The 72089-nt window shown below is 36.8% G+C and overlaps 1 pseudogene; it reads right to left on the reverse strand.

Moving 5' to 3' along the window:
• Positions 1-12232: 12232 nt before the first annotated feature.
• On the reverse strand, positions 12233-15741 carry LOC100987032 (large ribosomal subunit protein uL30-like; annotated as a pseudogene).
• Between the last annotated feature and the right edge of the window lie 56348 nt (positions 15742-72089).

The following is a 72089-nucleotide window of genomic DNA, read 5'->3' on the forward strand; positions in this document are numbered from 1 at the left end:
GGGTAATTCACTGAATGTTGACATAACTATGTCTCACTGGAAGAGAAGTAAAGTTTGTGTTTAGGGTAGAATATTGATTACGGCTTATTCACTGAGACCTACCTGTAAAAACAAATTAATTTTAACTTATTATGGTTTGAATCCTGAAATAAAATAAAGAAATTGAGTCAGTTATAATCCTTATGTCTCTAACTAGGTCTTAGCAAGAAATAAGCCAAGGAGAGATTCCACCTTTTTTTCTGATAAAACAACCTGAATGTAGGGCTCTTCCCACAATGAATAGAAGAGGAGGGGCATTATAAAAGGGAGGCATTATAAAAAGAGGGGTGTTATAAAAGGGATAATGATAGTCATAATATAGACTTTTGTGGTAAACAGTTTATTTATTTAACTGGGGTCTTAAGACTGATTTCTCATGGAAGAATGAGTCAAACAATAATGGCACCCAGTGGAGCCACTTCATGGTCCCAAGAAGGTGAGTTGTTATTATTGTTATCACATTTATCATCAGCTCCAATTATACTAGCAGAAAATACCTAGGAAATGAAAGCATCCTGTTTGCAATGAAGTAATAGGAAATCAAGGAAATATATGTCCACTGCCATTTATTTTCTTTTGTAGTCCAATTCTAGATAAACCACACTGATGAGATAGGAAATATTTACATAAACTATTTCCTGATTACTCAAGCTTGTTAAGGAGCCATTCTGTAAGTTATTTTTTTCTAGGCTTTTATGTTCAGTCTTCCTATAAGAACCACTAAGTACCACTGAATACAGACAAGTCTTGATGAACTTCTCTAAATCTTAATTTGCTCTCCTATATAAGCTGAGTAAATGGACAGTTGAATTACAGTGGTTGTATTTTCAAGTGAAGTGAAATTCAAATTTGTAAAAAACTTAAAAATTGATGGAAATAACAAAAAAATTAAAATGAAGCAAAGATATTTATATTAATGCAGTTTTATATAATAAATACAACAACAATAAATCAATATTTAGTTTGAAGAGCTACAGTAATTACATTGTAAGCAATTATAGCTATTTAACGGGATGGAGATACAATGTAAACAAAGTACATAAAGGAAAAAGCAGACAAAAAACCAACATCAACACACCACAAAACATCCACTAAACAAATAGATGTAATGTAGTTTTGGGGTTACTTTAGATTTTTTTTTTTAATTGGTAGATACTTGTAAAGTTCTTTTTGTGATAGTTTTTCCTTGGGGTTGGGATGAAATAGAGAAACCAGGTTTCAGCTTATGTTTGAGAACTTTTCTTTACAGATAATTTCCCAATTGTTCAAAAGCAAAAACAAGGTCATGCTAATGTTAGGAGTTTAGAGTTTAAGTAAGCTCAAGTATCAAACTTTGTTCTGTTCCGTAAGGCCCAAGAGGAAAATGTTCTAAATTATTAAAGTTGTTTTCCTTTATAGTTAGAGCAACAGTACACAGAACTCCCATTTTTCTCTGCCTTATTTTTACAAAGCACATCAATGAGAATGACTCCTCTCTTCTCTTATCAGCATTCTCCATCATTTTGTTTAGGATCTTTTGAGTTTGAGGGCATGGTGAAAACCAGTTCAGTTTTGATGAACAAAAGTTAGGAGGTTTACTCTAAAAGTTAGGAGTCTTGACACAGATGGGGGCTGCTGTTGTGGTCATTATATACAACCTAATGGAACTATGTTCTCATACCCAGCCACACTTTTTAAATTCTTTCCAGGATGCGAAAAATGGAGAATTGTGCCATTTATCCTTGGCCCAGGAAGAAATATTAATATCATGTTCCAAGTGGAAACAAACCCACACCTGTGACATTTTTCCACTAGAGGTGGAGAGAGTAGGATGGGGTGAGAACCATCTTTTTTTCCCCTTTGGCTCTGTACCCAATTAATGTGTTTTTCATATTTTTTAATGCCTGGGATTAAGAAGTGATTAGTTCAGTCAAGTTAAGTGAAAATGCTTATAGAACTGGAAAAAAACCCCATCAATTATTGGCATTACCCTATAGAAGTCATTTTACAAGAGTCATTGTCAGTATATTACTGTATATATACTCTTTGCAAAGGAAACCAAGTGGTAAAGTAAAAAATCTACTGGACTTAGAGTCATGGAAAGTGACTAGTTTCCATAAATTTCCTGTGTGGTAGTGGTCAAATCACTTAGCCTTTTTAGTTATTTGACCAAAAGTGAGGAAGTAAAAATTAATCCAGGGTGCTGTATTTGTTAAGCCTCTAAATAGCTTTGGCAAAAGCTGGTAGTTGCAAACATACCTCCTGTTCCATATAAAATTTAGATGAACTACTGAAAATTAGGGTTGAACACAGCTTAATCTCTGAGGTTAATCAGAGTCCAAAGGGAGTAAGTTCAATTTCCATGACAAAACTGAACAAGATCTGAGCAGTTCCCTACTACCATTGCTCCTCAAGGAAGAGCCCTGTACAATCTGGCAGACATACCTATACTGCTATTATGATGCTGGGCTCATCAGTTTTCTACCTAGGCAGCAGTTCATCTTCATGGGAGATTGAACTGACCTCAAAATACAAGCTCAACTAGGGCAGAACAACGTAGAATTCCACCACTGTCCCATCTTAGTGGTCAGTTTTTACTTCAAATACAAGTGACCATAAGAATACTGGATTAAAAGTAATGCCATCATTTCCTGCTTCACAAATCCAACATATTAACAAGGCTGAGTACAGCAGTTGGTACTTTGCCATGGGGAAAGGTATTTTCTTTATAAAAAAGCCCCTTTACAAGACCTCTGAAATTTACTATTTCTTAATCATAATAGCAATCTCAGACAATGAATTTAAAAACCTAGGTAAAATGGACGAATTCCTAGAAAATAAAAATTATTTAAAATGGTTCAACAAGAAATAAAACATCTTAATGGTTCTATAACTAGTAACCTACAATCAGTAGTTTAAAATCTTTCCCCAAATAAAACACCATGTCTGGGTTATTTCACAGGCAATTGCTGTAAAAACTGAAGGAACAGTTAATTTTAACCTTATAAATTTCAGAGAATACTAAAAAATGAAGAAGCACTTTATATATTGGTTAAAATATAAGTTTATCTGTATTTAACAGGAACCAAGACAACAATGACTTAAAATATGTAGAGTTTTATTTTCTGTCTCGTATGATAGCCTGGAGACAGCTGGCCAGTGCAGGTATAGCAGACTGCGTTTTAAGGTCATCTGTGGGAAATGTAGTGCTCCACAGGTTCAGCATCTCAGGTTCCTTTTGCTGTTTTTTCCCATCATACCTAAAGTGGTACCTTTGAACACATAATCCAAGAAGGCTCACAACCGCATTCTCATTTCAGTGAATAAGTGAGAGGATGGGTTGAAGAAGGTGACCTCTTTTTTTGATAGGTTATTGGGGAACTGGTGGTGTTTGGTTACATGAGTAAATTCTTTATTGGTGATTTGTGAGATTTTGGTGCACTCATCACCGAAGCAGTGTATACTGTACCCAATTTGTATTCTTTTATCCCTCACCCTCTTCCCACCCTTTCCCCCTGAGTCCCCAAAGTCCATTGTGTCATTATTATGCCTTTGTGTCCTCATAGCTTAGCTCCCAAATATCAGTGAGAACATACAATGTTTAGTTTTCCATTCCTTAGTTACTTCACTTAGGATAATAGTTTCCAATCTCATCCAGGTCACTGCAAATGCCTTTAATTCATTCCTTTTTATGGCTGAGTAGTATTCCATCTATATGATGAGTTTGAGTTTGTTGTGTGTGTGTGTGTATACATATATATGTATACATATATATGTATACACACACACACCCCACAGTTTCTTTATTCAGTCATTGATGGGTGTTTTGGTTGGTTTCACATTTTTACAATTGTGAATTGTGCTGCTATAAACATGTGTGCAAGTATGTTTTTCATATAATGAGTTCTTTTTCTCTGGGTAGATACCCAGTAGTGGGATTGCTGGATCAAATGGTAGTTCTACTTTTAGTTGTTTAAGGAATCTCCACTGTTTTCCATGGTGGTTGTACTAGTTTACACTGCCACCAGCAGTGTAGAAGTGCTCCCTGTTAACCACATCCATGCCAAATCTGTTATTCTTTGATTTTTTGATCATGGCCATTATTGAGGGACTAAGGTGGTGTCGCATTGTGGTTTTGATTTGCATTTCCCTGCTCATTAGTGATGTTGAGCATTTTTTCATGTTTGTTGGTCATTGGATATCTTCTTTTGGGAATTGTCTATTGAAGTTTGTTTTTCTTGCTAATTTGTTTGAGTTTGTTGTAGATTCTGGATATTAGTCCTTTGATAGATGTATAGCTTGTGAAGATATTCTCCCAATCTGTGGGTTGTTTGTTTACTCTGCTGACTGTTCCTTTTGTCATGTAAAATCTCTTTAGTTTAATTAAGTTCCATCTATTTATCTTTATTTTTATTACATTTACTTTTGGGTTCTCGGTCATGAATCCTTGCCGAAGCCAACGTCAGGAAGGGATTTTCCAATGTTATTTTCTGGAATTTTTATAGTTTCAGGTCTTAGATTTAAGTTCTTGATCCATCTTGAGTTGATTTTGGTATAAGGTGAAAGATGACAATCCAGTTTCATTCTCCGCCATGTGGCTTGCCCATTATGCCAGCATCATTTGTTGAATAGGGTGTCCTTTCCCCACTTTATGCTTTTGTTTGCTTTGTCAAATATCAGTTGGTGTAAGTATTTGGGCTTATTTCTGCATTTTCTATTCTATTCCGTTTGTCTTTGTGCCTATTTTTATACCAATATCATGTTGTTTTGGTGAATATGGACTTATAGTGTAGTTTGAAATCAGATGATGTGATGACTCTAGGTTTGTTCTTTTTGCTTAGTCTTGCTTTGGTTATGTGGGCTATTTTGGTTCCATATGAATTTTAGGATTGTTTCTTCTAGTTCTGTAAAGAATGGTGGTGGTATTTTGAATGGGAATTGCATGAATTTGTAGATTGCTTTTGGCAGTATGATCATTTTCACAATATTGATTCTACCCATTCATGAGTGTGGGATGTGTTTCCATTTGTTTGTGTTGTCTATGATTTCTTTCAGCAGTGTTTTGTAGTTTTCTTTGGTAGAGGTATTTCACCTCCTTGGCAGGTATATTCCCAGGTTTCTTTTTTTTTTCCAGCTATTGTAAAAAGGGTTGAGTTCTTGAATTTATTCTCTGCTTGGTCTCTGTTAGTTTATAGAAGAGGTACTAATTTGTGTACATTAATTTTGTATCCAGAAACTTTGCTGAATTCTTTTATCAGTTTTAGGAGCTTTCTGGAGGATTCTTTAGGGTTTTCTAGGTAAACAATCATATCATCAGCAAACATTGACAGTTTAACTTCCTCTTTACCAACTTGGATGCCCTTTATTTATTTATCTTGCCTGATTGCTGTGGCTAAGACTTGCAGTACTATGTTGAAGAGGAGGGGTGAGATTGGGCATCCTTGTCTTGTTCCAGTTCTCAGAGGAAATGCTTTCAACTTTTTCCCATTCAGTATTATATTGGCTGTGGGTTGTTCATAGATTGACTTTATTACATTGAGGTATGTCTCTTGTATGCTGATTTTGCTGAGAGTTTTAATCATAAAGGGATGCTGGATTTTGTTGAATGCTTTTTCTGCATCTACTGAGATGATAATGTGATTTTCATTTTTGATTATATTCATGTGGTGTGTCAAATTTATTGACTTGTGTGTGTTAAACAATCCCTGCATCTCTGGTATAAAAGCCACTTGGTCATGGTGGATTATCTTTTTGATATGTTTTTGGATTCAGTTAACTAGTATTTTGTTGAGGTTTTTTTCCATCTATGTTCATCAGGGATATTGGTCTGCAGTTTTTTGTTATTGTTGCTATATCCTTTCCTAGTTTTGGTATTAGGGTGATACTGGCTTCATAGAATAATTTAGCAAAGATTTCCTCTTTCTCTGTCTTGGGGGAATAGTGTCAATATAATTGGTACCAATTCTTCTTTCAATGTCTTGTAGAATTCTGCTGTGAATCCATCTGGTCCTGGACTTCTTTTGTTGGTAAAAATTTTTTTTATTGGCCATTTCAATCTCACTGCTATTTAATGGTCTGTTCAAGGTATCTAATTCTTCCTGATTTAAGCTAGGAGGGGTGTATCTTCCCAGGAATTTATCCATCTCCTCTAGGTTTTCTAGCTTATGAGCATAAAGGTGTTCATGGTAGCCTTGAAAGATCTTTTGTATTTCTGTGGTGTTTCATTTCTAATTGAGTTTATTTAAATTTTTCTCTCTTTGTTTCTTCATTGATCTTGCTAATGGTCTATCAATTTTATTTATCTTTTCAAAAAACCAGCTTTTCGTTTAATTTATCTTTTGTATTTTTTTTTTCAATTTTATTTAGTTCTACTCTGATCTTTATTATTTCCTTTCTTCTGCTGGGTTTGGGTTTGCTTTGTTCTTGCTTCTCTAGTTCCTTGAGGTGTGACTTTAGATTGTCTGTCTGTGCTCTTTCAGACTTTTTGATGTAAGCGTTTAGGGCTATGAACTTTCCTCTTATCAGTGCCTTTGCTGTATCCGAGAGGTTTTGGTAGGTTGTGTCACCATTGTCGTTCAGTTTGAAGAATTTTTTAATTTCCACCTTAATTTCATTTTTGTCCTGATGATCATTCAGGGGAAAGTTATTTAATTTTCATGTATTTGCAGGGTTTTGAAGGTTTCTTTTGGAGTTGATTTCCAGTTTTATTCCACTGTGGTTTGAGAGAGTGCTTGATATAATTTCAATTTTCTTAAATTTATTGAGGCTTGTTTTGTGGCCTATCATGTGGTCTATCTGGGAGAAAGTTCCATGGACTGATGAATAGAATGTATATTCTGTGGTTGTTGGGTAGAATGTTCTTTAAATATCTGTTAAGTCCATTTTTTTTCCCAGGGTATAGTTTCAATTCATTGTTTCTTTGTTGACTTTCTGTCTTGATGACCTGTGTAGTGGTGTCAGTGGAGTATTGAAGCCCCCCATTATTGTGTTGCTCTCTGTCTCATTTCTTAGGTCTGTTAGTAATTGTTTTATACATTTGGAACCTCCAGTGTTAGGTGCATACATATTTAGGATTGTGATTTTTTTTGTTGGACAAGGCCTTTTATTATTATATAATGACCCTCTTTGTCTTTTTAAACTGCAATTGTTTTAAAGTTTTTTTTTTTGTCTGATATAAGAATAGCTACTCCTGCTTGCTTTTGGTGTCCATTTGCATGAGATGCCTTTTTTCACCCCTTTACCTGAAGTTTGTATGAGTCCATATGTGTTAGGTGAGTCCCTTGAAGACAGCAGATAGTTGGTTGATGAATTCTTATTTATTCTGCAATTCTATATCTTTAAGTAGAGCATTCAGACCATTTACATTCAATGTTAGTATTGAGATATGAAGTATGATTCTATTTATTGTGTTATTTGTTGCCTGTATTCCTTTGGGTTTTTAAAATTGTATTTTTATTATATATGTCCTGTGAGAGTTATGCTTTAAAGAGGTTCTGTTTTGATGCATTTCCAGTATTTGTTTTAAAATTTAGAGTTCCTTTTAGCAGTTCTTGTAGTGCTGGCTTGGTAGTCACAAATTCTCTCAGCATTTGTTTGTCTGAGAAAGACTATATCTTTCCTTCACTTCTGAAGCTTAGTTTCACTGGATACAAAATTCTTGGCTGATAATTGCTTTGTTGGAGGAGGTTGAAGATAGGGCCTGAATCCCTTCTAGCTTGTAGGGTTTCTGCTGAGAAATCTGCTGTTTATCTGATAGGGTTTTTTTTTTTTTCTTAATATATATGTTACCTGGTGCTTTTGCCTCACAGCAATTAAGATTCTTTCCTTTGTCTTAACTTTAGATAACCTGATGACAATGTGCCCAGGTGATCTTTTTGTGATGAATTTCCCGGGTGTTCTTTGTGCTTCTTGTATTTGGGTATTTGGATGTCTAGGTCTCTAGCAAACCCACGAAAGTTTTCCTTAATTATTCCCCCAAATGTATTTTCCAAACTTTTAGATTTCTCTTCTTCCTCAGGAACACCAATTATTCTTAGGTTTGGTCATTTAACATAATCTCAGACTTCTTGGAGTCTTTGTTTATATTTTTTTTCTTTGTCCTTGTTAGATTGGGTTAATTCAAAAACCTTGTCTTTGAGCTCTGTAGTTCTTTCTTCTGCTTGTTTGATTCTATTGCTGAGACTTTCCAGAGAATTTTGCATTTCTATAAGTCCGCCTATTGTTCCAAGTTTTGATTGTTTTTTATTTATGCTATCTATTTCATTGAAAATTTATCCTCCCATTTCTTGTATCTTTTTTGTACTTTCTTAAATTAAGCTTCACCTTTATCTGGTGCCTCCCTGATTAGCATAATAACTAACCTTCTGAATTCTTTTTTAGATAAATCAGGGATTTCTTCTTGGTTTGGATCCATTGGTGGTGAGCTAGTGTGATTCTGGTGGGAGGGGGGTGGTGTTAAAAAACCTTGTTTTGTCATATTACCAGAGTTGGTTTTCTGGTTCCTTCTCATCTGGGTAGGCTATGTCAGAGGGAAGGTATAGGGCTCAAGGTTGCTTTTCATATTCTTTTGTCCCAGGGGTGTTTCTTTGATATAGTACTCTCCCCCTTTTCCTAGGGATGTAGCTTCCTGAGAGCTGAGCTGTAGTGATTGTTATCTCTCTTCTGGATCTAGCCACCCCGCAAGCCTCCCAGGCTCTGGGCTTGTACTGGGGGTTGTCTGCACAACATTTTGTGATGTGAAACATATGTGGATCTCTCAGCTGTGGATATCAGCTCCTGCTCCAGTGGAAGTGGCAGGGGGGTGAAATGGACTCTGTAAGGTTCCTTAGCTTTGGTTGTTTAATGCAATATTTTTGTGCTGGTTGTCCTCCTGTTGGGAGGTGGTTCTTTCAAGAGAACATCAGTTGTGGTAGCATGGGGAGGAACAGGTGGTGGACAGAGTCCTAGAACTTCCAAGATTATATACCCTTTGTCCTCAGCTACCAAGGTGGGTAGGGAATGACCATTAGATGGGGTCAGGGCTAGGCATGTCTGAGCTTAGACTCATCCTTGGGGGATGGGGGTGTGGTTCCCAGGTCAATGGAGTTATTTTTCCCAAGAGGATTATGGCCATCTCTACTGTGTCATGCAGGTTGTCAGGAAAGTGGGGGAAAGCCAGCCACCATAGACCTCACACAGCTCCCATGCAACCCAAAGGTCTGGTGTCACTCTCACCATGCCCCATCCAACAGTACTGAGTCTGTTTCCAGGCAGTGGGTGAGTAGGGCTGAGAATTTGCCCCAGCTACCCGTCTCCCAGCTGTGAAAGCAAGTAAGGCTTTCTTGCTCCCCCAGCCACCCACCCTGTGAAGTCTGCACACCAGATTCATACCCTTCCCCAAGTTCTGGCCAGTAGACATCTCGATCACTTCCAATTGTTACAAAGTTCAGCTAGAGGATTTTTCTTCCTGTGGCCTTTTTCTAGTGCCTCTGGCAGACCTCCCCAAGGATCCCGTGAGGCAAGGGAGAAATGGCTTGCTAGGATACCCAACAAGCCCACAGGGCTTTTTCCATTGCTTTCTCTACCCATGTATTTTGTTCAGCTCTCTAAATTGACTCAACCCCAGGTAAGGTCAGACTCTTCTCCTGTGATCTAAACCTTTAGCTTCCCCAGTGAGGGTGTGTATATGTGGGTGGACAATCCCCCTTTATCACTTCTATAGTTTGCACACTCACAGTATTGGGTTGTCTACTGAATCCTGTAAGAGCAATCTGCTTCCTTCAGAGGGTCTCAGGGGACCTCTTTCTCAAAAACCACAACCCTAAAGTTGCCTTATATCCCATAAATCAAAGCTTAGTTACATGGTCACACAAATTTGCAAGGGAGGCTGAAAAATATAGTCTTATTTTGGGCATCCAGGTGTCTGGAGGCTTTATTATTCAGATGTTCAGGGATTTCTATTACCTTAGAAGAAAGAGAGAACAAAAACTATGCCACATGCTCCAAATCATTTTATATAGCTAATATTACCTTGATACCAAATCAAGGTAAAGACACTGAGACATAAATATGTGTCAAAAATTCTTAAAAATTTTACTAAATTGAATCAAGCCATGTATAAAGGTAATCTATCCTCCTTTTCTCATCTCATATATATTATATATATAGGCAATGCCTCTTCTTTCATATATATATACATATATATAGGCAATGTCTCTTCTTTCATATATATACACATATATATGAAATAAAAATACTTCTCTCATATATATGAAATAAAAAAGGAGGATCATTTCTTTACCCTGATAAAGTATATCTACAAATGCCAAAATCAAACATGACACTTAACAGTTCAATATTAGAAGTATAATAGAATATTATGATTGAAGTTTTGATCAAGGCATTGTAACACAATAAGTGCTGCATAACAACTGAAGGTAATGGGCAAAAATGAAGAAGATAGTTATGTGACTACGGTTAAATTCCTGAAGTACATCATACAACTTATTTGATTTGGTTAAATGCTTGGAGAGAAGGAATACCTTCTATTTCATCTAACTGCTCTGTGCAAAAGCGTGAGCTTAGTAACACTTCTGTGAACCTGAGATAATCTGAAAAGAATTCCTTTCACAGTAGACCATAGCACTTAGTTTGAGCAATTATTTTATGTCTTTTCCAGGAATGATTTGTTTATGCTCTTCTTTTACCTTCCAACTTTTATTTGGGGTTCAGGGGACATGCAGGTTCGTTACATGGGTAAATGTGTGTTGCGGAGGTACACAGTACAAATGATTTTGTCACATAGGTAGTGAGCATAATATACTATAGGTAGATTTTCAGTCCTCATCCTCCTCCCATTCTCCACCCTCAAGTAAGCTCTGGTGTTTATTATTTCTCTTTGTGTCCATGTGTACTCAATGTTTAGCCTCCACTTATAGATGAGAGCATGAAATATTTGGTTTTTTATTCCTACATTAATTTGCTTAGGATAATGGCTTCCAGCTCTATGCATGTTGCTGCAAAGAACATGATTTCATTCTTTTTTATGGTTGTGTGGTATTCCATGGTTTATATGTACCACATTTTCAATATCCAGTTCATAGTTGATGGGCACTGAGGTTGATTTTATGTCTTTGCTATTGTGAATAGTGCTGTGATGAACATATACATGCAAATGTATTTGTGGTAGAGCAATTAATATTCCTTTGGGTATATACTCAGCACTGGGATTGCTGGGTTGAATGGTACTGGTTTTAAATTCTTTGAGAAATCACCAAAGTGCTTTTCACATGCATGAACTAATTTACATTCCTAGAAGCAGTGTATAAACTTTCACTTGTGTCCATAGCCTCAGCAGCATCTGTAGTTTTTTTGACTTTTTAATAATAACCATTCTGACTGGTGTCACATGGTATCTCATTGTGATTTTGATTTGCATTTCTTTAATGATCAGTGATGTTGATAATTTTCCCATATGATCATTGACTGCTGGTATGTCTTCTTTTGAGAAGTGTCTGTTTGTGGTCTTTACATATTTAACATTTTTAAAAAACATCTTTTTTTTCTCACCATCCACAGTAGATAGGTTGTTTTTTGCTTGTTGATATAAGTTTCTTGTAGATTCTTAATAGCAGACCTTTGTCAGATGCATAGTTTGTGCATTTTCTCCTATTCTTTAGATCATCTGTTTTCTCTACTGATAGTTTATTTTGCTGTGCAGAAGCTCTTTATTCAGGTCTTACTTGTTAATTTTTGTTTTTGTCACAATTGCTTTTGGAGTCTTTGTCATGAAATATTTGGCAAGGCTTATGTCCAGAATGGTATTTCCTAGGTTTTCTTCTAGGGGTTTTATAGTTTTAGGTTTCATGTTTAACTCTTTAATCTGTCTTAAGTTGATTTTTATATATGATGAAAGGAAGTGGTCCAGTTTTAGTCTTCTGCATATGGCTAGCTAGTTATCCCAGCACCATTTACTGAATAGAAATTTCTTTCCCATTGCTTGTTATTGTTGATATTGTCAAAGATCAGATGGTTGTAGGTGTGTTGCTTTATTTTTGGGTTCTCTAACCTGTCGCATTGGTCTACGAGTCTGTTTTTGTATAAGCACCATGCTTTTTTGTTACTTCCAGATTTTGCACATTCAGTATGATGTTGCCTGTGGGTTTGTCATAGAAGGCTCTTTTTAATTTAAATTATGTACCTTCAATGCCTAGTTTGTTGAAGGTTTTTAGCCTGAAGAGATGTTGAATTTTATCAAAAGGCTTTTCTGCATTTATTGAGATGATCATGTGCTTTTTGGGTTTATTTCTGCTTATGTGATTCCTGGTTAACTGTATTTCTAGATATTTTATTCTTTTTGTGGCTATTGTGAATAGGATTGTGCTATTGATTTAGCTCTTAGCTTGGACATCTTGTTGTATATAAATGCCACTGATTTTTGTACATGTATTTTCTATACTGAAACTTTGCTAAAGCTATCATATGTAGAGTCACATTTATTGATTTGTGTATATTGAACCAACCTTGCATCATCGACATAAATCCTACTTGATCATATTGGATTAGCTTTTTTATTTGCTGCTGGATTTGATTTGATAGTATTCTGTTCAAGACTTATGTATCTAAGTTCATCAGGGATATGGGCGTGAAGTTTTCTTTTTCTGTATCTTCACCAGGTTTTGTATCAGAATGATGCTGCCTCATAGAATGAGTTAGGGAGGAGTCCTTTCTCCTTAATTCTTTGGAATAGTTTCAGTAGGATTCGAACCAACTCTTCCTAGCATATGTGGCAGAATTTAGCTGTGAATCTTTGTGTTCCAAGGTTTTTTCTGGTTGGTAGACTTTTTGTTACTGATTCAATTTTGGAACTCATTATTGGTCTGTTCAAGTATTCATTTTCTTCCTATTCCAGTCCTGGGAGGTTGTCTGATTCTAGAAATTTATCAATTTCATCTAGGTTTTCTAGTTTGTGTGCACAGAGGTGTTTATAATAGTCTTTGAAGGATTTTTGTAGCTCTGTGGGACCAGTGGTAATGTCTCCTTTGTCATTTTAAATTATTTTTATTCGAATCTTTTTTTATTTTTTCTTTATTAGTCTAGCTAGCAGTCGATCAATCCTATTGGTTCTTTCAAATAACCAACTTTTGGTTAGTTTGTCTTTTGTATGGATTTTTGTGTCTCAATTTCACTCATTTCAACTTTGATTTTGGTTATTTCTTTTTTTCTGTTAGCTCTGCAATTTGTTTCCTTTTGTTTTTCTAGTTCTTCTGGGCGTAATGTTAGGTTTTTAACTTGAGATTCTCTTTTATTTCTTTTCTTTTTTTTTTTGAGACGGAGTCTCACTCTGTCACCCAGGATGGAGTGCAGTGGTGCGATCTCAGCTCACTGCAAGCTCTGCCTCCCGGGTTCACGCCATTCTCCTGCCTCAGCCTCCCGAGTAGCTGGGACTACAGGTGCCTGCCACCGCGCCCGGCTAATTTTTTGTATTTTTAGTAGAAACGGGGTTTCACCGTGGTCTCAGTCTCCTGACCTCATGATCCACCTGCCTCGGCCTCCCAAAGTGCTAGGATTACAGGCGTGAACCACTGTGCTCGGCCTTCTTTTCTTAAAACCTACATCCTGCCAACTTTCTAATTTTTGATGTAGATATTTACTATTATAAACTTTCCTCTTAATACTGCTTTAGCTGTGTCTCAGAGATTTTGGTATATTGTATCTTTGTTTTCATTAATTTCAAGAAATTTCTTGATTTCTTCCTTAATTTCATTCTTATCTAAAGTCATTCAGGAGCAGATTATTTGATTTCCATGTATTTGTATTGTTTAAGATATTGCTTGGTATTAATTTCTTTTCTTTTTTTTCCACTGTGGTCCAAGAGTATGGTTGGTATGATTCTGGTTTTTAAAATTTGTTGAAAATTCCTTTATGGCCAAACATATGATCAATCTTAGAGTATGTGCCATGTTCAGGTGAGAAGAACGTATGTTCTGTTGTTGTTTGTGAAGTGTTCTGCAGATGTCTGTTGTGTCCATTTAGTGAAGTATCAAGTCTAGGTTTCAAATGTATTTGTTAGTTTTCTGTCTTGATGATCTGTCTGACCCTGCTAGTGAGGTGTTGAAGTCTCTCACCATTATTGTGTAGTTATCTAGGTCTCTTTATAGGCCTCTGAGAGCTTGTTTTATGAATCTGTGTGCTCCAGTGTTAGGTACATATATATTTAGGATAAACTCTCTAGTTGAATTGAACCCTTTATTATTGTGTAATGCTTTCTTTGTCCTTTTTGATTGTTGTTGGTTTAAAGTGTATTTTTTTTCTCTAAAGTCAGAATAGTACCCCCTGCTCTTTTTTTGTTTTCTGTGTGCTTGATAAATCTTTCTCCATCCCTTTCTTTGAGTCTATGGGTGTCATTATGTGTGAATTTGGTCTCTTGTAGACAACATACATTGAGTCTTCCTTCTTTATCTATCAATAACTTGCCACTCTGTGCCTTTTATGTGGAGCATTTAGCCCATTTATGTTCAAGGTTAATGTTGATATGTGAGGATTTGGTCCCGTCATTGTGTTGTTACCTGGTTGTTATATACACTTGATTGTATAATATCAATGGGCTCTGTACTTCAGTGTGTTTTCATGGTGGCAGGTAATGATCTTTTGTTTCTATGTTTAGCACTCCTTTAAGGACCTGTTGTAGGTTTTGTGATAGTGATTTCTCTTAGCACTTCATGTATGAAAAGAATTTTAATTCTCCTTTACTTATGAAACTTACTTTTGCTGGATATGAAATTCTTGAATGGAATTTCTTTTTTTTTTAAGGATGCCGAATATAGGCCCCTAATCTCTTCTCACGTATAAGCTTTCTGCTAAAACTTCCACTGTTAGCCTAATGGGGTTCCCTTTGAATGTGTTCTAAACTTTTTTCTCTAGTTGCTTTTAATTTTTTTTAAATCTGAGAGCAGGTACTGTTTATTAGCTGACCAGCTCAGAAAAATAATCATGATAGACACCTTAGTTCATTCTTCTAATAAGCCTGTTGATCTGGACCTCCCTTTTGCCAGCATCTCCACATTCTACAAAATGGGTGGTCTTTTTCTTCATCCCACCTCGTGGAGAAGATACTGAAGGGCCAAAGAAAGTTATTTGCTTCTTTGAAGCATTTTCCAACAGTGTAGATCTCATGAATCAGATCCTCCCTGCAGATGATCCCATATTTACCAAGAGATCGAGCTGTCAAAGCATTATCTGTCAAAGCAATTCACTTCTTATTGATTTCGCCATAACCACACTTGTAGATTAGTTCATTTACTGACTTCAGATTTGGGTACCTCATGCAATATATGGCTCTACAATCCTCAGCATATTAATTGAAACCTTGTTCAGCTTCACAAAAGCTCCATTGAAGATTTGATAAAGGAGAAAAAGCTGCAACACCTTTCGGACCTTTGGGCTCACACCATTGATACCTCTGATCCTGATGACAAATGCCAATTTGGGTTCTGCAGGTACATAGAAGTTGCCAGCTTTTCTTGCCATCCTTGCCATTTGAATTTCAGTTCTGTACATTTTCCTATATTCCTTATGACAGTGCTTCACTTTTTCATAGATAAGCTTCCTCCTTGCTGTTTGAAGCATCTTCTGGGCAAACTTCTTACTCAGGCACTGGATCTTTAGCTCTGTGAAATTCCTTTGCTTTTTCTTAAGGGTTTCTGGCACAAAAGGATCCTTCTTCTACTCTTCTACACCCTCCATGGTTACAGCCAGAAAAAGAGCTCTTTTTAATATTTTTTGTTTTGCGTTGACTTTGGAGAATCTGATAATTATGTGAGTTGGAGATGGTCATTCTATATAGTGTCTCACTGGGATTCTCTGAGTTTCCTAAATTTGCATGTCAACCTCTCTAGCAAGGTTGGAAAATTTTTGTAAACAATATCCTCAAATATGTTTTCCAAGTCACTGATCTCTCGTCCTCTCTTTCTGGAATGCCTATATGTCATAGGCTTGATCTCTTTACATAATTCCGTACTTCTTAGAGGTTTTGTTTATTTAAAACATTCTTTTTGCTTTATTTTTTTTTCTGCATGCATTGATTCAAAAAAGTGGTCTTTAAGCTCTGAGATTCTTTCCTCTGTTTGGTCTATTCTGCTGTTAATATTTCTGATTGTATTATAAAGTTCTTGTAGTGATTTTTTTCAGCTCCAGAAGATCAGTCTGGTTCTGTCTTAAAATGTCTTTATCTTTCAGCTCTTGTATCATTTTATTGGATTCATTAGATTGCTTGGATTGGGTTTTAAATTTCTCCTGAATCTCAATGATCTTCATTGTCATCCAGATTCTGAATTCCGTATCTGTCATTTTAGCCATTTCAGCTTGGTTAAGAATCATTGCTTGGGAGCTGGTGGAAATAAGAAGACACTCTGGCTTTTAAAGTTGCCAGAATTCTTGCACTGGTTCTTTTTCTATTTGTGTGTGTTGCTGTTCCTTTAATCTTGAAGTTGCTGTCCTTTAGATGGGGCCTTTTGCTTTTATGTTCTTTGGTGCCCTTGAGGGTTTGAGTGTGATATAAGTTGTGTGTAGTCAACTGGCTTCATTTCTGGATAATTTCAGGGATCCAAGGCTCAGCTAAGCACTCCTGGGCTCATGATCTAACCCTAGAGGACTGGGACAAAGCCCATAGCTATTTTTGTGGCCCCTGAAGGTTAAACACTTGCTGTGCTGCAGGGACCAAGGTGTTGCAAGTCCACTGGCAACAACACTCTGTTGGAGGGTGCTGACAAAAGCACTTTTGCAGAGTGGCAGGGGTTTCTGATTTCTGTGCACACTAATGATAGGGCAGTGGTGGGTTCTGTGTACATGTGTGCCAACAGCAAGGTGGCAGCTAATTTAAGTCCAGGCACAGTGGCTCATGACTATAATCCCTGTGCCTAACAGCCAGTGTGAAAGGATTACTTGAGGCCAGGAGTTTGAGACAAGCTTGGGAAATATACTAAGATCCCATTTCTACAAAGAAAAAAATAGTTGGGTGTAGTGGTGTGCACCTGTAGTAGTAGCTACTCAGGACGCCGAGGCAGGAAGTTCACTTGAGCCCAAGAGTTTGAATCCGCAGTGAACTGTGATTACACCACTGGGCGATGGAGTGAGACCCTGTCTATGAAAAACATACAAATAAAAATAATTTAACCTAATCCCTAAATTTAAAAAGCCTTTTCCCCTCTCCAATTTTTCGGTGACTGAAAGAATCACTACTATTTTTTTATTTTGCCATTGAATTCCAGTTTTATACTTCTTTGATTATTGAGATATTCTCTCTATATATAGAATAAATTTTCCTCTTAAGAATTCAGCTTTCATTTTAATCAAGATTATACGTGTTTATTTTTTAAAGAGTCGGGTATTTCTACTGCACTTAGGAAAAACAGAAGACCTCTAAACACTTTACCCAAAGTTCTTCCAGAGGCAACTACTTTCAACTGTTGGCTAATTGTTTTTGTTTTATGTATACCATTATAGAACACATAATTATACTGTAATTTTTTTTGAGTTGATGGCATTTTTTTAAATGTTATTTTAAAAAAATTATTTCAATAGTTTTGGGGGAACAGGTTGTGTATGGTTATATGGATAAGTTCTTTAATGGTGATTTCTGAGATTTTGGCACGCCCATCACCAAGTGGTGTACACTGCACCCAATTTTTAGTCATTTATCCCTCACCCCCCACCACACATCTGGAGTCTCCAGAGTCCATTATATCATTCTTATGCCCTTGCATCCTCATAGCTTACTTGTCTCTCACTTATAAGTGAGAACATGTGATGTTTGGTTTTTTATTCTTGAGTTACTCAGAGTAATGATATTCAGCTCCATCCAGGTTGCTTCAATTGCCATTATTTTGTTCCTTTTTATGGCTCAGTAGTATTTCATGGTATGTGTATATTTATATATATATAATATATATAATTGGTATACATATTATATTTATATATATTACATTTTATCTATTCACTCATTGGTTGATGGACATTTAGGCTTGTTCCACATTTTTGCAATTGCAAATTGTGCTGCTGTAAACATGTGTGTGCAAGTGTCCTTTTCATATAATTACTTCTTTTCCTCTGGGTAGTTACCAGAGTGGAATTGCTAGATCAAATAGACAGTTCCATTTCTTTTTACCACATCCGTGCCAACATCTTTTAATTTTGATTTTTTGATTATGGCCATTCTTGCAGGAGTAAGGTGGTACTGCATTGTGGTTTTGATTTGCATTTCCTTGATAGTTGGTGATATTAAGCATTTTTCATATGTCTGTTGATCACTTGTATATATATATATTTTTTTTTTTTTTTTGAGAATTGTCTATTGATGTCCTTAGCCCACTTTTTGATGGGATTATTATTATTATTTTTTCTTGGTAATTTTTTTTAGTTCATTCTAGATTCTGGATGTTAGTCCTTTGTGGGAAGCATAGTTTGTGAATATTTTCTCCCCCTCTGTGGGTTGTCTGTTAACTCTGCTGATTATTTCTTTTGCCGTCAATAAGCTTTTTAGTTTAATTAAGTTGTATTTACTTATCTTTGCTTTTGTTGCATTTGCTTTTAGGTCCTTGGTCATGAATTCTTTGCCTAAGCCAATGTCTAGAAGAGTTTTTTCCAATGTTGTTTTCTAGAATTTTTGTTGTTTCTGGTCCTGGATTTAAGTCTTTGATCCATCTTTAGTTGATTTTTGTGTAAGATAAAAGAGATGAGGATACAGTTTTATTCTCTTACATGCGGCTTGCCAATTATCCCAGCACCATTTGTTGAAGAGTTTGTCCTTTCCTGACTTTGTATTTTTGTTTGCTTTGTTGAAAATCAGTTGGCTGTATTTGGCCTTACTTTACTCTTCTCTTTTCTCTTCTCTTCTCTTCTCTTCTCTTCTCTTCTCTTCTCTTGGTCTATGTGCCTGCTTTTATACCAGTACCATGTTGTTTTGGCAACTATAGCCTCGTTGTATAGTTTGAAGTCAGGTAATGTGATGCCTCCAGATTTATCGTTTGTATTCACTCTTGCTTTGTATATGCAGGCTCTTTTTTGATTCCATATAAATTTGAGGATTGTTTCTTCTAGTTCTGTGAAGAATTATGGTGATATTTTGATGGGAATTGCATTGAATTTATAGATTTCTTTTAGTAGCATGGTCATTTTTACAATATTGACTCTACCCATCCACGAGCATAGGATGTATTTCCATTTCTGTCATCTCTAAGTTCTTTCAGCAGTGTTTTGTAGTTTTCCTTGCAGAGATATTTTACCCCTTTGGTTAGTTATATTCTAAGTATTTTCTTTTATTTTTGCAGCTGTTGGAAAATGAGTGGAGTTCTTGATTTGATTCTTAGCTTGGTCACTGTTGGTGTATAGCAGTGCTACTGATTTGTGTAACTTAATTTTGTGTCCTGAAACTTTACTGAATTTATTTATCAGATCTAAGAGCTTTTTGGATGAGTCTTTAGTGTTTTTTAGGTATACAATCAGATCATTAGGAAACAGTGACAGTTTGACTTCCTCTTTATCAATTTAAATGCCCTTCATTTCTTTCTCTTGTCTGATTGCTCTGGCTAGGACTTCCAATACTTTGTTGAATAGAAGTAGTGAAAGTGGAAATCCTTGTCTTCTTCCAGTTCTCAGGGGGAATGCCTTCAACTTTTCCCCATTCAGTGTAATATTGGTTGTGGGTTTGTCATAGAGGGCTTTTATAACCTTAAGTACGTTTCTTCTATGCTGATTTTGCTGAGGGTTTTAATCATAAAGGGATACTGGATTTTGTCAAATGTTTTCCTATGTCTATTGAAATGATCATGTAATTTTGTTTTTTTTTTATCATGCTTTAAGTTTTAGGGTACATGTGCACAACGTGCAGGTTTGTTACATATGTATACATGTGCCATGTTCGTGTGCTGCACCCATTAACTCGTCATTTAACATTAGGTATATCTCCCTCCCCCCTCCCCCCACCCCAAAACAGGCCCTGGTGTGTGATATTCCCCTTCCTGTGTCCACGTGTTCTCATTGTTCAATTCCCACCTATGAGTGAGAACATACGGTGTTTGTTTTTTTGTCCTTGCAATAGTTTGCTGAGAATGATGGTTTCCAGCTTCATCCATGTCCTACAAAGGACATGAACTAATCCTTTTTTATGGCTGCAAAGTATTCCATGGTGTATATGTGCCACATTTTCTTAATCCAGTCTATCATTGTTGGACATTTGGGTTGGTTCCAAGTCTTTGCTATTGTGAATAGTGCCGCAATAAACATATGTGTGCATGTGTCTTTATAGCAGCATGATTTATAATCCTTTGGGTATATACCCAGTAAAGGGATGGCTGGGTCAAATGGTATTTCCAGTTCTAGATCCCTGAGGAATTGCCTCACTGAGGCATTGCCTCAGTGTAAAAAGGCATTGCCGTTGCCCTGAGGAATTGCCTCAGTGTAAAAGTGTTCCTATTTCTCTACATTCTCTCCAGCACCTGTTGTTTCCTGACTTTTTAATGATCGCCATTCTAACTGGTGTGAGATGGTATCTCATTGTGGTTTTGATTTGCATTTCTCTTAGTTTTTAATTCTGCTTATGTGATGTATCATATTTGTTGACTTGCATATGTTAAACCATCCCTGCATTCCTGGTATAAAACCCACTTGATCATGGTGGATTATCATTTTGATATGCTAATGGATTCAGTTACCTAGTATTTTGTTGAGGATTTTTGCATCTATGTTCATCAAAGATATTGGTCTGCAGGTTTTTGTTGTTGTTGTTGTTGTTATGCCATTTCCTGGTTTTGGTATAAGAATAATACTGGCTTTATAAATGATTTAGGGAGAATTCCCTCTCTTTCTCTATCTTTTGGAATAGTGTTAATAGGATTAGTACCACTTCTTTGAATGCTTGATAGAATTCAGCTGTGAATTCATCTGGTCTTGGACTTTTTTTGTTGGCAATTCTTTTATTACGATTTTAATCTTCCTGCTAGTTATTGGTCTATTCAGAGTTCCTATTTCTTCCTGTTTAATATAGGAGGGTTGTATATTTTCAGGAATTTGTCCATCTTTTCTAGGTTTTCTAATTTGTGTGCATACAGGTTTTCATAGTAGCCTTGAAGGATCTTTTGTATTTCTGTGGTATTGGTTGTAGTATCTCCCATTTCATTTCTGATTGATCTTATTTGGATCTTCTATCTTATTTTCTTGGATCATCTTGCTAATGGTCTATCAATTTTGTTGATCTTTTCAAATAACTAGCTTTTTGTTTCATTTATCTTTTGTATTTTTTTGGTTTCGATTTCATTTAGTTCTGCTCTGATCTTTATTACTTCTTTTCTTCTGCTGAGTTTGGGGTTGGTTTGTTCTTGTTTCTTTAGTTCCTTTAGGTGTGACATTAGATTGTTTATTAATGCTTTTTTAGACTTTTTGATCTAATCATTTAATGCTATAAACTTTCCTTTTAGCACTGCTTTTGACATATCCCAGAGGCTTTGATAGGCTGTCTCACTATTATTATTCAGTTCAAGGAAATCTTGATTTCATTTTCGACCCAATGATTATTCTGGAGCAGGTTACTTAATTTTTAATGCATTTGCATGGTTTTAAGGGTTCCCTTTTGGAGTTGATTTCCAATTTTATTCCACTCTGGTCTGACAGAGTACTTGATATATTTTGAATTTCTTAAATTTGTTGAGACTTGTTTTGTGGCCTGTCATATGATCTGTCTTGGAGAATGTTCCCCGTGCTGATGAATAGAATGCATATTCTGCAGTTGTTGGGTAGAATGTTCTGTAAATATCTGTTAAGTCCATTTGTTCTCTGGTATAGTTTAAGTCCATTGTTTCTTTGTTGAGTTTCTGTCCTGAAAACCTCTCTAGTGCTGTCAGTGGAATATTGAAGTCTCTCACTATTATTGTGTTGCCTTCTATCTCATTTCTTAGGTCTAATAGTAATTGTTTTATAAATTTGGGATCTCCAGTGTTGGGTGTATATATATTTAGGTTTGTGATATTTTCCTGTTGGACAAGGCCTTTTATAATTATATAATGTTGTACTTTGTTTTTTTTTAACTGCTGTTACTTTAAAGTCTGTTTCTTCTGAGACAAGAATAGCTACTCTGGCTCAATTTTGGTGTCTATTTATATGAAATATCTTTTTTCACCCCTTTATTTTAAGCTTATGTGAGTGCTTATGTGTTAGGTGAGTTTCTTAAAAACAGCAGATACTTGGTTGGTGAACTTTTATTCATTCTTCCATTCTGTACGTTTTAAGTAGTGCATTTATGCCATTTACATTAAATATTAATATTGAGATGTGAGGTACTATTCTGTTCAACATTCTAGTTGTTGCCTGAATACCTTTCTTTTTTTTTCATTGTGTTACTATTTTATAACCCCTGTGGGATTTATGCTTTTTGGAGGTTCTATTTTATTGTACTTCAAGGCTTTGTTTTAAGATTTAGAACTCCTTTTAGCAGTTCTTATAGTGCCAGATTGGTTGTAGTAAATAATCTCAGGATTTGTTTGTCTGAAAAAGACTGTATCTTTCCTTCATCTATAAAGCTCAGTTTCATGGGATACGAGATTTTTGGCTGATAATTGTTTAAGAAGGCTAAATATAGGACCCCACTCCCTTCTAGCTTGTAGGGTTTCTGCTGAGAAATCTGCTGTTAATCTGATAGGTTTTTATATATATATATATATAGGTTACCTGATGTTTTTTTCTTACAGCTCTTAAGATTCTTTCCTTCATCTTGACTTTAGATAACCTGATGACTAGGTGTCTAGGTGATGATCTTTTTGAAATGAATTCCCAGGTATTCTTTAAGCCTTTTCTATTTGGATGTCTAGATCTGTAGCAAAATGAGAGAAGTTTTACTTGATTATTCTCTCAAATAAGTTTTCCAAATATTTAGATTTCTCATCTTCCCTGGGAACACCAAATATTCTTAAGTTTCATTATTTAATATATCTCAAACTTTTTGTAGGCCTTTATTTATTTTTTCTTTTTCTTAGTTGAATTGGGTTCATTTGAAAGCCTTGTCTTTGGGGGGCATGGCCAAGATGGCCGACTAGAAACAGTGGCAATTGGAGGCTCCCATCAAAAAGAACCATAATTAGCATGTGAATACTTCACTGGCAACCAAGGTATCCAGGTTCTTTCATCAGAACTAACTAGGTGGCTGACATAATCCGTGGAGAGGAAGGAAGAGCAGTGTGGTGTGGTGGCCCACCTGAGGGCCACACAGGGCATGAGAGCTCCCAACCCCCAGCCAAGGGAGGCAGAACTTCAACTCCAGCCAGAGGCTCAGGGACAGAATCTGGATTTCCCTGGGCCTAAGCCCCTGGTGGAGGGTTGGTCAGAGTCTCTGTGAACCAGCAAACTTAGCCTTTCATCCTGGTAGTTCTGAGGAATCTGGGCAGTCCAGATGAGTGGGTTTCCCCCCAGCAAAGCACACCCCATCCAACAAGGGAAAAAGTGCTTCATTAAATGGGTCCTGTTCCCCATGCCAGCCAATTGGGTGAGACCCTCCAACAAGGGTTGTCAGACACCTGATACAGGAACAATCCTACTGGAATCAGGTTGGTGCCCCTTGAGTTTTCAGATCCCAGAAGAAGGAGCAGGCAACCACCTTTGCTGTTCTACAGCCTCCCTGAGTGATGTCTGTAGGCATGGGAGTGAATCAGATGAATAGGACCTGAAGTGAACCCCCAGCAAACTGCAGCACCCTTACAGAAGAGAGACCTAACCATTGAAAGAAAAGCAAACAAATGGAAAGCAACAACAGCAGCCTCAAAAACAACAAAAAAGTTCCCACAAAAACCACATCCAAGGGTCAGCAGCCTCAAAGATAGAAATTAGACAAACTCACAAAGATGAGAAAGAATCAACGAAAAAAATGCTGAAAACCCAAAAGGCCAGAGTGCCTCTTCTCCTCCAAATGATTGCAGTGCCTCTCCAGCAAAGGCACAAAACTGGACATAGGATTAGGTGGACAAATTGACAGAAGTGGGCTTCAGAAGATGGGTAATAAAAAACTACACTGAGCTAAAGGAGCATGTTCTAATCCAATGCAAAGAAGCTAAGAACTTTGAAAACACGTTAGAGGAATTGCTAACTAGAATAACCAGTTTAGAGAAGAACGTAAATGACTTGATGGAGCTGAAAAACACAGCACGAGAACTTCATGAAGCATACACATGTATTAATAGCCAAATCATCTAAGCAGAAGAAAGGATATCAGAGTTTGAAGACCACCCTGCTGAAATCAGGCATGCAGGCAAGATTAGAAAAAAGGATGAAAAGGAATGAACAAAGCCTCCAAGAAACAAGGGACTTTGTAAAAAGACTGAACCTCCAATTGATTGGTGTACCTGAAGGAGATGGGGAGAATGGAAACAAGCTGGAAAACACACTTCAGTATATTATCCAGGAGAACTTCCTCCACCTAGCAAGACAAGCCAACATGCAAATTCAGGAAATACAGAGAACACGACTATAATACGCTACAAAAAGATTAACCCCAAGGCACATAATCATCAAATTCTCCAAGGTTGAAATGAAGGAAAAAATGTTAAGGACAGCCAGAGAAAAAGGCCAGGTCACCCTCAAAGGGAAACCCATCAGACTAACAGCGGATCTCTCAGCAGAAACCCTACAAGACAGAAGAGACCGGGGGCCAATATTCAACATTCTTAAAGAAAATAATTTTCAAACCAGAATTTCATATTCAACCAAACTAAGCTTCATAAGCCAAGGAGGAATAAAATCCTTTCCAGACAAGCAAATGCTGAGGGATTTTGTCACCACCAGGCCTGCCTTACAGGAGCTCCTGAAAGAAGCACTAAATATGGAAAGGAAAAACTAGTACCAGCCACACAAAAACACAACAAAAGATAAAGACCAATGAAGCTATGAAGAAACTGCATCAACTAGTGTACAAAATAACCAGATAGCATCATGATGACAGGATCAAATTTACACATAGCAATACAATCTTAAATGTAAATGGGCTAAATGCCCCATTTAAAAAAGACAGACTAGCAATTGGATAAAGAGTTAAGACCCTTCAGTGTCTTATATTCAGGAGACCCATCTCATGTGCAAAGACACACATAGGCTAAAAGTAAAGGGATGGAGGAAATTTACCAAGCTCCTAGTCTCTGAAAAAACAGACTTTAATGAAGATCAAAAAAGACAAGGGCATTACATAATAGTAAAGGGAATAATTCAATAAAAAATCTCAATATTCTACATATATATCTACCCAATACAGTAGCACCCAGATTCATAAAACAAATTCTTAGAGACCTACAAAGAGACTTAGACTCCCGTACAATAATAATGGGAGACTTTAACACCCCACTGTCACTATTAGATCAATGAGACAGAAAATTAACAAGGATATTCAGGACTTGAACTTAGCTCTGGTTCAAGTGGACGTAAGAGACATCTACAGAACTCTCCACCCCAAATCAACAGAGTATACATTCTTCTCAGTGCCATATGGCACTTAATCTAAAATCGACCACATAATTGAAAGTAAAACACTCCTCACAAATGAAAAAGGACTGAAATCATAACAATCAGTCTCTCAGACCACAGTGGAATTAAATTAGAACTCAGGACTAAGAAACTCACTCAAAACCACACAATTACATGGACATTGAACAGCTGCTCCTGAATGACTCTTGGCTAAGTAATGAAATTAAGGCAGAAATAAATAAGTTCTTTGAAACCAATGAGAACAAAGAGACAACATACCAAAATCTCTGGGACACAGCTAAAGTAGTGTTAAGACAGAAATTTATAGCACCAAATGCCCACATCAGAAAGCTAGAAAGATCTTAAATTGACCCCCGAACGTAACAATTAAAAGAGCTTAGAGAGGCAAGAACAAACTAATTCAAAAGCTAGCAGAAGACAAGAAATAACTAAGATCAGAGTAAAATAGAAGGAGATGGAGACACGAAAAATCCTCTAAAAAATCAATGAATCCAGGAGCTGTTTTTTTTTTTTGAAAAAAATAACAAAATAGACAACTAGCTAGAGTAATAAAGAAGAAAAGAAAAAAGAATCAAGTAGACACAATTAAAAATGATAAAGGGGATATGACCACGGACTCCACAGACTCCACAGAAATACAAACTACCATCACAGAATACTATAAACACCTCTACACAAATAACCTAGAAAATCTAGAAGAAATGGATAGATTCCTGGACACATACAGCCTCCCAAGACTAAAGGAGGAAGAATTTGAATCCCTGAATAGACCAATAACAAGTTCCGAAGTTGAGGTAGCAATTAGTAGCCTACCAACCAAAAAATAAGATAAAAGCCCAGGACCAGACAGATTCACTGCTGAATTCTACCAGAAGTACAAAGAGCAGCTGGTACGATTCCTTCTGAAACTATTCCAAACAATTGAGAAGGAGGGAATCCTCCCTAACTCATTTTGTGAAGCCAGCATCATCTTGATACCCAAACTGGGCAAAGGCACAACCATAAAAGAAAACTTCAGGCCAATATCTCTGATGAACATTGATGGGAAAACCTTCAGCAAAATACTGGCAAACAAAATCCAGCAGCACATCAAAAAACTTATCCACCATGATCAAGTTGGCTGCATCCCCGGGATGCAAGGCTGGTTCAACATATGCAAATCAATAAACGTAATCCATCACATGAACAGCACCAAAGACAAAAACCACTGGGTCATCACAATAGATGCAGAAAAGGCCTTTAATATAATTTAACATCCCTTCATGTTAAAAGCTCTCAATAAACTAGGAATTGATGGACCATATCTCAAAATAATAAGAGTTATTTATGACAAACCTGTAGCTAATATCATACTGAATGGGCAAAAGCTGGAAGCATTCCCTTTGAAAACAGGCACAAGACAAGGATGCCCTCTCTCACCACTCCTATTCAACATAGTATTAGAAGTTCTGGCCAGGGCAATCAGGCAAGAGAAAGAAGTAAAGTGTATTCAAATAGGAAGAGAGGAAGTCAAATTGTTTCTTTTTACAGATGACATGATTTTGTATTTAGAAAACACCATCATCTCAGCCCAAAAACTCCTTAAGCTGATAAGCAATTTCAGCAAAGTCTCAGGATACAAAACCAATGTGCAAAAATCACAAGCATTCCTTTACACCAACAATAGATAAGCAGAGAACCAAATCAAGATTGAACTTCCATTCACACTCTGGGAATCACAGTTTCTCAGCTTTCTTGTGGAGTTTGCAGCAGCAGGCTACTTCTTTCAAAGGTCTGTGAATTCTTTTTTTTTTTTTTCTGGTATGTTCCTGTGGTGGTTCTTGGAGCAAAAGTTCACAAAGTGAGCCTCCACACACTGTCTGTCCATCCAAGTGGGAACTACACATTAGTACTGTCTCCTATCCACCATTTTCTTCAAGTTATCTCCATTTTAAGTCTTTTAAACATGCATTTAAGCTATACAAATTATAGTATTAGACACTGCTATAACACACTATATTGTGAGATATAGTTATTTCTTTTCTTAAAAATATATGGGTTCACGTGCAGTTGTGTGTCATGGATATATTACATAATGTCAAGGTCTGGACTTTTAGTGTATCGATCACTTGAGTAGTGTACATTGTACCCAATATGTTATATTTTGTTCTACACCCTTTTCCACATTTTCACCTATTATAGTCTCTAATGCCTATTATTCCACTCTGTAGGTCCATGGGTAGCAGTTATTTAGCTTCCACTTATAAGTGAGAACATGTGGCTTTTGACTTTCCGTTCCTGAGTCATTTCAGTTAGAATAGCCTCTAGTTCCATCCATGTTGCTGCAAAAGTATTGATTTATTTCTTTTTTTATGGCGGAGTAGTTTTCCATGTTGTGTATGTGTGTGTGTGTATCACATTTTTAATTCAGTCATCTGTTGATGAACACTTAGGTTGATTCCATGACTTTGCTAATGTGAATAGTGTTCTGATAAACATATGAGTGCAGGTGTATTTTTAATATAATAATTTATTTTCCTTTGGGTAGAAAAACAGTAGCAGGATTGCTGGATTAAATAGTAGTTTTATGTTTAGTTCCTTGAGATATCTTTACACAGTTTTTCGTAGAGGTTGTACTAATTTACACTCCCACCAACAGTGTATATGTGTTCCCTTTTTTCCACATCCTCACCAACATGTTATTTTTAGACATTTTAATAATAGTAATTATGATTGGTATAAGATAGTATCTCACTGTGGTTTTATTTTGCATTTCTATGATAATTCATGGTGTTGAGCATTCTTTTCATATTTTTTGGCTGCTTTTGTCTTCTTTTGAAAAATGTTTGTTCATGTACTTTACCCACTTTTTGATGAGGTTATTTGTTTTTTTCTTATTGAGTTCCTTGTAGATTCTACATATTGGTTTTTTTGTCAGATGCATAGTTTGCGGATATCTCTCCCATTCCGTAGGTTGTCTTTTCTCTGTTGATTATTTCTTTCACTGTTCAGAAGCTTTTTAGTTTAACTACATCCCATTTGTGAATTTTTGTTTTTGTTTCATTTCCTTTTGAAGGGTTAAACATGATTTTTTTTTTTTTGGCCTCAGCCAAAGTCCAGAAACATTTTTTCAAGGTTTTCTTCTAGGATTTTATAGTTTGAGGTCTTACATTTGAATCCTTAATTCATCTTGCATTAGTTTTTGCATATAGTGAGAGATAGAGGTCTAGTTTCATTCTTCTGCATATGACAATCCAATTTTCCCAGCACCATTTATTGAATAGGCTGTCGTTTTCCCAGTTTATATTTTTGTCAACTTTGTCACAGATAAATTGGTTGTAAATACATGGCTTTATTTCTGGGTCATTTATTCTGTCCCATTGGTTTTTATGTACATTTTTACACCAGTGCCATGCTGCTTTGGTTATTACAGCCATGTAGTATAATTTGAATTCAGATAAGTGATGGCTCCAGTTTTGTTCTTTTTGCTTAGAATTACTTTGGTTATTCATATACATACTTGGTTTTATAAAAATTCTAGCACTGTTTTCTTCTAATTCTGTGAAAGAACACATTGGTACTTTGATAATTGCATTGAATTTATAGATTGGTTTGTGTAGTACACTTATTTTTAAAATATTGGTTCTTTTGATCTATTGCATGGGACTCTTTTTTCCATGTGTTTGTGACATCTGTGATTTCTTTCATCAGTATTTTGTAGCACTTTTGTGGAGATATTTCACCACCTTGGTTACATGTATTCCTAGACTTTTTTGTAGCCATTAGAAGAGAGATTGAGTTGCTGATTTAGTTATCACTTTGATTGTTATTGCTGTATGAAAATACTACTTCTGATTTTCCCATGTTGATTTTGTTTCTTGAAATTTCACCAAAATTATTTATTAAATCTAGGAGTCTTTTGGAAGAATCACTAGAGTTTTCTAGGTATATGATTATATCATCTATGAATAGAGAAAAATTAGCTTTCTCTTTTCCAATTTGAATGCCTTTTATTTATTTCCATTGCCTGATTGCTTTAGCTAGCACTTTTAATACTGTGTTGAACAGAAGTGGTGAGAGTGAACATCCTTGTTTTGTTTCAGTTCCTAGGGGAATGGTTTCTATTTTTCCCTGTTTAGTATGATATTGGCTATGAGTTTGTCAATATGGCTATTATTATTTTTAGAAATGTTCCTTCTATGTCTAGTTTGTTGCATGTTTTAATCATAAAGGAATAATGAACTTTATCAAAAGACTTCTGCATCTATTGAAATGATCATATCATTTTTTAAAATTATGAGGTGTGTTACATTTATGAATTTGCATATGGCGAACCATCCCTGCATTCCTTGGAAAAAATCCACTTGATTGTGGTATATTATCTTTTTGATATGCTGCTGATCTTTTTTTTTTGGCTAGTATTTTGTTGAGAATTCTTTCACTTATATTCCTCAGGCATATTGGCCTGTAGTATTCTTTTTTTATTGTTTCCTTGCTAGTCTTTGGTATCAGGGTGATGCTGGCTTCATAGAACGAGTTAGGAAGAATTAGATTCCTTTATTTTTGGAACAGTCTCAATAGGATTGGTATCAGTCCTTCCTTGTACATCTGGTAGAATTTCGCTGTCAATCTGTCTGGATTTGAACTTTTGTTGGGGATAGACTTTTTTTATTACTGATTCAATCTTACTAGTCACCACTGATCTGTTCAAGATTTTTATTTCTTTCTTGTTCAGTCTTGGGAGGTGTATATTTACAGGAATTTATTTTCTCTAGGTTTTCTAGTTTATGTGCATAGAGATGCTCATAGGACTTGCTGGTGATCTTTTGTGTTTCTGTGATATCAGTTATAATGTCACCCTTATTATTTCTGATCATGCTTATTTGAATCTTTTTTCTAGCTAGTGGTCTATCAATTTTATCTTTTCAGAAACCAACTTTTTACTTCATTGATCCTTTTATTGTTTCTTTGGTCTCAATTTCTTTTATTTCTGCTCTGATCCTTGCTATTTCTTTTCTTCTGCTGCCCTTGGGTGTGGTTTGTTGTTTTTCTTGTTCCTTGAGGAGCAACATAAGGTTGTTAATTTGTAATCTTTGTATATTTTTGATGTACACTTTTAATGCTGTAAACTTCCCTTTAGCATTGTTTTTGTTGTATCCCAGAAGTTTTGGTATTTAGTGTCTCTATTTTCATTTGTTTCCAAAATTTTTTAAGTTAAAGCTTTAATTTCATTATTGACCCAATGGTCATTCAGGAGCAGGTTGTTTAATTTCCATTTATTTGTATAGGTTTAAGGGTTCCTCTAGGTATTGATGTCTAGTTATATTCCACTGTGGTCTGAGAAGATACTTGATATGATTTTGATTTTTTAAAATTTATTGAGACTTGCTTTGTGGCCTAGCTTATGGTCTCTTTTTGAGAATGTCCTATGTGTACAAGAGAAGAGAATGTATGCTCTGCCATTGTTGAATAAATGTTCTGTTAATGTCTGTTGGGGCCATTTGGTTTAGAGTTCAATTTAAATCCAGAATTTTTTTTGTTGATTTCCTGCTCTGTCAGTGTGGTGTATTGTTTTGTTGTCTAACTTTTTTCTTAGGTCTAATCATATTTGTTTTATGAAGCTGGGTGCTCCAGTATTGGGTACATATATATTTCAAATTTTTTTTAACATGGTTGACTTAAAGTCTGTTTCATCTGATGTAAGTATAACTATTCCCACTTGATTTTGGTTTTCATTTGAATGGAAAAATCCTTTTCCACCTTTTAACTTTGAGTCTCTATATGTTTTTACCACTTGGGCGGGTTTCTTGTATAAATCACATGATTGGATTTTGTTTTTTTAATCCATTCCTTCAGTCTGTATCTTTTAAGTGGGGCAGTTAGTTCATTTATGTTCAAGGTTTGTATTGATATGTTGGTTTTTTTCCTGTCATAATGCTAATTATTACCTAGCTGCTTTACGTTCTTGATTATGTAATTGCTTTATAAGATTTGCAAGTTTTATACTTTCATGTATTTTTATGATGATGAATATTGCCCTTTTGATTTCATGTTTAGATCTCTGTTGAGCAGTTTTTGTAGAACTAGTCTAGTGGTGACATATTCCCTTTTTGTTTCCTTGTCTGTGAAAGACATAATTTTCTCTTCATTTATGAAGCTTAGTTTAGCAGGATACAACATTCTTGGCTGGCATTTTTTTTTTTAATTTAGAAAACTAAAAACAGGACCTCAATCTCTTCCAGCTTATAAGTTTTTTTCTGAGAAGTCTGCTGTTATTCTGATAACATTTCCTTTTCAGATTATTAGGTGCTTCTCTCTCTGCTTTTAGAACTTTTCCTTCATGTTGACTTTGAATTGTCTGATAATTATATGCCATGGTGAGGTTTCTTGCAATGTGTCTTTCAGGAGTTCTCTGAGCTTCTTGTATTTAAATGTCTAAATCTCTAGCAAGACTAGGGAGGTTTTTCTGAATTATTCTCTCAAATAGGTTTTCCACACTTTTTCCTTTTTCTTTTTCTCTCTCTGGAATACGTACAACTTGTATGTTTGGATGCTTTATGTAATACCACATTTCTCAAAGGCTTTGTTTATTTCTAAAAATTCTTTTTTTTTTTCTGACTCAGATAATTTGAAGGATCTGTCTTTGAGTTCTCAAATTCTTTCTTCTGCTTAGTCCAGCATATTGTGAAAGTTCTCAGTTGTATTTTGTAATTAAATAATTTTTTTTAATTTTCAGAAGTTGTTTAGTTTTGCTGTTTTCAAATAATAGCCATCTCTTTGTTCATTTTCTAATAGTTTTTCTGACATATTGTATTTTCAAGTTTCTTTTGGATATCATTGAACTTCTTTAAAATTAATATTTTGAATTCTTTATCTGATATTTCAAAGATTTCATTTTGATTAGAATCCATTTCTAGAGAGTTAGTATGATCCTTTGGGTGTGTTGTAATACTCTGTTTTTCCAGAATTGTTTCTGTGATTTCTTCTCATCTGGGTATGCTATCTTTTCTTCTTCTTCTTTTTTAAATGACTGTTGTTTAGATGGAATTTCCTTTCCCTCCTCGGGGAGGGAAAAGTGTTTGTTGTACAGGGTCCTTTGGCTTTAGTTCTAGGTGTTTTCAGTGGCAAATATTTTTTTATAAATTTCTTGGTTATATGTACCCTCTGTATTTTATCTTTCTCAAATGCTGGTTGTAATAGTTATGCACTGGAAATGTAAGCAGGCTTACTGGCTCTTGTGAGGAGGGGTAAACATTTGAAGTCTCAGGAAGCTTATATCATTTCCCCAGTGCTGTTCACTTGTGTCAGCACATTTTCTATGGGCTTTTGCAGATCAATCCTCAGGCAAGTAGGTGATGTTTACAGATAAGTCTGCTTCAGCAGACTCAGATGGGTATACACTTGATGTTTATTTACCAGGAGCAGCTCTCTGTTGCCTCAAGCAATGGGGTGATGTTCAGAATCCACTCTCAGCTCTCTGCTCATCTCAGGATGTGGGGAACAAGCTGGGAGGGCCAGGTAGAATAGGCCTGCCCACAGGTTCCCTAATGGAAAGTACAAGCATCAGCTCCAGTGGAAGTTTTAGTGGTAAGGCACCAAGTACCCAGTGGTGTGTCTGAGCATGGAGTGGAGAAACTTCTACTTCCATAATTCTCTGCACAGGAAGGGAGGGGCAGCCTATCCTCCTAATCTAGACCCATGGGTGCTCCAAATCCCTAAAAATATTTCTGGATATGAGTGGAGAGTGCATCACTGCACCAACTTATCTATGTGAAAAGGAAGGGGTAGCTCAGGCTTCTAATCCAGGTGAGCAAGTGTGTTGAATGACTGGAAATATGTGTAGGCATGGAACAAAGGAAGCACCACTGAAACAAGTTCTTTGCAAGGGAAGGAAGGTGTGGCCCAAAGTCCCAATCTAGATGAGCAAGAGTGATATCTGCCACCCTATTGCTCCTCAGAGCCAGTTCAGCTCACTCCCCTGACTTACCAAAGTAGCAGGTGGGGCCATTCAACAATGCCACATGTAAACTGGTCCCAGGTTGCCAAGCTAGACCTGGCTGCAAATCTCACCACCCAAGAGAAACCATGGCTCCAGCAGCTCTCTTCCCACTGCAGCCCTGTGATGAGAGAGGACCCAATGCCAGCCCAATCCAAGCATGTTCTATACTCTCCACTCGATTCTGGCGGAGAGGGTCTCTTTTCTAGAGCAACTTCTCCAACTCTGGCCCAAGACTAAAATGCCTAAGGTGGCCACCACTCCCAGGTTCCCAAAACAATGACTTACTTTTTATGAGCCTGGATGGAAAGTGTCATTCTCTTCTTCATCCCTGGCCTGTGAAAATGCCTGTATCATATGTAACAAACCTGCATGTTGTTCACATGTACTCTAGAACTTAAAGTATATATATATATATAAAATGCCTGTATCTTTTCCCAGTATGTTTCACTCTCACTATATTTCTGCCTCTCCCTAAGGTAGCTCTAAGGCTTTGGAGAAGCTAGGTGCTCTCCTATGGCTTGGGTTGTATAAATCCATAGTGGAAAGGTGAATCACAGTGGGAGACTGTCTGCCTCTCTCATATCCTGGGGTTTCACTCACTTCCCTTTGCAAATTAATAAATTGTTTTTGGTTAGTTGAGATTATCCTGGATTCTTACCCTCAGTATCCAATGGCTCAGCAAGGCATTTCTTCTGAACACATAAGATCTTATCCTAAGTGGAATTATGATAAGTCCATGTTTCTGTCTTGTTACACAGTGGTGTCCTTTTCTCTCTTTTCATCTTTGCTTTTCCAGATTATTGTGGGCCTTGCTTTTATTTTATTTTACTGTCATTCTTAAATATATCAATGGTCCATAACTTTTTCTAAACAACAAGGCAGTTTTTGCTCTTTACAAGAGGTTTGTAAATATATATTCTTGGTGCTTTGTTTTTTGTGAGTCAGTAGATTGATTTTGGTGAATTATCACGGAGTCATAGATTAATCTAAGGTCCCTATTAACCCTAGGTCATGCTATTATATGACCCAACAATGTGAAATAGAAATAAGTAGACTTTATTTCATTCTTGTCCATGTAGCTATTAAATACCAGGCCACAAAATAGTATGTTCTCCAATGATTATTGTTGACACCAGAGAGCAATTGTACAATCTTTTATCTTTCTTCTTCTTTTTAGTTTGTTCTGGTCTATGGTCATATCAATGGATGGTAATTATTCCATCTTTACCTGTAATAAAAAGACAGACTGAATGGAACTGTACATCCAGTGCAATGATAAAAAAACTTTGCTTTGGCTACTAATGCCTAGTACTATAGAGACAGTAGTAGTAATGAGGTATATGAGAGCAAGGGTTGTACTCCCCAGGACTTATGTTAATTGTCCCTATATTTTTCTCAGAGTTAGTCAAGGCATTTATTAATCACCATAAAGTTAGTGTTCTGTCTACTCTGGTAAAAAAATTAAATGCACAATGTGGCCTCTAGTTGCTTTGTTTTCCTTTCTTTATATTGTTAGAAAGGAATAGCTCATTCAGGCAACTGAAGTTCTGTTGATCTCTATATAGTGACTAGATGCAGTAAAGGGTGATGCAAGCATGCAGAATTAATTTTGTTATTTCTAGACCTATTTGGGCTTCAAAAACAGTATGAAAAAAACTGCTTTAAATTACTGTGCATATTGAAGATTAAGACCATTTGCATGTTGATCACCTAAGACATAAGATAGAGGTTTTTTGGTCATCTAATAGCTAAGCTAACAGTTATTGTATGATTACCATATACTGGTGCATAACATACATTTTAAATCTCAGTTAACCTTTATAATAATCTATGAAGTAGGTCATTTTATTATCCTTAATTTATAGGTGAGAAATAGGCTGAGTGATTACATAAAGAGTTCAAAGTGAAATGTCTCATAAGTAGCAAGGAGAGCTGGAATTCAAGTCCAGGTAGCTCTACTCCAGAGCCTACATAGTAGAATGGAATGGACAAATCAGTTTAGCTTCTGCACTGAACCTGGTGGCAGATTGAATAAATGAGTATGATTAGTTGATTAGCTGATTTCTAGGTGCCTACCTTTTATTTATTATTATTATACTTTAAGTTCTGCAGTACATGTGAAGAACATGCAGGTTTGTTACATAGGTGTACACGTGCCATGGTGGTTTGCTGCACCCATCAACCCATCATCTACATTAGGTATTTCTCCTAATGCTATCCTTTCCCTAACCCCCACCCACTGACAGGCCCTGGTGTGTGATATTCCCCTTCCTGTGTTCATGTGTTCTAATTGTTCGACTCCCACTTATGAGTGAGAACATGTGGTGTTTGGTTTTCTGTTCATGTTAGTTTGTTGAGAATGATGGTTACTTCTAACCAAAGGCAATAGCATCTAGTACTTTGTGGGCCTGTATCCAATAAATGCTTTTTCCATGTCCAGAAGTCTTCGCTGTCTCAGATTGCTTTCAAAGTTTATCTAGACTGCTCTCTACTTTCTTTCTAGTTCTATGCTTCTTGAAATAGACATCTCAGGTTCAGGACTATTTTATCAGTTGCCATGGGTCCTTTCTCCCCAATATGTGAAGCATTTGAGGCATTAGGGGGAAATGAAGAATGTATTCGATATTAGGTAATAGAAACAGGGTTTTTTTTTTTGTTCTGTTTTTGTTTTTGACAGACTCTCACTCAGTCGCCCAGGCTGGAGTGCAATGGCACAGTCTTGGCTCACTGCAACCTCTGCCTCCCAGGTTCAAGCAATTCTCCTGCCTCAGCTTCCCAAGTAGCTGGGATTACAGGTCTGAGCCACTACGCACGGCTAATTTTTGTATTTTTGTAGAGATGGGGTTTCACCATGTTGGCTAGGCTGGTCTCGAACTCCTGACCTCAGGCGATCTGCCCTTGTTGGCCTCCCAAAGTGTTGGGATTACAGGTGTGAGCCACCACACACAGCCTAGAAGCAGGTTTTAATGAAAAGTAGCTGCGTTTTATAAACCTCAGGAAGAGTCTGAAAGAAAACTGTGGGGTAAGCAGTCAGCAGCCCACTGGAACCAGACCCCTGTACTTAGAAAGACCTGTGATTTCCCAATGGCTAGAAATATCTTAGTTGGAAGGCTTATTCAGTGCAGATGGCTTACAGCACCGAGCTGTGCCTGAATAGCTTTGATAGACACTTGAGTTGTCAGTTAATGCACTGCTTTATGTTCAAATAATTAGCTTTACTCACTATTCCTTTTGATGGCTTACATTGCCAGAAATTGTCATGTTCCATTGTATTATTTTGTTTTTAATCATATTTTGATTTAGCTTGGTTATGAAAGCCAAAAAATGTGCCATTATGCTATTCTTGATTCAAATTTAATACATCCATATTATTTGGTGGCCCTTGTTATGTTTTTGTCTGTAGACTGCAGGTTAGAGTCCTTGGATATTAACTTTCCTACTAGAAATTCAAGACTTTTTTAAATCTGGAAAACATAATAATGAGTACAGGAAATAATTAGAAATGTCTTTTTTTTTGGTCATAAGAGAAATCAACAACAATTGAGGTTTTTACCATGATGTTAATGCAGGATTAATTGTTGCTCCATTAGGAATACAGATATACCCCTAAACAAATGATTACTTTGATTCAATCCATTTTGCTGTTTCTCTTAAATGAGAGCAGAAGGAGTGGTGCTGGATTTGCAGATCACTGTGATTCTGATCTGCACCAGGTAGAAAGTGGGAGAACAGAGTGGTTAGGCACACTCATGCCTAGCCATGCTGCCTCTGTTTGAATCGCAGCTCTGATATACACTAACAGTAAGCCCAGAGCAAATTATTTAACTGCTGTTTTCAGTTTCCTATTCTGTAAAATGAGGGTGATAAAATGAATACCCAAATAGGGTGGTTATAATAATTACATTAGATAATACACAAGTAATTTTCTTTGAAGAGTGCCCAGCATATTGTAAGCATGCAATAACTTTTAAGCATATAATAGTAGTACAGCAACTGTATACAAGAACTGAATTCTTGTATGTACCATGCAAGTGCAATTCTATACCATACCAGTACCATTGCACCATACCAGTGTACCATACCAGTGCAATTCTAGGTGGATGGGTACAGAAGAAAATAGGGATAATAATTGTTAAATTTTTATTTTTATTTTTAGTTTTTGTGGGTAAATAGTAGGTATATATATTTATGGGTTGCATGAGATATTTTGATACAGGCATGCAATGTGTAATAATCACATTATGTAAAATGGGATATTCATCACCTCAAGCATTTATCCTTTGTGTTATAAGCAATCCAATTGTACTCTTTTATTTATTCTAAAATGCATAATTAAATTATTTTTTACTATAGTCACCCTGTTGTGCTAGCAAATACTAGGTCTCATTCTTTCTCACTATTTTTTTTGTACCCATTAATCCTTCCCACAGCTCCCACCCCCTCTTACCTGTTACATTTCCCAGCCTCTGGTTACAATCCTACTCATTATCTCCAGGAGTTCAATTGTTTTAATATTTAGCTCCCACAAATATGTGAGAACATGAGATGATTGTCTTTCTGTGCCTGGCTTATTTCACTTAAAATAATGACCTCCAGTTCCATCCATGTTGTTGCAAATGATAAGATCTCATTCTTTTTTTGTGGTTGAATAGTACTCCATTGTGTACATGTAGCACATTTTTTTAATTCATTCATCTGTGGATGACGCACATGTAGGTTGTTTTCAAATCTTGTCTATTGTGAATAGTGCTGCAATAAATACAGGAGTGCAGATATATCTTTGATGTACTGATTTCCTTTCTTTGGGGTATATACCTAGCAGTGGGATTGCTGGATCATATGGTAGCTCTATTTTTTGTTTTTGAGGAACCTCCAAACTGTTCTTCATAGTGGTTGTACTAATTTACATTCCCCAAAACAGTGTACAGGGGTTCCCTTTTTTCTGCATCCTCACCAGCATTTATTATTGCCTGACTTTTTGATAACAGCCATTTTAACTGGAGTGAGATGATATCTCATTGTAGTTTTGATTTGCATTTCTTTGATGATCAATGATATTGAGCACCTTCTCCTACACCTATTTGCCATTTGTACATCTTCTGTTGAGAAATGTCTATTCAGATGTTTTGCCCATTTTAAAATCAAACTATTAGATTTTTTCCTGTTGAGTTGTTTGAGTCCCTTATAAATTCTGCTTATTAATCCCTTGTCAGATGCATAGTTTGCAAACATTTTCTCCCATTTTGTGGGTTCTCTCTACTTTGTTGTTTCTTTTGCTGTGCTGAAGCTTTTTAATTTGATGTGATTTTATTTGTCCATTTTTGCTTTGGTTACCTTTGCTTTTGGGGCATTACTCAAGAAATCTTTGCCCGCTCCAATGTCCTAGAGATTTTCACCAATATTTTCTTTGAGACGTTTCATAACTTGAGGCCTTATATTTAAGTCTTTAATACATTTTGATATAACTTTGTATATGGTGAGAGGTAGGAGTCTAGTTTCATTCTTCTGCATATCGATATCCAGTTTTCCCAGCACTCTTTATTGAAGAAATTGTCCTTTCCCCAATATGTTTTCTTGGAACCTTTGTCAAAAATAAGTTCACTGTAGATGTATGGATTTATCTCTGGGTTATCTATTCTGTTCCACTGATCTATATGTCTGTTTTTATGCCGGTACCATGCTGTTTTGGTTACTATAGCTCTGTAGTATAATTTGGAGTCAGCAAATGTGATTCTTCCATTTTTGTTGTTTTTGCATAGGATAGCTTTAGCTATTCTGGGTCTTTTGTGGTTCCACATAAATTTTACAGTTTTCTATTTTTGTGAAGAATGTAATTGGTATTTTGATAGGGATTGCATTACATCTGTAGATTGCTTTAGGTTGTATGGACATTTTAACAATATTGATTTTTCTAATTCATGAACATGGACTACTTTTCCATTTTTATCTGTCTTCTTCAATTTCTTATATCAATGTTTTACAGTTTTCATTGTGGAGAACTTTCACTTCTTTGGTTAATTTTCAGGTATTTAAATATTTTATAGCTATTGTAAATAGAATTATTTTCTTAATTTCTCTTTCAGATGGTTGACTGTTGGCATATAAAAATGCTCCTGAGTTTTGTATGTTGACTTTGTATCCTGCAACTTTACTGAATTTTTAAATGTTTTAACAGGTTTTTTTTTTTTTTTGGTAAATCCTTTAGATTTCACCAAATATAAGATCATACCATGTGCAAACAAGGATAATTTGACATCCTCCTTTCCAATTTGGATAACCTTTATTTCTTTCTCTTCTCTGATAGCCCTAGCTAGGACTTCCAGTACTATGTTAAATAACAGTGATGAAAGTGGGCATCTTTGTTGTTTCTGATCTTACAGGAAGGGCTTTCAGGTTTTTTCCATTCAGTATGATATTAATTATGTGTCTGTCATATAAGACTTTTATTATGTTGTGGTATGTTCCATCTATATTTAGGGTTTTTTTTGAGGACTTTTATTATGAAAGGGTGTTGAATTTTATCAAACACATTGTTACTATCAATTGAAATTATCACATGGCTTTGCTCTTCATTCTGTTGATATAATGTATAATGTTAATTGATTTGTGTATGTCAAACCATCCTTGCATCCCTGGAATAAATCTTACTTGGTTATGATGGATTATCTTTTTAATGTGTTGTTGAATTCAGTTTGCTAGTGTTTTGTTGAGAATTTTTGCATCAATATTTATTGGCCTGTAGATTTTGTGGGGTTTTTTGATGTGTATTTGTCTGGTTTTATCATCAGGGTAGTACTGGATTTGTGAAATGAGTTTGGAAGCATTTCCTCCTATTCTATTTTTTGGAACAGTTTGAGTAGTATTGGTATTAGTTCTTTAAATGTTTGGTAGAATTCAGCAGTGAAGCCATTGGGTTCCAAGCTTTTCTTTACTGGGAGACTTCTTCTTATGGCTTCAATCTCATTACTTGTTACTGGTCTGTTCAGATTTTCTAGTTTTTCATGGTTCAATCCTGGTAGGTTTTATGTTTCTGGGAATGTATCTATTTCTATTCAATTTTCCAATTTATCGGCATATGTTTGCTCATAGTAGCCACTAATGATCCTTTGAATTTCTGCAGAGTATCGATTATAAGGTCCTCTTTTTAATCTCTGATTTTATTTATTAGAGTCTTCTCTCTTCTTTTCTTAGCCTAGCTAAATGTTTGTCATTTTATCTTTTCAGAAAGCCAACTTTTTTGTTTCATTGATCTTTTGTATTGCTTTCTTCACTTCAAATTTATTTATTTCTGCTCTGAATTATTATGACTTATTTCCTTCTACTAATTTTGGGTTTGATTTGCTCTTGCTTTACTAGGTCTTTAAAATACATTCTCAGGTTGTTATTTTAATTATTTTTAAATGTAGTCACTTACAGCTATAAATTTTCTTCTTAGTACTGCTTTTGCTGTATCCCATTGATTTTGGCATGTCGTATTTTCATCATAATTTGCTTCAAGAAAATTTTCAATTTTCTTTTCAATTTCTTCATTGACCTACTTGTCATTCAGGAACATATTAACTTCCATGTGTTTGCATAGTTTCCAAAATTTCTCTTGTTAGTTATTTCTAATTTTATTCCATTGTGGTCAGAGAAGATACTTGATATTATTTCAATGTTTTAAATTTTTAAAGATTTGTTTTGTGTCCTAATGTATGATCTATCCTTGAGAATGATCCATGTGCTTAGGAAAGGAATGTGTATTCAGCAGTCACTGGATAAAATCTTCTGTAAATATCTATTAGGTCCATTTGGCCTGTAATGAAGATTACATTGAATGTTTCCTTTTTGATTTTCTCTCCGGAATATCTGTCCAATACTGAAAGTGGGATGCTGAAATCTCCAACTTTTTTTTTTTTTTTTTTTTTTTTTGAGATGGAGTCTCGCTCTGTTGCCCAGGCTGGAGTGCAGTGGCATGATCTCGGCTCACTGCAAGCTCTGCCTCCCAGGTTCACGCCATTCTCCTGCCTCAGCCTCCTGAGTAGCTGGGACTACAAGCACCCCCCACCATGCCTGGCTAATTTTTTGGATTTTTAGTACAGATGGGGTTTCACCGTGTTAGCCAGGACGGTCTCAATCTCCTGACCTCATGATCCACCCACCTTGGCCTCCCAAAGTGCTGGGATTACAGGTGTGAGCCACTGTGCCTGGTCTCCAACTTTTTAAAATATCTCTTTAGCTTTAATACTATTTTGTTTATATATATATATATATATATGGGTGCTACAGTGTTGAGTTCATATATGTTTAAAATTGTTAGAGCCTCTAGTTGAATTGGCTCCTTTATCATTATATACTGACCTGCTTTGTCTCTGCTTATAGTTTTTGGTTTCCATTGATATGGAATACCTTTTTCCATCTCTTTATTTTCAGTCTATGTGTGTCTTTATAGGTGAAGTATACTTCTTGTAGGCAACAGGTCATTGGGTCTTGTTTTTGTATTCATATAGCCACTCTGTCTTTTGATTGAATAGTATTGTTCATTTTAATGCAGTGTTCCTATTGATAAGTAAGAATTTACTTCTGTCATTTGTTATTTATTTTCTGGTTGTTTTGTGGTCTTCTCTTCCTTCTTTCCTTTGTTCTTGTATTCCTTTGAGTAGAGGTGATTGTCTCTGGTGATATGCTTTAATTTATTGCTTTTTAAAAATATCTGTTGTACCTTTTTTGATTTGAAGTTACCAGGAGGTTTGCAAATACTATCTTATATTACATTAGTTTAAGCTGATTACAGCTTAACACTGTTTGTGTAAACAAACAAGCAAAAAGAAAACTAATAAAAGTGTACACCTTAACTTTGTGCCCTCACTTTTAAAATTTTTACTGTTTCTATTTATATATGATTGTACTGTCCATGTCTTGAAAAGTTGTGGTTATTATTTTTGATTTGTTTGGTACTAAGTGATTTTAATTAAGATAAGAGTAGTTTACACACCGTAGTTATGGTGTTATACTATTTGGTGTTTTTATATGTACTTACTATTACCAATTACCAGTGAGTTTTGTACTTTTTGGTAATATTTTATTGCTCATGATATTCAGTTCTTTCTGATTGAATTACTCCCTTTAACATTTCTTGCAGGACAGGTCTGATGTTGATGAAATCCCTAAGCTTTTGTTTGTCTGGGAAGGTCTTTATTCCTCCTTTATGTTTGAAGGGTATTTTTGCTGGATATACTATTCTAGGGTAAATGTGTTTTTTGTTCAGCACTTTAAATATGTCATACCACTCTCTCCTGGCCTGTAATATTTCCACTGAAAAGTCTGCTGCCAGATGTATTGGAACTCCATTGTACGTTATTCATTTCTTTTTTCTTGCTGCTTCTAGGTTCCTTTGTTTATCCTTGACCTTTGAGAGTTTCACTATTAAATGCCTTGAGATAGTCTTCTTTGAGTTAAATCTGCTTGGTGTTCTATAACCTTATTGTACTTGGAAATTGATATCCTTCTCTAGGTTGTGGAAGTTTTCTGTTGTTATCCCTTTGAATAAACTTTCTACTCCTTTCTCCTCTCTACCTCTGCTTTAAGGCAAATAACTCTTAGATTTTCTCCTTTGAGGCTATTTTCTAGATCCTGTAGGGATGCTTAATTATTTTCTATTCTTTTTTCTTTTGTCTCCTCTGGCTATGTATTTTCAAATAGCCTTTCTTCAAGCTCACTATTTCTTTTTTCTGCTTGATCAGTTCTGCTATAAAGACTCTAATGCATTCTCAGTATGTCAGTTGCATTTTTTCAGCTCCAGAATTTCTGCTTGATCCTTTTAAATTATCTCAATCTATTTGTTAAATTCATCTGTAGAATTATGAATTCCTTCTCTGTGTTATCTTGAATTTCTTTGACTTTTCTCAAAACAGCTATTTTGAATTCTATGTCTGAAAGGTTACACATACCTGTTTCTCCAGGATTGGTCCATGGTGACTTACTTATTTGGTGAGGTCATGTTTTCCTGGATGGATCTGATGCTTGTGGATGTTTGTCTGTGTCTGAGGCTGAAGAGTTCATTATTTATTGTAGTGTTGGCAGTCTGGGCTTGTTTGTACCCCTCTTTCTTGGGAAGGCTTTCCAGGTATTTGAAAGGACTTAGGTGTTCTGATATGTGTCTTATCTGCATTATAGGGCACTCCAAGCCCAGTAATGCTGTGGCTATTGCAGATTTGTAGAGATACTGCCTTGATGGTCTTGGACAAGAACTGGGAGAATTCTCTGGATTACCAGAAAAAGACTCATTCTCTTCCCTTACTTTCACCCAAGCAAATGAAGTCTCTGTGTTCTGAGTCACCTGGAGCTGGAAGTGGGGTGATACTAGCACCCCTGTGGCCACCACCACTGGGAGTGTGCTGGGTCAGACCTGAAGCTAACACAACACTGAGTGTTACCCAAGGCCCACTGTAACCACTACCTGGCTACTGCCTATGTTCTCTCAAGGTCCTGGTGCTCTACAATCAGCAGATAGCAAAGCCAGCCAGGCTTGTGTCCTTCCCTTCAGAATGATGAGTTCCCTCAGGCTCTGGGCAGATTCAGAGGTGCCATCCAGGAGCCAGAGACTGTAGTCAAATACCTTAGAAATTTACCTGGTGTTCTCTTACACTTCAGCTGAACTGTCACTCAAACTATGAGATGCAGTACTTCCCACTCTTTCCTCCCCTTTCCACAGGCAGAGGAGCCTCTCCCCATGGCCCCCACTAGCAGAGTCTCATGTGGAATACTGTTAGGCTACCACTGATGTTCCTTTAAAGCACAAAGGCTCTTCAGTCATTTTGTGGCAAATGATGCCTGACCTGGAGCTCACCCTTCAGGGCAGTGTGCTCCCCTCTGGACCAGAACAGGTCCAGAAATGCTGTTCAAGAGCCAAGGCCTGGAATCAGGGACCCCAAGAGCTCACTTGGTGCTCTACCCTTCTGTAGCTGAGCTAGTACCTAAGATGCAAGACAAATTCCCCTTTTCTTTTCTCTCTGCTTTTCTCAAGCAGAAGGAATCTCTCTATATAGCTACCATAGCTGGGAATGTGCTGAGGCTCACCTAAAGTCAGCAAGTCTCAGAGTTTCACTGAAGAGCCACAGTATACTACCTGGGTATTATATGTTAGTGCTCTTTAGTCAGCAGGTGATGGATCCTGCCAGGACTGGGTTCTTCCTTTTAGGAAATTAGGTTCCCTTCAATGCAAGGTGTGTCTGGAAATATCATCTGGGAACTAGGGCTTGGAAAGGCAGTCTCATTACTCTGACTGTTGCTCTATCCTGTTGTGGTGGAGCTGTTATCCAAGATGCAAGAAAAAATCCTCCTTGTGCTTCCCTCTCCTCTCAAGTGAAAGGAAGGGGTCTCTTTTGAATCCATGAGCTGTGCAGTCTGTGGTTGGGGGAGGGGTGGTGCAAGCAGTCCCTTAGACACCCAGCTAGTAACTCAGCAGGCTGAATGCCCCTGAAGTCTACTGACTCTTAGCCCAGTTTAGCAGTAGGACTCACCTAGGAGTTGCAGTCCTTGTGGCCTAGACTGCCTTTCAAGTTTATTTAAGGCCCCAGGGCACGTTGGCCCATGGTGGTGAGGCTTGCCAAAACTCAAGTTCTGACCACTGGGATGGGCAATTCTCTTCTGGTTAGGGCTGGTTTAAATACTTCCTCTGTGGGCAGACATCAGCTGAGTTCATCTTGGTTCTGCTTTCTGCTGCGATAGGCCAGAACTAAGTTCTCACAATCCTTGTGCTGTTCCTCTCTCAAGCACACAGATTCTCTCTGTACAACATGGTCACTGCCAGAGGATGATGGAGAGGTGATGTCCATGATTCAAGACTGTGTTTCCTACCCTCTTCCATTGTATCTTTCAGCAATATGAAGTTAAAACCAGGTACTGTGAGTGCTCACCTGATTTTTTATTCTTTTGAACTGCTTTGTGTGTGTGTGTGTGTCTGCAGAGAGTTGTTAAGTTGATGTTTATGTAGGGAAGATGATTGGTGGAGCCTTCTATTTGGCCATCTTGCTCTGCCTCTCTCTGTCAAGGCTAATACATTTGGCACACCCCCTTTATTGTGATAATGTGTGTTCTAACAAATAAATATTTAGCAAACTTCCTGAAGAAAGTCCAGCTAATAGGATTATCCTCAGCAGATACTCAGTTAACATGTGATGCAATTCTTGTTCATTTTTTCCCTAGATTACTGCTAAAGACAATCATATAAATGTAGTTAAAAAAAAAAAAACCTTCTCTTGAAAATAATCATGTACTTATTTGTTCTGAACCCTGGTTGCCCATTGGAATTACATGGACAACTTTCAAATCTAGCCTCAGTGTGGTTTTATTGGACTGGGAGTGATTTTAAATTGTGTCTGGTGTTGCGAATCAGTAATGTGATATATCACAAAGCCAAACCTATATAAGTCTGGATTATCTCCAGCTTCTGTACCTGGGTGAAAACAGCTGAGGGCTTTATCGTAAGAGCTTCTCTTAGGCTGTCACTTTGGAGAGTTTTCTTGAAGTTGGTACAGATGTCATTATTAGTACATGGAAATGATGTTTTGATTTTCATAATTTTGTTTATTTTGTTATATATTTGTTTATTTTGGTATGTGTTAGAAAAACTACCACCAGCTTTTCAAGAATGTTATTTAATGGATAGTATTGCCTAGGAATTGATTTAAAAGTGAGTTGGTTTAAAGAAAGTATTAAGTGACAAATACTAGGTTGGTACAAAAGTAATTGAGGTTTTTGCCATTACTTTTAATTAAATTACCGTTAATGGCAAAAAACACAATTACTTTTGCACCAACCTAATAAGATAAATAGTTATACTGGATAATTTCCTTCCCCCAAATTTATGTCCTCCCCAAAATTTCAGGATGTGACCCTATTTAGAAACAATGCATATGTAACTGGCTAAGATGAGATCTTACTGGAGGAGGGTGAGCCTTTAATCCAACAAAGACTTAAAATTTAGTATGTTCTTATGAGAAGAGGAGAAGAAAGACAGAGACACAAGGGGAATGCCATGTGATTGGTAAAAACCAGAGACTGAAGTGACGCCTCTAAAAATGTAGGAAAGCCATTTCCAGCAGCCAATAGAAGCTAAGAAGAGGCAAGGAAGTATCCTCCCTGCTAACACTTTTATTTTAGATTTCTAGCCTCTGGAGGTAAGAAAGAATAAAGGTTTGTTGTTTCAAGTCATCCAGTTATGGTACTTTGTTAAGGCAATTTGAAGAAACTAATATAGGGACAAGGCCACATGATAAATTGGGAATGTGAATGATTAGAATTGAGGAAACACAGCCTTAGGGTAAAGCTTAAAGTTTTCAGTGTGGTTTAAAAGTATCTCCATCAAGGGACTGATGATGACTTTTCCAATTAACCCTCTTGCCATTGTTCCCTTTGCACTTTATGCTCAGCCTTACTGAGCTTCTCTCAGGTTCTGTGTTCCTCTACTTTGAGGAGCTGACAGGTGGTGTTTTCTCTCCTTTCATTACTGACCAGCTGTTGTCATCTTTCTACATCCTCCTTACCCTGAAGATCTCAACTAAACATGATTTTCTCTTCAGAGGTCTTCCACAAAGCCTATACTAGGTGAATTCTTCTATTTTCTATAGTTCTCTTGTCATTATATTCATTGCCTTTTATTGTTAATGATTAGTGAATTGTCTATTTTCTTTGCTAGACATATTTCATGACTTTTTTGGTCATCAGTACTTCTCCAATATAGAATACAGTATCTAATGTTTAGGAGACAATAAATATGCCAAATGAATATTTCATGTTCCATGTAAATCTTAGGAAGAGGTATACTTACCATTGCCCTTATCATGTATTATTTATCTATATATATAGTATATATGGCCAAATCAGATGTTGAAATAATATTGTCATACTCTTTACTACTTATTTCTTGAAGGAGCCCTGGAGTGATAAAAAGAGGACTGGACTAAGAATCAGACAATAGGATTTCTTTTTTTTTGTTCTGCTACTAATTGGTTCTGTGTTATTAAGCAAACTAATATGCATCTATTGTTTTTAGTTTGTAAACTGAAAGAAATACACTGGTGATTATTTAAATCCTGTTCACATCTGTGGCCATGTTTCAAAGTGGGTCCTTGTGTTCACCTTGGCTTAGAATTCTAACAATAGTTTAGCCAAAATAGCAGCTTTGTGAATACCAAAAATCGGAGCTTAATAGACATTCCACCTCCTGAACTGCAGAGGCTGGAAAGCCAGAAGTTGCATTATGCAAAGTCCCTTGCAGCTATCATAAGGAATGTAATTTGGGTTTGGCTGGTTACATGAGATTTGAAAGCCAGAAGAGGGGTTGAACCTCAGAGGTGAAACTGAATCACTGATGCTTCTAGTATTTCTACTGATAAACTCAGTTGTGAAGGTTTTTGTTTTTCTGAGGTTGTGTTAGCAGAAGTTCCAGTGGCCAGTCACCAGCTTTCTTCAAAATTGAGGGCATGGGCATCCATTGTGCTTCCTTGAATCATGGTGAGCACAGCTCATTCAGGAGCTGACAATAGTGGCAGTGGCTCTTTTGGCAACAATGGTTTTGTGATCATGGCAGCTGGATGTGGTTCTGGAGCTGGAGCTTCATGACTCTAGAAGAGTCAGAAGCTCTTTGGTGGATACTACTCTGTGATATGGCTTTGGGGGTGAATGTTCAATCTTGAGTTTGTTTCTTCAGCCTTCTCAGAAATTTGTAAGGCATGAATTCTGACTGATATAAACATTAATATTTATGAAACTTAATCAAAAACAAAGTAATTTCAATAAGGCCTTATAATTTAATATGATGATTTTCCTGTCTACCCCAAGCCCACCATAAAGTTCAAGGTAGAGCCTTTGCCTATAAATGGTTTGTGTTAGAGTCATGAGATAATTTCCAATATTTAGGTCCCTCAGAGTGTTGTGCCTTATCACTATGGCACTGATACTCTCAGACAATGAGATGTCATTCCTTTTGTTCTGTTTATAATATGTTATAGCTTGCTTGACACATTCAAATATTAACAAATCAAGGTCTGTTACTTGTGCTGAGAGAGACCTTGGCAAATTCTATCAATGTGAATTATAAAATAATCAAAAGGTCATTTTTAATCCTCTTCATGAGCTACCAAAGAAATCAAAGCTATAAACTCCACTTTAAATTACTCAGCTCTACAGCACACATCATTGCTATGTAGTTACCGGCCTGAAGAAATATTTAGTAGCTCAGCTTGAGAATTTGACACACAGATAAAAAGTCCAAATTCTGCAGTTGGGTCAATGCTGTGTGATTTCTCATGTAAATGAGGAAACTTGTTAAGAGGTTCAGTGGGTCAGATAAAAAGCTCTTTGAAAATGCAGAGAACATCTTATTCTTCTCACTGACAGTATGTTTCTGGTCAGAAATTAGGTTTTATCAGGGTCCTGCATGGTGGCTCATGCCTGTAATCCCAGCACTTTGGGAGGCTGAGGTGGGTGGATCACCTGAGGTCAGGAGTTCGAGAGCAGCCTGACCAACATGGAGAAACCCCGTCTCTACTAAAAATACAAAAAAAAATTAGCCGGGCATGGTGGTGGGCACCTGTAATCCCAGCTACTTGGGAGGCTGAGGCAGAAGAATTGCTTGAACCTGGGAGGCGGAGGTTGCCGTGAGCTGAGATAGTGCCATTGCACTCCAGCCTGGGCAACAAGAGTGAAACTTCGTCTCAAAATAGAAAGAAAAAATTAGGTTTTATCATCATAGACTCAATGGTTATTATAAAATAAAAAAATAGATTTTATAGTTAACTGTTCCTGACCTAGCCAATGTCTTCCGTGGCTATGTTTTTGCTTTTGTTTGTTTTCTCAGAACAAGTTTCTGGATCTGAGATTAAAACAAACAAACAAACAAAAAAACCCAAAACTAACAAACAATTCTTTATTCAATATAAATATGAGATTGGATCACTGGAATTTGGAAATACTATGTTTTATAGCCCTGGGTATTTCCTGATAAAGACAGGTGCTTTAAATTATATTTAAAGTATTTGGCTTCTCTTTTATATTGATTCATATATAATGGTGATATAGTTTAGATATTTGTCCCCTCCAAATCTTGTCTTAAAATTTGATCCCAGTGTTGGAGGTGGGGCCTAATAGGAGGTGTTTATGTCATAGGGGCAGGTACCACATAAATGGCTTGGTGCTGGCCTTATGATGATGAATGAGTTCTCATTCTATTAGTTCCCCTGACATGTCATTATTAAATAGAGCCTGGTACCTTCCTCTCCTCTCTCTTTTGCTCTGTCTCTAAACATGTGACACACCTGCTTCCTCATTGCCTTCTGCCATAATTGGAAACTTCCTGAGGTCCTTACCAGAAGCAGATGCCAGTGCCATGCTTCTTGTACAGCCTGCAGAAGTGTGAGCCAAATAAACAAACCTCTTTTCTTTATAAATGACCTAACCTTAGGTATTCCTTTATAGCAACACAAAATGGACTAAGACATATAGTATTTGTCTCCAGGACAAAAAAAAATTCAGAATTAAGAAGAAGATTTTATGTGTCTAGGTGAAGGACAAACTATAATATGTTTCTTTGTTTGGACAACTAATTGATTTAACCAGGGTCTAGCTATTGTACCATGTACTATGATATTGACTTTTGGCTATTAATATGGTTTGGATCTGTGTTCCTGCCCAAATCTCATGTTAAATCGTAATCCCCAATGTTGCAGATGGGGCCTGGTGTGACGGGATTGGATCATGTGGATGGTTTCTCATGAATGGTATAGTGCCATCCCCTTGGTGGTATCCTCATGATAGTGAGTTCTTGTGAGACCTGGTTGTTTAAAAGTGTATAGCACCCCCTCCCTCTCTCTCTCTTCTCTTACTCCAGCCATGTGATGTGTGTGCTCCCCTTCACCTTCCACCATGATTGTAAGATTCCTGAGGCCTCCCCAGAAGCCAAGTAGATGCCAGTATTGTGCTTCCTATAAAACCTGCAGAATCAGAATCATGAGGCAATTAAACCTCTTTTCTTTATGAATTACCTAGTCTCAGTATTTCTTTATAGCAATGTGAGAATGGACCAATACAGCAAGTGACCCGGATACTGTTTTTTTTCTTTGTTTTTTTGTTCATTTGTTTTGTTTTGTTTGTTTTTTGCTTTGCTGATGATGAAGGTAAGGAAGGAGATGTTAACAGATGTTAAGGCCCCATAACTGACAAGTAGGTCTTCTGACTGATCTAAAGCTCTTTCTGCTACATCTTGTCATTTTCAAACCACATTCCACTGAAGTGCCTTGGGCTGTCACAACAGGCAGTGTGTTGTGTGGTAATGGGGAAATGAAAAGGGAGAGTGTCTGAAAGGAAGGTTGAGCTTGATGAATCCTCCACCACCTTAGATCAGAGTGACATTGCTTTCATTCATCTTAGGCACTAGGATTCCATAAAGATTTTATTTAAAAATATGATTTCAGATAAAAAAAGTTTAGATTAGACAGCACTTTTAAAATATTTCTGTTTTATCCCTTCTTATCTTTTCTCTTCTCTTGCCTTAAAGTTATTTTTTTTTCTCTTTATGGAAAAATAGGCAAAGGTTGCTTTGTTGTATGTGAGTGGCCACAGGCATGTGGTGTGGATTCAGTTCAGTTTGATAAATATTGGTTCAATATTCTTTTATTCAGCACATATTTATGGAGTTCCTCTCATGTGCCAGGCTTTGTGCTTTGTGCTAGGGACACAAACATAAATGACATGCAGTGCCTGTCCTTACCCTTTATGTGTGAGTTTGGGGTAAGAGTAAAGGGAGGGAACTTTGAGAATAATGGATTAGATATTTAGATTGAGCACTTTTGTTGTCTACACTAATCCTGTGGTGATGCAAATGAGGAAAAGTTTGGCTTTATTGTCTGTCCATTCCTATGGCAGCAGCCTTACTTCTCAGATAGGTTAGGCTGAAGGACAATCCTCTTCATTTAGGACATAGCTAAAGATAAAACCAGAAAGCGAGGAAGAAGGCAGTGCCTTCCTGAGCTCACCTGAGTGTTGCCAAGAGAACAGGGTTGAATCTATAAGTTGGATGAAAGATTCCAGTTTTAAATGTTTTCTAGCCTGATGTTTCCTCAGCAAGCTGGATTGGAGTCAAACATTTTCTGGGGGCGGTGCAGGAAAATGTGTATGTGAGCACTTAGAAACTATCAACATCCAATCTGGATTCAATTTGAATGATAAGTGGCCCATTATATTCGGACAGTCTGGGGAGATGCTGCATAGCCACTGGAAAAAACACATGGAATTCATGATACATCAGAATGCTCAATGCATATATTTTCTTCAAGGTGCCATCATTTTAGTATTATTAGATAGTTTCCTTCATTTTAGAGAAAAGATAACCTGTAACAAGTGCCTGCTTTATGTTCTAAAGATGATTAAATTTATGCTACAATGTCACTCTTAACAGACATGAATTCTCATCCTTCAAAATATAGGAGTAGTGTTAGCTGGGCTTCTATTGACATAGAAGAGCCCTTTCTTGAAATTACTAATTTTTGACAGTTCTTCAATTTTTGGTGAGAATCATATTAGTAATGAGCAAGGAACTTCTCATCAGCATATTGGAACTACTTAAAAATCAAGTCTTTGAGTCAAGGTTTTGTCTTGGGTATGCTATTTAGGCTTCCTAATGTCTAAGTCATAACTTGTACCTACTTGCAGTTGCATCCTATCATGCATATATTAATTTGTTAAGGCTTCCATAACAAAGTGTCACAGACTGGGTTGTTTGAACAACAGAAATTTATCTTTTCACAATTCTGGAGGTTAGAAGTCCAAGATCAATGTGTTAGCAGGGTTGGTTTCTTATGAGGGCTGTGGGGGAAGGATTCGTTGCAGGCTTTTCTCCTTGGCTTGTTAATGCCATCTTCTCCTTATGTCTTTTCTTGCTCTTTCCTCCACGTGTGTCTATGTCCTAATCTCTTCTTCTAACAATACTAGTCATATTGGACTAGGGCTCACCCCAATGACCTTATTTTACCTCAATTATCTCTTTAAAATTCTGTTTCTAAATGCAATCACAATCTGAGTTACTGTACCTCAATATGAATTTTGAGAGGACAAAATTCAGACCATAACAGCGTGATTCAGGATAAGGCATCTGGATTAAAATATTTCATGTAGATATGAATTGGTGTACTTCTTCGAACTTTGGCTTCATTAATAGCATAGGGAAAACATGAAATAAGATTTTATTTTAGTGTATTTTGAGACTAAACACAGGTAACAGATTTATACACATGTAAATGTATCAAGAGTCATAAAATATTACAAATAGAAAAAGGAAGGTAAACTCTTGGTAACAGAACCTTGATAAAGTATCTTGCAGAACAAGATACTTAAGAGTATTTTACTATGTAGGATGAATAAAGAAGTAATAAACACAGTGTCCATTTTAAGCCTCAGCAATGAGGCTACAGTGAGATTATTATTATAAGACATTTAAAATTGCCTCATGCCTGTTGATTTTCAGGAATTAAATATTATTATGGTAAAATCAGTTTGTAAGACATATAGGATTTGTTGAAGCCCAGGAGCTGCTTTACATTAAGTGGTTTGAAATTCTAAACCAGATAATACCTATATTACTACAGCACATGCCCTGGGCAGAGCTAATTTCATCCACCAAAATGCCAGCCTGTTCTCTAAACTAGTTTCAATGTTGCACACTACCTGAAATTCTAGTAAAATAAAGAATTTTCCTGTAAAGTATAAATTTATTTATTTTACCAATAGTCATATGGCACTTGTTATATGCCATGTGCTATTGTAACCACTTGACATCTGTTAACTGATTTAATCTCTATAATTAAACTCTGTGGATGACACTACTATATAATTATTAACTCTATTTTATAAATGAAAAGTGAAAGGCACTGACAGGCTAACTTACTTTCCCATAGCCACACAGCTAGTAAGTATTAGGACTAAGATTCTGGCTCAATGGTCTGGGCTTTTGATGACTATGCTGTGCTACTAGAAAAGGAGCAGAAATGATGGGAGATTGTGGTATCACATAGAGAAGAAGAGTGTGGTCTTAAGGAAAGTCCACTCAAGTAAGTGGAGCAAAAGAGGATAAACCAAGATATTAGAACTATGCCCTTCTGCCCTGGGTCAGAAGCTGTTTGCTCTCTCTGTTCCCATACCATAACCCTCTGCAGCTACTGGCCCATTTCTCTGTTCTCCTTTACAGTAAACCAACTGGACAGATCTGTTTGTATTCACAGTTCCCATGTCCTCTCCTGCTGTTCTCTTCAACTCACTTTAATCTGATTTCCATTCCTTCTGCCGATGAAAGGGATCTTGCCCTTGTCACCCCTATCTTGTGACATTCAGTGTCCATTTGTTTCTTATCTTAACAAATGTTCAGAAGCATTCCATACAGTAAGCACTTCTTTTTTTTTTCTTGAAACACTTTGTTCTCTTTGTATCTGTATCATGTTACTCTCCAGAGTTTAGTACAGTGCCCAGCACATAATAGGCAGTCAATAAATCACTGTTGAATAGATAATAGAGCTGTTCTTTATTTACCTTTTTAAATTCATTTCATACTATTCTCAATTAATGAACCTGTAGCCATACTTGCCTCTCTTCCCCCCTCAACTCCCCCCCAGAACATATGAAATACTTCTGCCTCAGGGCCTTTGCACTTGCTGTTATTTCTAAAAGGAACTCACTTCCCAATATATTTGCATGACTGGCTCTTTCTTACCATTCAGTTCTCATCTCAAGTGCTGCCTTCTCAGATTGCCTACCCTGACCTCCCTCCATTGCTTTCACTCTCTATTATATTATCTCTGTATTTAGGTATGACAAAAAAATTAGAGATGCCCCCTCTTTCTGGAATAGACTTTAATGACATAGAAATTGCATGGTACTCAGAGACAGAAAATAATTAAAGGGTTTCATTCACCATTTGCTGTCAAGGTTGGATTTTTTGATATTCTGAATAATCAGTCCTGGACTAGGATTATTTCTAGGTGGTTCACTTAGTGACAGGTTAGGATACCAGGCACAGCTCATATTCAAGACTCTGTGAGAAAACTCAGCAACTATTCAAAGAAAAAATGTAGATGCTCTGAACCTGTAGTAGATGCCGGAGGGTGCCACACAGCTCTACCCTTCAGTACCTAACCTTCATTCTCTCAGCTGCTGGAAGGTCTACTGCCAACAGTCATGGCAGACTCTTTCCCAAAAACTGTCCTCCACCAAAGGCAGCTGCTTTGCTCAAATATACTTACCCCAATCATGGGAGCCCTAATTCAAAGATTGATTGTTAGAGCTTGGGAGTTACAAAGATCTTATTTCATTGTCTCAATTTGGGACTTCTCTAAAAGAGCATCAGCTTCACTACTCTTTGTGGGCTAGGCAACTACATTGCAGTTAAACTCCCTCTGCCCACTTCTACTTCCTTCACTCCCTCATAGATGCTATATCCAAGAGCATGTCAAATAATTTGTGTATACAAATCTCCATATCAGTGTTTGTTTCTGGGCCATCTTACCTATACAAACCATTTCATATAGCCCAGAATAGAAGTTATGAGCCTATGGGAACATGTAGCCTCCATTTTCCTTTCCTTAGTAGGGTTACAAAGAGAAATGTTTTTTTCATAATTATTAATAGACATATATATCAAGGAAGAAAGCTCTTGAAACAAAAAAGCTGTAAGCTGGGGCTTTCTTTGGGGCAGATGGATAGCCTATTTTAACCTTCTTTGCTTAGGAGCAATAAAAAATGATTGCAGTTTTTTAAGCCCACCAATTTTCTAGGATATATAAGGAGACTATTACATGCATGGTATTAGGGGTTCTAGGCACATGCAGATGATTTTCTTGAGGATCTGCCATAATCCCCTATTTTATTTTTTCATAGTACTTATCATTATATGAAAGCATCTTTAGTTTTTGATTTCATTTACTTATTGTCTTTCTCTCTTTCTCTAGCATATAAGCTCTCTGAAGGCAGAGAGTTTGTCTGATTTCCTGCCACAGCCTGACCTTTTAGAATCTTTCTCAGCATGCAAAAAGTGCTCAATACCTAACTGTTAAATTAAGTGCTGCTCTGTGTACTTTTAAAAAATTTTCTGATGTGTAGATGGATGGCCAAGGATTTTCAGTCGGTATTTAGAGCTAGTGAGAACTCTGAGTCTTGCAGGTGCTGGGAAATACTGATTAAGGCATATATAGGAGACAGACCTGTAAAGTTCTTACAAACTGCCAAGAACAGAGCCATAGCAGATAAGATCTATAGTTTATCTCCATGGGAAGTTGCTGGTCATTTGCTAGCCAGAATGAACTGAAGTTGAGAAGTCAAGACAAAATATGGCTCACACAGAAAACAGGAGAATCCAGAAGCCAGAGAGCAGGTCAATATAGATTATAGTGCTTCTGAGCTGGAACTGAATCCCAGCTTCATCCTGTATGTGTGACCTTGGCCAAGTCACTCAATGGGCATAAGTAGTCTTTGCATATCTATCAAATAAGGTTAATAATAGCACAGAAGAAGTCTTATTAAAAAGACTGAACAAGTTAAATCTTGTACATTAAACATATAATAAATATTAAGTTCTTTTTAGCAAGCAAGCCAGTTGGCCAACAGAGAAAGGTAAGGCAGGACTAGTTAGAGAAGCAAGTCTTGGGATTTGTACACTCTAAGAATGAGTAACTGAGGCAGTTAGATTTCTTCCCCTTGCTGGCTGCTGGACTTTGCATTTTACTCTTGGCATAGGAGCTGAAATGGTGACCCTTATAGCTGTAGTAGAATCCTGTGACCCTTACCTATGAGCTCAAGGAAAATTAAGACGTTCTGTACAAGTGAAATGTTGTACTTCTTATCCTCATAAAGCAGAGTAATTAGATGTTCAGGAGCATAAAGGCTATAACTTTGTGAAACAGCCTGCTCTGAGATCTCTTTGATTACAGGAAAGGAACAAGAAAGCCCTCCAGGGTGTAGAGCCTAGGCTGTCCTAGTCTGAGACATGCTCTTTTGAATTGCGAACACTAAGTACACAAAAGGATGTAATATGTCTCATTAATAATTTTTTATATTGACTACACATTGAAATAATACTTTGAATATATTGTGTTGAATAAAATACATTATTAGAACTATTTCACTGTTTCTTGTTTTTAAACAAAGCTACTAGAAATTTTAACGTTACATATGGGATCAAATTTGTGGCTTGCATTATGTTCCCATTGGACACTGTTGGTCTGGCATTTGCTTTACAGAGTCAGCTCAGCAGTCGGTATGTTTGAGAGATAAAAGGGTTCTCGCTGCACCATTCAGTCTTCAGTGTTGACTCTTCAGCTATAAGGGACCTCTTGACTAAATAGATGAGGTTTGTACATTGATAGTTGTAGGTTTCTGATTTGTGAGCCAAAAATAACGTACAAGCTGTTAGGTGCAATCTCTGAGAGTTTTATTTAAGAGCACATTTAGGTCAATGTTAGCTTTTCTTTTATATATTGCAAGCAGAAACTGATACTGTTAAATTTAATGGCAATGCATTAAATTAGTGAGTCATCATCCCTCTGAGGTGAACTAAGTGTAATGTGCCACTAGACCTTTCTAGCAGCCTATATTCAGAATTGTGATCTGATCTCTAATGGCTAAAATGCGTGCATACTCTATGCCTGTGAATTAAGGAGGTAGAATGGATTGAGCAGTATCTTAAGGGTGCTTGAGATTAGAGGGAACACAATATTTTTATTCATGTTCCACTCCTTTAAGTAAAGTTGTAAATTTATCTAAAATTTTAAAACTCTTCCTGGAAGTTACATAATTAAAAGTAAATTAGTATTAGTAAAACTTCCTGAAAGGAGCCAGACACACTCAGAGAATAAAAGACTAGGAATTGGTATGAAGTATAAAATTATCTGGAGAGTCAGCTTGATTAAAAAAAGGAGGTTTAGAGTCTCAGAGATGCCATTCAGATGACTGACTAGAGGTGCCCAGCACTTACCTCCTCCACGAAGAAGGACAAAAACAGTGAGTAAATAACCACATGTCAAATAGAGCATATAAAGGGGTGCAGTAGAATTCAGCAGAACAGAGACAGGGATCCTCTGAGTCATGGAAACTTGAGACGGCAGAATAGAGAGAAGTGAAATAGCCAGATGGGGTTGGTTTGGAGCCAGGAGGGACTCCTCATTGTAGGGAAAGGGAAAGACAGAGATCTCCAGCAGTCCGCATTCCCACCACAGATGCCTGCAATCCTAGCAACAGGAGAACCTGTCTGCTCTTACAGGCCCTGAGCCTAATACAGAAAGCTGCCTGCAGTCCATGTGACTACATTGTCCCAGAAAGGGATTTTATGGTGAATCCCATCCACTTCCTAGGACCCAAGCTGCTGCGGGACAGTACCATTTTGAGAAAAGAACCAAAAGCAGGTTGCATCCCTTCCGGGGGCTGAAAAACCCCTGCATCCGCACATACCTAAGGTGCAGACACCCCCCAAATCCACCGCAAAGGCTGCAGCATTGATACACCAGTTGAATTCAGAAGACGGGCACATCCCTGGCACCTGAGTGCCCTACAACTCAGAAAACAGGCAGTCCAGCACATTAGGGAGGCTGCCCTAAGATATAGGAAACTGAAGCATGCACTCCCTAAAGCCTGAGAGCTTTCTGCCTCGGTCCACCACCACATACAGACATCTTGCCCTCTTTAGCAATGGGGCCACTGCACACTGAAGCATGACACCTGAAGACCTGTCCAGGCTGCTGCTGCCACCACAGGTATCTGCACGAGCTGCTTGGGAATCCAGGGATTGGTTCTCTTAGGCCCCACTGCCACCACCATGAAGGCCTCTGAATGTCTGCGACTGCCATTGCCACTACCACGGCCTGTCTGCGTTGTCTGGGGACCCAAATACCAGCCTTCCCAGCCTTCCACTGCCACTTCTGGTGCCTGCACATGGCATCTGGGCACCCAAAGACTTGTCCACCCAGAGCTGTGACTGCTACCATTGGCACCATGTGCACCACCTGGGGCACCAAGAACCAGTCCACTTTAGGCCAACTGTCACCACAGCTGGTACCCATGCACACCACCCAGTGGCTACAGGACCAACCCACCCAGCACCACAATCCCCAGCAAAGCCTCACCACAGCCTCCATAAAAAACCACAGTTGAAGCCACTGAACAACACATAGGCACTGCCAATGTTGATTACAGCTAAAGACACCATACAGAGATTACACTATGATACCCACCCAGAACCAAGACCGAAGTACCCTACCCAACTAACACTAAATATACATCTACAGGAAATAGTCTTGCCCTGTGAAAGCTACTACATACATATGGAAGAAGTGCCTGTTAGACCAGATACACAGATATCAATGTGAGGATATTAGAAACATGAAAAAGCAAGGAAACATGACACCTCCAAAGGCACATAATAATTCTCCAATAACAGACCTCCCTCACAAAAGAAAATCTATGAAAAACCCGAAAAGGAATTCAATATAATGATCTTTTTTTACTTTTAAGTTTAGGAGTACATGTACAGGTTTGTTACATAGGTAAACTTGTGTCATGTAAGTTTGTTGTGCAGATTATTTCATCACCCAGGTATTAAGTCTAGTATCCATTAGTTATTTTTCCTCATCCTCTCTCTCCTCTCACCCTCTACCCTCTGATAGGGCTCAATGTATAATTTTCCTCTCTATGTGTCCATGTGTTTTCTTCATTTATCTCCCACTTATAAATGAAAACACACAGTATTTTTTTTTCTGTTCCTGCATTAGTTTGCTAATGAGAACAACCTCCGGCTCCATCCATGTCCCTGCAAAGGACACGATCTTGTTCTTTTTTATGGCTGCATAGTATTCCATGGTGTATATGTAACCACATTTTCTTTATTCAGTCTATCATTAATTGATGTTTAGATTGATTTCATGTCTTTGTTATTGTGAATAGGGATGCAATGAATATCTGCATGTATGTGTCTTCATAATAGAATGATTTATATTCCTTTGGGTATATACCCAGTAATGAGTTTGCTGGGTCAAACAGTATTTCTGTTTTTAGCTATTTGAGGAATTGCCACACTGTCTTCCATAAAGGTTGAACTAATTTACACTCCTACCAACTGTGTATAAGCATTTCCTTTACTTTGCAAGCTTGCCAGCATCTGTTATTTTTTGACTTTTTAGTAATAGCCATTATGACTGATATAAGATGGTATCTCGTTGTTCTTTTGATTTGTGTTTATCTAATGATCAGTGATGTTGAGCTCTTTGTTTTTTGTATGTTTACTATATGCACGTCTTCTTTTGAAAATTGTTTATTCATGTCCTTTGCCCACTTTTTAATGGGGTTGTTTTTTCTTGTAATTTTTTAAAGTTCCTTATAGATGTTGAATATTAGACCTTTGTCAGATGCATAGTTTGTTAAAAATTTCTCCCCTTCTGTAGGTTGTCTGTTTACTCTGTTGATAGTTTCTTTTGCTGTGTAGAAGCTCTTTAGTCTAATTATGTCCCATTTGCCAATTTTTGATTTTGTTGCAATAGCTTTTGACATTTTTATCTTGAAATCTTTGCTTATGCCTATGTTCTGAATGATATGGCCTAGGTTTTCTTCCAGTGTTTTTACAGTTTCTGGTTTTTGCATTTAAGTCTGTAATCCATCTTGCAATAATTTTTGTATATGGTGTAAGGAAGGGGTCCAGTTTTAATCTTTTGCATATGGCTAGCCAGTTATCCCAGCACCATTTATCCAGTAGAAAATTCTTTCCCCATTGCTTGTTTTTGTCATGTTTGTGAAAGATCAAATAGTTGTAGGTGTGTGGTCTTATTTCTGAGTTCTTTATTCTGTTCCATTGGTCTATGTGTCTGTTTTCTTATGAGTACCATGCTGTTTTGGTTACTGTAGTGCTGTACTATAGTTTGAAGCTGGGTAGTGTGATGCCTCCAGCTTTGTTCTTTTTGCTCAGGAGTACCTTGGCTACTTGGACTCATTTTTGGTTCCATAAGAATTTTAAAATAGTTTCTTCTAGTTCTGTGAAAAATATCAATGGTAGTTTAATAAGAATAGCATTTAATCTATATATTCATTAGCCAGTATGACCATTTTAATGATACTGATTCTTCTATCCATGAACATCGAATGCTTTTCTGTTTGTTTGTGCCATCTCTGATTTCTGTGAGCAGTGGTTTGTAGTTCTCTTTGCAGGGATCTTTTGCCTCCATAATTAGCTGTATTCCTAGGTATTTTATTCTTTTTGTAACTATTGTAAATGGGAGTTTGTTCCTGATTTGGCTCTCAACTTGACTGTTGTAGGTGTATAGGAATCCTAGTGATTTTTGCACACTGATTTTGTATCCTGAGATTTTGCTGAAGTTGTTTATCAGCTTAAGAAGCTTTTGGGCTGAGACTATGGGGTTTTCCAGACACAGGATCATGTCATCTGCAAACAGGAATAGTTTTACTTCCTCTCTTCCTATTTGAATGTCCTTTATGTCTTTCTCTTGCCTGATTGGTCTTGTCAGAACTTCCAATACTACGTTGAATGAAAGCGGTGAGAGTGGGCATCCTTGTTTGTGTGGGTTTTCAAAGGGAATAGTTCAGCTTTTGCCCATTTAGTATGATGTTGGCTGTGGGTTTTTCATATATGGCTCTTATTATTTTGAGGTATGTTCCTTCAATACCTAGTTTAATGAAAGTTTTTAACATAAATAGATGCTGAATTTTATCAAAAGCCTTTTCTACATCTATTGAGATAATCATGTGGTTTTTGTCTTTAGTTCTGTTTATGTGATGAATCACATTGATTGATTTGCCTATGATGAACCAACCTTGCATCCCAGAGATAAAACTTACTTGATCATGGTAGATAAAATATTTGATGTGCTGCAGGATTTGGTTTTCTAGTATCTTGTTGAGGATTTTTACATTGATGTTCACCCAGGATATTGGCCTGAAGTTTTCTTTTTTTGTAATTCTGCCAGGTTTTGGTATCAGAATGATGCTGGCTTCATAGAATGAGTTAGGAAGAAGTCACTTCTCCTCAATTTTTGGAGTAGTTTCAGTAGAAATGGTACAAACTCTTTTTTGTACATTTGGAAGAATTCAGCTGTCAATCTGCATGGTCGTTTTTTTGGTTGGAAGGCTATTTATTACATCCTCAAATTCAGAACTTGTTATTGGTCTACTCAGGGATTTAATTTTGTTGTGGTTTAGTCTTTGGAGGGTGTATATATCCAGGAATTTATGAATTTCTTCTAAATTTTCTAGTTTATATGCATAGAGATGTTCACAGTACTCTCTTATGATTGGTTGTGCTTCTGCAGGGTCAGTAATAATATCCCCTTTGTCATTTCTGATTGTGTTAAATAATGATCTTAAGGAAACCAGAAAATACAAAAGAACACATATAGACAATACAAAGAAATCAAGAAAATAATTTATGATCTAAATGAGAAATTCAACAAAGATATAGATATAAAAAAGGACCAAATAAAAAATCCTGGAAATAAATAATTCAATGAATGAATACAATTGAGAGCTTTAACAGTAGACTATACCCAACAGAAGAAAGAATTTCTGAACTTAAAGAGAGGTCTTTTGAATAACCAAGTCAGATTTAAAAAAGAAAGAAAGAAGAAGAAGAAAGAAGAATGAAGAAAACCAGTGAGACATGGGACACCATCAGTGAAGAAATATTAATATATTGAGAGTTCCAGAAGGAGAAAAGATGGAAAAAGGCATATGTATTAGTCAGGGTTCTTTAGAGTGACAGAACTGATAGGATATATGTATATATGAAAGGGAGTTTATTAAGGAGAATTGACTCACATGATCACAAGGTGAAGTCCTATAATAGGTCATCTGAAAGCTGAGGAGCAAGGAAGCCAGTAGTGGCTCAGTTTGAGTCCCAAAGCCTCAAAAGTAGGGAAGCTGACAGTTCAGCCATCAGTCTGTGGCCAAAGGCCTGAGAGTCCCTGGCAAACCACTGGTGTACGTTCAAGAGTCCGAAGGCTGAAAAATCTGGAATCTGATGTTCAAAGGCAGGAAGCATCCACCATGGGAGAAAGATGAAAGCCAGAAAACTCAGCAAGCCAGTTTATTCCACTTCTTCCATCTGCTTTTTCTAGCCATGGTAGAAGCTAATTGGATGGTGCCCACCCACATTGAGGGTGGGTCTTTCTTTTCTAGTCAACTGACTCAAATGTCAATTTTCTCTGGCAACACCCTCACAGACACACCCAGAAACAATACATCATATCCTTCCATCCAATCAAGTTAACACTTAATATTAACCATCACAGCATAAAAAACATAATAATAAATAATAGCTGAGAACTCCCCAAGTCTTTAAAGAAATAGAGTCAGTCAGACTCAGGAAGCTCAAAGAGACCTAATAGATTCAACCCAAAAAGATCCTCTTTGAGGCACATTATAGTCAAACTGCCGGAAGTCAAAGACAAACACAGAATTCTAAATATAGCAGGAGAAAGGCATCAAGTCACATATAAAGGAATTCCTACCAGTCTAACAGCAGATTTCTGAGCAGAAACCTTACAGGCCAGAAGAGAATGAGATAATATACTCAAAGTGCTGAAAGAAAAATAAACTTTTCACTCAAGAATACTGCACCCAGCAAAGCTATCCTTTGGAAATGAAGGAGAAATAAAGTCTTTCCCAGACAAGCGAAAATGGAAAAACTTCACCTACTACGTGGACTCTACAAACATGCTTAAGGGAATTCTACATCTGGAAGCAAAAGGATAATATGTACCATTATGAAAACACATGTAAGTATAAAACTCACTGGTAGAGCAGATACACAAATGAGAAAGAGAAAGGAATCAAATGTTGTTATTATAGAAAATCAGCAAGCCACAAAGATAACCAATAAGAGAAAAAGAAAGTAACAAAGGATATTCAAAACAATCATAAACCAGTTAAGAAAATGACAGGAGTAAGTCCTCACCTATCAGTAGCAATTTTGAATGTAAACAGTTTAAATCCCCCAGTGTAACAAGATAATAGCTGGATGTGGTGGTGTACACCTGTGGTTACACAAGTTATACCACTTGTGCCTAGGAGTGCTGGCATGCAGTGCTTTATGATTGTGCCTGAGAATAGCCACTGCACTATGTAGCCTGGGCAATATGGTGAGACCCCATCTATAAAATACACACACAGACACACACACACACAACACACAACACTGGCTACATGGATAAAAAATAAGACCCAACTATAAACTGTGTACAAGAAACTCACTTTGCCTGTAATGACACACATTGACTGAAAGTGAAGGAATGGAAAAAGTTATTCCACACAAATGAAAACCTAAAGCATGCAGGTGTTGCTATACTTACCTCAGATAAGATAGATTTTAAGGGCAAAAACATAAGAATTGGCAAAAAAGTTATATAATGATAAAGGAATTGATTCAGCAAGAGGATTTAATAATTGCCAATATATATGCACCCAACACTGGAGCACTTAGATATATAAAGCAAATATTATCAGAGCTAATGAGAGAGATAGACATCAATATAAAAAGAGTTGGGGACTGTCTTCATTTATTTCCTTTTTTTTCTAGGATACATAAAACTGAATAATTTGTAAAGAAAAATTCTTTCCTTCCTTCCTTCCTTCCTCTTTTCTTTTCTTTCTTTTTTTTATTTCTGATGGAGTCTTGCTCTGTTGCCCAGGCTGGAGTGCAGTGGCACGATCTTGGCTCACTGCAACCTCTGCCTCCCAGAGGATCGCTCCTCAATCAATCCTCCTGCCTCAGCCCTACTAGTAGCTGGGATTACAGGCACTTGCCACCACACCTGCTAATTTTTGTACTTTTAGTAGAGACAGGGTTTCGCTGTGTTGGCCAGGCTAGTCTCAAACTCCCAACCTCAGGTGATCCACCCACCTCAGCCTCCCAAAGTGCTGGAATCCCACTTTGGGGTGGCGTGAGCCACTGCACCTGGCCAGAAAATTTATTTCTGGAGGTGAGGGCATCCAAGGTTGAGGGCGGAATCTAGTGAAGGCCTTCTTGCTGGTGGGGACTCTCTGCAGGGTCCCATAGGGATGCAGGGTATCATATGGTGTAGGGACTGAGCATGCTACTCAGGTTTTTCTTCCTCTTGTTGTAAAGTCAATAGTCCTATGTCAGTTAAAATCCATTAATCCATTAGCTATTAATCCAAGAATGGATGAATTCATAATGACAACAGAACCTCCATGACTCAATCACTTTATAAAGGCTGCACCTTTCAATACTGCCATATTAAGAATTAAGTAGCAACACGAGTTTTGGAGAGGACAAACATTCAAATTACAGCAGGGACTTCAATATCCCACTTTCAGTATTGAATAAATAATCGAGGCAGAAAATCAACACAGAAACATCAGACTGAAACTGCACTACAGACCAAGTAGACCTAACAGATATTTACAGAACATTTCAGCCAACAGCTCCAAAATACAATTTTTCTCATCAGCACATGGAACATTCTCCAAGATGAACAATATGTTAGGGCACAAAACAAATCTCAACAATTATAAAAAAATTCAAATCAACTTAAGTATCTTCTTAGACCACAATTGAATAAAACTAAACATTTATAACAAAAAGAACTCTAGAAACTGTACAAATACATGAAAAATTAAATAACATGCCCCTGAACAACCACTGGATCAATGAAGAAATTAAGAGAGAAATAAAAAATATTTCTGGAAATGAATGGAATTGTAAACACAACATTCCAAAACCTGTGGGTTACAGCAAAAGCAGTACTAGGAGGAAAGTTTATAGCAATAAATGACTGTATCCTAATAGTAGAAAGATTTCAAATAAATGACTTAACAATTCACCTCAAGGAGCTAGAAGGCAAGAACAAACTAACCCCTACATTAGTAGAAAGAAAGAAATAACAAAGATCAGGGCAGGCATAAACAAAATAGAGACTAAAAAATACAAAAGATAATGAAATAAAAAGTGATTTTCTAACACGATAAACAAAATAAAAAACCCTTTCCTAGTCTAAGAAAAAATAGGGAAGATTCAAATAAATAAAATCAGAAATGAATAAGGAGACGATACAACTGATACCACAGAAATAGGAAGAATCATTTGAGACTCTTATGAGCAACTATATGCCAGCAAATTGAAAAATCTAGAGGAAGTGAATGTTTCTGGACACAAATGATCTACCAAGATTTAACCAAGAAGAAATACAAAACCTAAACAAACCTGTAATGATTAACGAGATTGAATCAGTAATAAAAATTCTTTCATCAACAAAGAGCCCAGGATTAGATGGCTATACTGCTAAATTTTAACAAACATTTAAAGAACTGATACCAATTCTTCTTAAACTATTCCAAAAATTGAAGAGGAGAGAATTCTGTCTGACTCATTTTGCCAGGCTAGCATTACCAAGATACCAAGATTAGACAAAGATACACACAAACACACACACACACACACACACACACACACACACAACTACAGGCCAATATTCCTGATGAAAATAAATGCAAAAATCCTCAACAAAATACTAGCAATATGACTCCAACAACATATCAAAAAGATAATACACCATGAAAAAGAGAGATTTATCCCAGGAATGCATGATGGTTCAACACATGCAAATCAATGAATGTGATAAATCACCTTAACAGAATGAGGACAAATGCCCTATAATCATTTCAATATATGCAGGAAAAGTATTTGATAAAATCCAACATCTCTTTGTGATAAAAGATCTGAACAAATTAGATATAGAAGAAATGTACCTCAACACAACAAAGGCCATAAATAAAAAGCCCACAGCTAACATCATACTTAATGGGAAAAAGTGGAAAGTATTTCCTGTAAAAACTGGAAAAAGACCAGGCTGCCAACTTGTATCACTCTTATTTAACACAGTACCTGATATCCTAGCCAAAACAATTAGGCAAGAGAAAAAAAACAAAAGACATACAAATTTCAAAAGAGAATCTCAAATTGTTCCTCTTTGCAGGTGACATGATCTTGTATAGAGAAAAACCTAAAGAGTCTATCAAAAATGATAAGCAAATTCAGTAAATTTGAAGGATACAAAATTAATATATAAAAATCAGTAGTATTTCTGCACACCAAGCTGAAAAAGAAATCAAGAAAGTGACTCCATTTACAATAGCTATTAAAAAACCCATCCAAAAAAAGAAAAAAAACCCATCCAGGAATAAATTTAACAAAGGAGGTGAAAGATATCTACGATGAAAACTACAAAACACTGATGAAACAAATTGAGGAACATACAAAAAAATGGAAAGATATTTTGTGCTCATAGATTGGAAGAATTTAATATTGTAAAAATGACTAATAAGCTTTCGATCTGTATCCCCACCGAAATCTTATATCAAATTGTGGTCTCCAATGTTGGAGGCAGAGCCTGGTGGGAGGTGATTGGATTATGAAGGCGTTTCTCATGAATGGTTTAGCACAATCTTCTTGGTGCTGTTCCCATGAGAGTGAGAGAGCTCGCATGAGATTTGGCTGTTTAAAAGTATATAGCACCCCCTCCTCTATCTTGCTCCTGCTTCTGCCATGTGAGACACTGTGCTCCCCTTTGCCTTCTGCCATGATTGGAAGTGGAGAAAGGAAACCCTTTTCAATAAATGGTGCTGGGATAAGTGGCTAGCAACATGTAAGAGAATGAAACTGGATTTTCATCTCTTGCCTTATACAAAAACCAACTCAAGATGAATCAAAGACTAAGTCTAAGACTGAAACTATACAAATGCTAGAAGATAACATAAAAAAAGTTTCTTTTAGACATCGGCTTAGGCAAGAATGTCATGACCAAGAACCCAAAAGCAAATGCAATAAAAACAAAGATAAATAGCTGGGACTCAACTAAACAAAAGAGCTTTTGCACAGCAAAAGTAACAGTCAACAGAGTAAACGCACCACACACAGAGTGGGAGAAAATGTTCACAATCTACACATATGACAAGGGACTAATATCCAGAATCTACAATAAACTCAAACAAATTAGCAAGAAAAAAAACAATCCTATCCAAAAGTGTGCTAAGAACATGAATAGACAATTCTCAACGGAAGGTATAAAGACCAACAAACATATGAAAAAATGCTGAACATCACTAATAATCAGGGAAATGCAAATTAAAACCACAATGTGATACCACCTTACTCCCACAAGAATGGCCATAATCAAAAAATCAAAAAGTAATAGATGTTGGCACAGATGCGGTGAAAAGAGAACACTTCTACACTGCTGGTGGGAAAGCAAAGTAGTACAACCAGTATGGGAAACAGTGTGGAGATTCCTTAAAGAACTACAAGTAGAACTACCATTTGATCCAGCAATCCCACTACTTGGTGTTTACCCAGAGGAAAAGAAGTCATTATATGAAAAACATACTCGCACATGCATGTTTACAGCAGCACAATTCACAATTGCAAAATTGGGTAGCCAACCCAAATGCCTATTAATCAATGAGTGGATAAAGAAACTGTGAGATATGTGTGTGTGTGTGTGTGTGTGTGTATATATATATATAATGGAATACTACTCAGTCATAAAAAGGAATAAATTAATGGTATTCGCAGCAACCTGAATGAGATTGGAGACTATTATTCTAAGTGAAGTAACTCAGGAATGGAAAACCAAACACCATATGTTCTCACTCATAAGTGGGAGCTAAACTATGAGGATAAGGCATAAGAATGACACAATGGACTTCGGGGAATCAGGGGGAAAGGGTGGGAAGAGAGTGAGGGATAAAAGACCACAAATTGGGTTCGGTGTATACTGCTCGGGTGATAGGTGCATGAAAATCTCACAAATCACCACTAAAGAAGTTACACACATAATCAAACACCACCTGTTCCCCAAAAACCTATGGAAATAAAAATTTATTAAAAATCCTGGAAAATACTGACCTAGTATAATCTCTTTCAAAGTTCCAGTATTTAAAAATACAAGACAATCAAACTAGTTTTATTTGGAAGTTACTGAGTTAAAACTCGCTTTTTCCCCCTAATTTTTAATTTTTATGTGTTCATAGTAGTGTATATATTTATGGGGTACATAAGATATTTTAATACAGGCATACAATATGTAACAATCACATCAGGGTAAATTGGGTATCCATCACCTCAAGCATTCATCATTTCTTTGTGGTAGGAACATTCCAATTATACTTCCTCAGTTATTCTAAAAGGTACAACAACTTATTGCTGACTATAGTCCCTGTTGAAACTATGCATATTTTCATTTGATTATATCCAGTCACTTATTGTTTACCCTTTGTTTCTTGTGTCTACATATAGATTATATTTTCTTAGTATATCAGTCTGCTAGGTCTGCCATAACAAAGTACTACAGATTGTGTGGTCTAAAGAACAGAAATTTACTTTCTCACAGTTCTACAAACTGGAAGTCCAAGATCAAGGTGTCAGCAGGCTTGGTTGCTCCACTCCTGGTTTCCCGAGTTCTCTCTCCTTGGCTTGTGGGTGGTTGCATTTTCATTGTATCCTCATATAGCCCTTTATATGTGTGTGCCCAATCCTGGTGTCACTTCTTCCCATATGGACAAGTTCTGTTGGATTAAGGACAAGTTCTATTGGATTAAGGCTTCACTCTTATAACCTTGTTTTACTTTAACTACCTTCTAAAAGGCCCCATCTCCAAATGCAGTCATATTGGGGATTAGGGCTTCAATATATGTGTTTTTTCGGGGGGAACCAATTCAGTCCATAATACTCTGTAAGATTATAAGCTGCACCAAGAATATATATTTCCTTTGCAGCCAGACTAGGAGTGCTTGTAGAATCTATAATAAAGGATAGTCACTGAACATAAACAAATGAACTATTGGGATAGTAGTGGGGTTGGAAGATAGCATGGTTTCTTCAGGATAAATCATTATCTAATATATTGACATCCTTTGAAGAAATGAACACCTAGATAAAGAATGTACATAAATAACAGAGTTGCATGGAGCCTTGAAGATCATCTAATTCATCCTCTTGTCTTTTCCAGTGAGTGCATTGGGTGCTAGGAGGCCATGGGTTTGCAAGGGGCCACACTGCTGGTTACAGGCAGAGTTGAGAAGAGGTTGCAACCACTTACCCTTCCATAATATGCTACCTCTAAACACACTGATGAATAAGGAGGACTGGTGGATGTAATCTATTCAGACTTCCAAAAAGTGATTGTCAACTTTTAATCCTAAAGTTACTAAAACATAGAGCTTCAGGGGGTTAGTTTTATTTTACTAAATAACTAAAAAATACAGGAATTAAAAGATAGAGAGATGGACATTTATCATAGTAAATATTTACATTATTTAGTAGATATCTATTAAATGTCCAGTAGGCTATGTTGTAGCTGGGCTTTTTAAATAGAAACATTTTTTAAAATTTATTTTTTTAACTTCTATTTTATATTTAAGGGTATGTGCAAACTCGTGTCATGGGGGTTTGTTGTACAGATTATTTCATTACCCACATATTAAGCCCAGTACCCAATTGTTATCTTTCCTGCTCCTCTCCCTCCTCTCACCCTCCACTCTCGAGTAGACCCCAGTGTCTATTGTTCCCTTCTTTGTGTTCCTGAGTTCTTATCATTTAGCTCCCACTTGTAAGTGAGAACATGCAGTATTTGGTTTTCTGTTTCTGCCTTTAATAAGTGGTCTAAATAAAAAGGTGATCATTTCAATAAATCAGCATTTGATAAAGAGGGATAGTAGTATGAATTATGAGGAAAATGCCTATAGGCAAAATAAGTTTGGAAACACTGAGTTAAAGTAAAAATAATTTATTTGGTGTCAAACTTCTCTGAGCCATTGCTACAATAATAAAAAATGAGGTGGTAGTATATTCCTAAGCTTCTTTGACCAGAAAAGCTCCCTTTTATAGAGTTTCTTATGAGGATTCTGTAAAGCAATTCTGTGAGGAAATGATACCGAATCAGTGAGAATAAAATGTAGGAAGAATCTGGGTGGCTGAAAAAATTATTATTTTTAAAATATACTTTAGTGTGGTACATACCCTTGTTATCTTCTTTTTCCCATAAGTAGTCTCATCTATGGATTTCGTACAAATTTCTACCTAAGGAGAGGGGCCTGTTTTCTATTTCTTTCATATTACCTGCAGTTTCTAGTACAGTGCTCTACACATAAGAGGTGCTTAGTGTTAATACTTGTTAATTGTCCGTGTGACTTTGGTAGAGCAGTTTCAATGGTGATGACTCAGGGGTAATGCATTTAGGAAAGCAAAACAAAGCTATATGTTATAGGCACAAAAATTACTCCACACAAAAGAAATGTCAAATTAAATTTTTTTCTTTTTTTTTCCCTTTCATACCTGGTCTTGCAGCAAATGCCATATTTTAAATTTTTCTTAATATCAAGATAATTTGGACTATGAGTTCAGTTCTTAGCTATTAATGTGGCTTCCGTCGTCTTTTGGTGCTATGTAAGAATCCCTTGACTTACTAGATGTATGGAGATTGGAGGAAGGATCTCGAATCTCCAGTTCATCAGGATAACCCCTGATGCCCTCATTTGCAAGACTGGATTGTCCAGATGAGTGAAATGTTATCAGAAGTGTCCTTATAAGAGAGGTAAGAAGGTTGGAGTTAGACGGGGAGATGTGACAAGGGAAGCAGAGGTTGGAGAAAGAGGGAGGATTGAGAATGCTATGTTGCTAGCTTTGAATATGGAGGAAGGGGCCATGAGCCAAGGAGGAGGGGGCCATGAGCCAAGGAATAGAGATGACATTTAATAGCTGGAAAGGGCAAGGAAATAGATTTCTCTTCTAGAGCCTCCAGAAAAAAAATGCATTCCTTTCCTGACAACACCTTGATTTGAGGCAAGTAAAACCCGTTTTGAATTTCCGATCTCCAGAACTGTAAGATAATATGTGTGTGTGTGCACGCACACACACATGTGTATGTTTTGAGAAAGAGTCTCACTCTGTCACCCAGGCTGGAGTGCAGTGGCGTGATCTTGGCTCACTGCAACCTCCACCTCCCGATGTTAAGCAATTCTTCCACCTCAGCCTCCCAAGTAGCTGAGATTACAAGTGCATGTCATTGCGCCCAGGTAATTTTTGGATTTTTCATAGAGACAGGGTTTCACCATGTTGGGCAGGCTAGTTTCAAACTCCTGACCTCAAGTGATCTGTCCTCCTCAGCTTTGGAAAGTGCTGGGATTACAGGCATGAGACACTGCTCCTGGCTGATATTTGTCTTTTAAACTACCAAGTTTGTGGTAATTTGTTATAGCAGCAATAGGGAAACTAATATGGGCTTTCAGTATCTTGAAGCTTTTTGTTCTGGTATTTTCTTTCTAAACAGGGGCATAAGGTGGGCCTGGGATTGTCCTATGGGGCCATTGCCCTTTGCCTCATCTCTCAGGTATTGCTTGGAACAGGCACTGCTCTATGAATCTACAATGATGCTTTTCCATTTTCCCCTCTCCAATTCTACCTCTTCCCACTGTTCTCATTTCAGGATAAGATCTCTTTATTCATCTCAAAGTTATAAGGAGAGGCCTACTTGGAATGGAGGAGGGAAAATTCTGTTTGAACAAATCACAC

The sequence above is a fragment of the Pan paniscus genome, chromosome 5 (genome assembly GCF_029289425.2).
Source record: "Pan paniscus chromosome 5, NHGRI_mPanPan1-v2.0_pri, whole genome shotgun sequence".
Lineage (NCBI taxonomy): Eukaryota > Metazoa > Chordata > Mammalia > Primates > Hominidae > Pan > Pan paniscus.